Source organism: Salmo salar, unplaced genomic scaffold (genome assembly GCF_965601325.2).
Source record: "Salmo salar unplaced genomic scaffold, fSalSal1 ptg000858l, whole genome shotgun sequence".
NCBI classification, from domain to species: domain Eukaryota; kingdom Metazoa; phylum Chordata; class Actinopteri; order Salmoniformes; family Salmonidae; genus Salmo; species Salmo salar.
Window position 1 is genome coordinate 138,817 of NW_027675524.1, and position 60,948 is coordinate 199,764.

At 40.5% G+C, this 60,948-nt stretch overlaps 1 protein-coding gene across 2 annotated transcripts; it reads right to left on the reverse strand.

Annotated features, from left to right (window-relative positions):
- Nucleotides 1-40,726: 40,726 nt before the first annotated feature.
- LOC145877313 (E3 ubiquitin-protein ligase TRIM8-like) lies at nucleotides 40,727-51,869 on the reverse strand. Of its 2 annotated transcripts, XM_082972625.1 has the most exons (7): nucleotides 51,176-51,869; nucleotides 50,647-50,742; nucleotides 44,932-44,982; nucleotides 44,469-44,571; nucleotides 42,461-42,526; nucleotides 41,760-42,158; nucleotides 40,727-41,621 (listed from the first exon to the last, which is right to left on the reverse strand). In XM_082972625.1, the coding sequence occupies exons 1-6, from the start codon at nucleotides 51,770-51,772 to the stop codon at nucleotides 41,962-41,964; spliced, it is 1,110 nt and encodes a 369-aa protein (XP_082828751.1). In that variant the 5' UTR covers nucleotides 51,773-51,869; the 3' UTR covers nucleotides 40,727-41,621; nucleotides 41,760-41,961. The 2 variants fall into 2 exon arrangements, with proteins under 2 accessions (XP_082828751.1, XP_082828750.1); XM_082972624.1 differs by lacking the exon at nucleotides 40,727-41,621 and having other exon boundaries at nucleotides 41,761-42,158; nucleotides 42,461-44,571.
- Nucleotides 51,870-60,948: the final 9,079 nt, after the last annotated feature.

The window sequence follows — 60,948 nt, forward strand, 5'->3', positions numbered from 1 at the left end:
CCACTGCTGATATTCACAGAGAATAATTACAAGGATCATATTTCACAATCATTCCCACTGCTGATATTCACAGAGAATAATTACAAGGATCATATTTCACAATCATTCCCACTGCTGATATTCACAGAGAATAATTACAAGGATCATATTTCACAATCATTACCACTGCTGATATTCACAGAGAATAATTACAAGGATCATATTTCTCAGCTGCATTGACCTGCAGACATCAGACGCCACCTCTCCCTTATGCACATGTGACTGAAATGGAACCAATCACAAAAATCCCTGACACAGCTTTGATGGCCCAATAAAAACGAAACTGCACGTTTCTGCCAGCCAATGGGATAATTCCAGTGCAGTACATGTGTAGAGGGGTAATTCCAATTCAGGAAGTTCCTACCGTTTAACTTTTTGTCTGAACATTATAATATACATTTTACTCAACTGCGTTACCCACTCCAGTCAGCAGATGGCGGTCTGGGAATTTAAGGTAATGCTGTTGTTGTGACGTAAAATCTAGTGGACGGAACGCTTCGTTCAACAGCAACAACAGTTAGTCAGCCACCTCAGTAGCTTGCTAGACAAAATAGCCAAACCAATAAAGCTCTTTAGATGCTTTCGTGTATATTAGCCACTGTGTTTTAAACCCACTTCTGTCGTCTAGTTAGTTATCCGATTTAATTTCATATTTACGGTGTTGTTGTTATTATTCAGCTAGCGGGCTGGTTAAGTTAGCATTAGCTTAGCTAGCTAACATCTCCGACCATGCGGTCACTGAGCTACTCTCCTCCTGCTAAAGAAGAGGTCTGTTGGACGGAGAAAGAAGCTCTCGTCAAAGAGGAGGAGGAAGAGGAGGCTGTTTCAATGCAAAAACAAGTAGAGGGTGAGGCTGTTACAGTGAAAGAAGAAGAGAAAGACGTTTCAGTAAAAGAAGAGGAAGATGCGTTCAGAGTGAAAGAGGAGGAGGATGTTACTGTAAAAGAAGAGGAGGAAGATGCAGTTTATGGAGTGGAAGAGGAGGGGGAGATGACTGTCACATCGAAAAAGGAAGAAGAGGAGGAAACTGTATATCTGGGCCCGGTTTCCCAAAGGCATGTTAAGGCATCCAATGGTTTTAACAATGAACGGGCCCTGATAAACACTAGTAAGTACTGTCTTAAATACAGAGTCACAAACTCTGCAGTTGTTGAACTGATGTGTGGTGTTAAAGGGGAAATCTGCAATTGCTACATCCATATTGTGACTTTATAATTATTAATTTATAGCCATTGATTCTTGAAGAATATAACACATGCCTCATGAGCTTAGTTCAACTGTTGTACCCCATCAGAACCCCCAAAGAAACTTTTTTTACTCCAATGTTTAGAAACAATGTAAACCAACACTGTATACCCTCAACATGGTTAAAACTATAATGTTGACATCATGGATGGTCAGTCCTTGCATCCATAGGTCTGTCTATGAATTTGAGAGTAGTTACATTTCTCCAGACCCATAATCATCTTATTACCAAAACAGTGGTGGAATTACAGCTTTGTTATTGTATGAACTGCAGATTGGTTGATTGATTGTGTGGCTTTTTTAAAGGGGCAACCTAGTTTTAAAACAGAAACAAAATGGCTGCCCAGAGGCTTGGTTTGGTAAACAGCTGAGGGATGGGGGAAGGAGAAATGTAACCACTCTCAAATTCATAGGGACCTCGTCAAGAAGTTCAGACATCTTGGCGTAACAGTTATAAGGTGTTGGCTTGACAGTCACTGGACCCAGGTTTGAGTTCAGCTCAGGGCCTCCCCCTGAATTCACTACACTATGAATACAAGGACTGGCCATCCATGAGGTCATAATGATAGTTTAACCAGGTTTCTAGGCTATATAGTATATTCTAGAATTCATCCATGATGTTATAATGATAGTTTACCCTGTTTGGGATAGGGGGCAGTATTTTTGCGTCCGGATAAAAAACGTACCCGATTTAATCTGGTTACTACTCCTGCCCAGAAACTAGAATATGCATATAATTAGTAGATTTGGATAGAAAACACTCTAAAGTTTCTAAAACTGTTTGAATGGTGTCTGTGAGTATAACAGAACTCATATGGCAGGCAAAAACCTGAGAAGATTCCATACAGGAAGGCCCTGTCTGATAATTTGTTGTCCTTCTGCATCTCTATCGACATTACAGCATCTGTGCTGTAACGTGACACTTTCTAAGGCTTCCATTTGCTCTCTAAAGCCACCAGAAAGTGGAATGGGGTGTCTGCTGTCTCTGGGCAAAGTACAGCAGCTCTGTTTGTGATCAGTCAGCCTGGGGACAGTGAGACTGAGATGCGCGTTCACGAGAATTCAAATTTTTTTTTTTCAGCCTTTGAATGAATACAACGTTGCCCGGTTGTAATATTATCGCTATTTTACGAGAAAAGTAGCATAAAAATAGATTTTAAACAGCGTTTGATATGTCACAAAAACCAAAACCACAGCTAAATGCAGTACTAACCTTTGATAATCTTCATCAGATGACACTCCTAGGACATTATGTTATACAATACATGCATGTTTTGTTCAATCAAGTTCATATTTATATCAAAAACCAGCTTTTTACATTAGCATGTAAAAAGCCCATAGAGGTTAACCTCTATGGGCTAGGTGGGACGAATTCGTCCCACCTACGTAACAGCCACTGGCAGCCTGTGGCGCGATTTTCAAAACGTTAAAAATCCTATTACTTCAATTTCTCAAACATATGACTATTTTACAGCTATTTAAAGACAAGACTCTCGTTAATCTAACCACACTGTCCGATTTCAAAAAGGCTTTACAACGAAAGCAAAACATTAGATTATGTCAGCAGAGTACCAAGCCAGAAATAATCAGACACCCATTTTTCAAGCCAGCATATAATGTCACCAAAACCCAGAAGACAGCTAAATGCAGCACTCACCTTTGATGATCTTCATCAGATGACAACCCTAGGACAATATGTTATACAATACATGCATGTTTTGTTCAATCAAGTTCATATTTATATCAAAAACCAGCTTTTTACATTAGCATGTGACGTTCAGAACTAGCATACCCCCCGCAAACTTCCGGGGAATTCGCTAACATTTTACTAAATTACTCACGATAAACGTTCACAAAAAGCATAACAATTATTTTAAGAATTATAGATACAGACCTCCTCTATGCACTCGATATGTCCGATTTTAAAATAGCTTTTTGGTGAACATTTTGCAATATTCTAAGTACATAGCCCAGGCATCACGGGCTCGCTATTTAGACACCCGGCAAGTTTAGCACTCACCATAATCATATTTACTATTATAAAAGTTTGATTACCTTTTGTTGTCTTCGTCAGAATGCACACCCAGGACTGCTACTTCAATAACAAATGTTGGTTTGGTCCAAAATAATCCATCGTTATATCCGAATAGCGGCGTTTTGTTTGTGCGTTCCAGACACTATCCGAAATAGTAAAGAAGTGTCGCGCGCATGGCGCAATTCGTGACAATAAAATTCTAAATATTCCATTACCGTACTTCGAAGCATGTCAACCGCTGTTTAAAATCAATTTTTACGACATTTTTCTCGTAGAAAAGCGATAATATTCCGACAGGGAATCTCCTTTTCGGCAAACAGAGGAAAAATTCCCAAAGGCGGGGGCGGTCGGGTCACGCGCCTAAGCCCAGTGTCCCTTGATCGGCCACTTGAGAAAGGCGATAATGTGTTTCAGCCTGGGGCTGGAATGACGACATTCTGTTTTTTCCCGGGCTCTGAGCGCCTATGGACGACGTGGGAAGTGTCACGTTAGAGCAGAGATCCTTAGTAAATGATAGAGATGGAAAAGAAGTTCAAGAAATGGTCAGACAGGCCACTTCCTGTAAAGGAATCTCTCAGGTTTTGACCTGCCATTTGAGTTCTGTTATACTCACAGACACCATTCAAACAGTTTTAGAAAATGTAGGGTGTTTTCTATCCATATGTAATAAGTATATGCATATTCTAGTTACTGGGTAGGAGTGGTAACCAGATTAAATCGGGTATGTTTTTTATCCAGCCGTGTCAATACTGCCCCCTAGCCCTAACAGCTTAACTTCGGCGATGTCATTTTCAAAATAGCCTCCAACACTCTACTCAGCAAACTGGATGCAGTCTATCACAGTGCCATCCGTTTTGTCACCAATGCCCCATATACCACCCACCACTGCGACCTGTACGCTCTCGTCGGCTGGCCCTCGCTACATATTCGTCGCCAAACCCACTGGCTCCAGGTCATCTATAAGTCTTTGCTATGTAAAGCTCCGCCTTAACTCAGCTCACTGGTCACCATAGCAACACCCACCCATAGCACACGCTCCAGGAGGTATATCTCACTGGTCATCCCCAAAGCCAACACCTACTTTGGCCGCATTTCCTTCCAGTTCTCTGCTGCCAATGACTGGAACGAATTGCAAAAATCGCTGAAGTTGGAGACATATATCTCCCTCACTAACTTTAAGCATCAGCTATCTGATCAGCTTACCGATCGCTGCAGCTGTACACAGCCCATCTGTAAATAGCCCATCCAACTGCCTACCTCATCCCCATGTTTTTATTTACTTTTTTGCTCTTTTGCACACCAGTATTTCTACTTGCACATCATCATCTGCACATCTATCTCTCCAGTGTTAATTTGCTAAATTGTAATTACTTCACTACTATGGTCTATTTATTGCCTTGCCTCCGTACTCCATTTGCACACATTGTATGTAGATTTTTCTATTGTGTTATTGACTGTACGTTTGTTTATCCAACGTGTAACTCTGTTGTTTTTTTGTCGCACTGCTTTGCTTTATCTTGGCCAGGTCACAGTTGTAAATGAGAACTTGTTCTCAACTGGCCTACCTGGTTAAATAAATAAATAAAATCTTAACTTTATTGACAACACCCAAATGGATACTGTCATTAACGCGGTTCTTCAATAATTACACATAATTCTTAATGCTTTAGCAAACATATTAAACAGGACATTCAAATATCCTTACAATTTTAATCCAAGGTAGTGTGAAATGTACTCATAAGCAACCTGGAAATGGAGGTTACTCCCCTGAATTTCCCTCATTCACATTCAGAATACATTGTGAAAAACTAAAATCTTTGCTCACCATTTTTGCTCCAGGCAGATATACTACATCCATAACTAGTGGTTTCCTCATTAGCAGGGAGGAGTTTCTGCAATCAAATTGCCCTCGTGCCGCAATTTTAGCAAATACAGAAAGGGGCCTATATTGGAGACCAAAAGTCGTCCGGCACACTGCTTAGAGGTTCAACAACATGAATAACTTATTTCTAGCCTACAATCATTGATGTTACTACGAATGTGAAAACAAGACAAAATATGACTATTCTTGCTCATTTTAAGGCAAATATCAAATAATTTTAACATTCATTACAGACGTCAATTGTTGTCCAACATCATGGCTCCGCTGTTGGCATCACCTTTTACAGTGGATTACCGCTGTTGTGGGCCTTTAATCATCTGTCTGACTTTGTTGTTCACACAGGAGAGAAACTTTACTATTGTGGGTCCTCTGGGGAGCCTCAACAACCTCATGATGCTGACGAGGCAGAGAAGAGTCTCTCCACATCAGAACACCTCAAGAAACACTTGCAGAGATCCACAGGGAAGAGAACTCACTGCTGCTCTGACTGTGGGAAGAGATTTACTTCCTCATCAGGCATTAAAATTCATCAGAGAATACACACAGGAGAGAAATATTATAGCTGTGGTCAATGTGGGAAGAGTTTTGGTCAATCTTGCCATCTGACTCAACACAAGAGAATACACACAGGAGAGAAACCTTATAGCTGTGATCAATGTGGGAAGTGTTTTGGTCGATCTGGAGAGCTGACAGTACACCAGAGAACACACACAGGAGATAAACCTTATAGCTGTGGTCAATGTGGGAAGAATTTTGCTGCATCTAGAACTCTGACACTACACCAGAGAACACACACAGGAGAGAAATCTTATAGCTGTGATCAATGTGGGAAGAGTTTTACTACATCTTGCTATCTGACTATACACCAACGAACACACACAGGAGAGAAACCATATAGCTGTAATCAATGTGGGAAGAGTTTTACTACATCTGGCTCTCTGACTTCACACCAGAGAATACACACAGGAGAGAAACCTTATATCTGTGATCAATGTGGGAAGAGTTTTAGTCAATCTAGCTATCTGACAATGCACCAGAGAACGCACAAAGGAGAGAAACCTTATATCTGTGGTCAATGTGGGAAGAGTTTTAGTCAATCTAGCTATCTGACAAAGCACCAGAGAACGCACACAGGAGAGAAATCTTATATCTGTGGTCAATGTGGGAAGAGTTTTAGTCAATCTAGCTATCTGACAATGCACCAGAGAATGCACACAGGAGAGAAACCTTATAGCTGTGATCAATGTGGGAAGAGTTTTAGTCAATCTAGCTATCTGACTATACACCGATGAACACACACAGGAGAGAAACCTTATAGCTGTAATCAATGTGGGAAGAGTTTTGTTTCATCTAGCGGTCTGACAGTACACAAGAGAACACACACAGGAGAGAAATCTTATAGCTGTGACCAGAGATAATCTGATTAAAGACATCTGATCAAACATCAGAAAATACATACATGAAGGAGTTGTTTCATGATATCAATGAATTAATGTCACAATGTAGAATGTTTTAACATTGTAGTAGGAGTATTTTAATGATGTCACAATGTAGAACCCTAAACGTTTGTCCCCTGTTCTATTGATTTCAACATTATATGGATATTAACCTCAGGGGGAAAATCCAGGCTCTGAAATGGAAGAGTTACTATTTATGAGATTTAACAAAAAGTGACTAACAAAAAAAGAGTTACACTTACCATGTTGGTGACCCACTTGAATCAAAATGCAACACTTCAAAATGTAGCTAGCTGTTTTCTACAAATTGTCCTCTAACCAGGGATGTACACATTATTCCCAGATTCCGTGTGGTTTTTGAGCTGTTAGTTTTAACAGGACTTGCAACCTCATCTCCCTCCTCTCGCACAATTGATTTCAACATGATATCGATGAGTGATGACAAATAAGTTCCTTTGTTTAGCGACCCCTACATTTAAATGCATCACTCCAAAATGTAGCTGACTGTCTTCTGCATGTTGTCCTCTAACCAGTGAGGTTAAATATATCTCCCATTTCCATGTGTTTTTTTAGTTGTGTTAGTTTCAACATCATGTACAACCTGATTTCCCCCCTAATCGATATCAGTGATTTATTGCTACTTGTTTGCTACTTGTCTGGTGCTTGTGCAGTTTATAAGGTGCTTGTTTAAAAAAAATCCAAGTAATATGATTATTGTGGCAGATGTTTGTGTTCATAACACATTTTATGTTTAGGTTTTCAAAATATCACAAACTGTTTCTGCATATTGGTTATTGATTTGGACACGTTAAAACTGTGTTTTGACATTGGGGATATCCCACCTAGCAACATGTAATTGAAAAGACTTTGAAAATAAGACTATGCAACCAAATATTTAATATTTACATTTCATGTGACATTTAGTAATCATAATTATTTATGTAACCAACTGACTATTATATTGACATTGTTACCCTGCTTTTATAATATCAGGGTTCATTCTCAGATGTGCCAACCCAAATGTACTAGAGCATGACATTGGGGACTGGGCCCCGATCCAACAACATGCCTATCTAGTGAACCCTGAAAAGAGAGAGAAGCTCTGCAGCGAGGTGGAAAGTTACTACGGATATTGCAGGAGTTTCCTCTTGAAATCAGACATGTCTGTGGTGAGGACAACTTGGTTGCTGATTGTCTCAAAAAGTTTTGTCAAACAATTTTGTGTTTTGCGTTTAGCCAGTGCGTTGCCATGGATCACAATTTATTTTGACTGCATGTTTTCCTGTATTGGAGATGAGTTTTGTTTGGGCTCGTTCCAAGGGGATGAGAGTTCTAGAAGCTAGTGAGTTTTAGGAAGACGAGAGTTCTAGAAGCTAGTGAGTTTTAGGAAGAAGAGAGTTCTAGAAGCTAGTGAGTTTTAGGAAGAAGAGAGTTCTAGAAGCTAGTGAGTTTTAGGAAGAAGAGAGTTCTAGAAGCTAGTGAGTTTTAGGAAGAGGAGAGTTCTAGAAGCTAGTGAGTTTTAGGAAGACGAGAGTTCTAGAAGCCAGTGAGTTTTAGGAAGAGGAGAGTTCTAGAAGCTAGTGAGTTTTAGGAAGAAGAGAGTTCTAGAAGCTAGTGAGTTTTAGGAAGACGAGAGTTCTAGAAGCTAGTGAGTTTTAGGAAGAAGAGAGTTCTAGAAGCTAGTGAGTTTTAGGAAGAAGAGAGTTCTAGAAGCTAGTGAGTTTTAGGAAGAAGAGAGTTCTAGAAGCTAGTGAGTTTTAGGAAGAGGAGAGTTCTAGAAGCTAGTGAGTTTTAGGAAGACGAGAGTTCTAGAAGCCAGTGAGTTTTAGGAAGAGGAGAGTTCTAGAAGCTAGTGAGTTTTAGGAAGAAGAGAGTTCTAGAAGCTAGTGAGTTTTAGGAAGACGAGAGTTCTAGAAGCTAGTGAGTTTTAGGAAGACGAGAGTTCTAGAAGCTAGTGAGTTTTAGTATTCTATAGTAAGTGAACCAAGGTGGGGGATTCTATAGAAAGAAAAAGGTGAAAAAATACTATTGTATATTATTATTATTTAAAAGTAAGTGTTTTTTCTTGTTTTTAATTGTTGACAGCCAGTAGACATCATGTTTATATTGGTGAAGGTGAAGCATTGTAGTTGATTATAATGTGAAATGGAAGTTGTTTTCTGTTGGTGGCGAGCAAACTTGTCCAACAAAAATGTAGGATATATTTGTTGTCTTAAGGGGGAAGGTGTTACAGGCTTTGGTTTTTCCATTTATGTTTTGAGGTTGGACTTTAGCTCGTTAGCACTGATTGGTGTCACCTCGTTAGTCAGAATGTGTTACACCTGTGCTGGCTTGTCCATCTCGTTATGGTTGAATATTGCATCCAATTGTTAATATTTTAATCAATGGATTTTCCTTGGAATGTTCCGTAGTCTTTCAGTTGTGTAGTAAATACCCGTTTATTTTCATTGTTTTTTCCTGTGAAGCCATTGCGTGGCATCCATGACTGAAAAGTGCTGTATAAATAAAGCTTGATTTGATTTGAGCATATTGCAAAAACAAAGGAACCCAATGATTGACAATCAACAGACTTCATTATTTTTTAATTTTATTTAACCTTTATTTAATTAGGCAAGTCGGTTAACCTCTAGAGGACCCCTTCCCGCTCTGATCCCGCTAACGGGATTTATTGATAAGATACCATGGCGGGAAATTCAAAACTGCAAGAATCTAATAATTTCAATTTCTCAAACAATCAACTATTTTTCACCATTTGAAAGATAAACATCTCCTAAATCCAACCACATTGTCCGATTTCAAAGAGGCTTTACGGCGAAGCATAAAGTTAGGTTATGTTAGGAGAGTACATTGAAAATAGCTGTGTGTAATGTTTTGTCAATTCAAACACAGGCGTCAACAAAAGCAGAAAAACACCTAAAATTATGCACTAACCTTTGACAATCTTCATCAGATGACACTCCTAGGACATTATGTTATACAATACATGCATTTTTTGTTCCATCAAGTTCATATTTATATCCAAAAACAGCATTTTACAGTGGCGGTGAAATTCAGAATTTTTTTTCCCTCAAATGCTTCCGGTGAAGCAGCGTTACAATTTACAAAATTACTATTCGAAAACATTGGTAAATTATAATATTGTCATTCAAAGAATTATAGATTAACATCTCATAAATGCTACCGCATTGCCAGATTTAAAAATAACTTTACTGGGAAATCACACTTTGCAATAAACCGGGTGCTCTGCTAAGAACAATAGGCTAGGATATACAGGTTAGCACCATCTTGGAACCATCTAATATCAATAATACTATTGTAAATAATCCCTTACCTTTGATTATCTTCATCAGAAGGAACTTCCAGGAATCCCAGATCCACAACAAATGTGGTTTCTTTCGACAAAGTTCATAATTTATGTCCAAATAACTCCAAGTTGTTCCATGTTGTTAGCGCGTTCAGTAGGCTCCTCAAAATGTAGGGGGGGGGGGGGAGTCACGACGAAAAGTTTAAAAAAAAATCTATTTACGTTCGTTCAAACATGTCAAACGTTGTTTAGCATCAATCTTTAGGGCCATTTTTAACGTGAAACATCAGTAATGTTTCAACCCGACCTCTCCTGTGTCTTGAAAAACGTTTTGAAAAATGTCTTGCCTCACATGAACGCGCATGTGCGCACAATAATGAAGTGACGACATCCCAGGGACGTCAACTTCCCTTCCTTGTCATCCGGTCTCTGTTCATCATAGACGCTTCAAACAACTTTATAAAGATCGTTGACATCTAGTGGAAGCCGTAGGAAGTGCAAAATGAATCCTTTGTTACTGTGTGATCTATTAGCAATGTCTCGAAAATAGTACAGCCACAAAATTCTCATTTCCTGCTTGTATTCTTCTCAGGTTTTTGCCTGCCATATGAGCTTTGTTATACTTACAGACACCATTCAAACAGTTTTAGAAAATTCAGAGTGTTTTCTATCCAAATATGTTAATAATATGCATATCCTAGCTTCTGAGTTGGTGTAGCAGGCAGTTAAAAATGGGCGCATATTTTTTTCAAAATTCTCAATACTGCCCCCTAGCCCCAACAGAACAAATTATTATTTACAATGATTGCCTACCAGGGAACAGTGGGTTAACTGCCTTGTTCAGGGGCAGAACAACATATACTGCTCAAAAAAATAAAGGGAACACTAAAATAACACGTCCTAGATCTGAATGAATGAAATAATCTTATCAAATACTTTTTTCTTTACATAGTTGAATGTGCTGACAACAAAATCACACACAAATAATCAATGGAAATGCAATTTATCAACCCATGGAGGTCTGGATTTGGAGTCACACTCAAAATTAAAGTGGAAAACCACACTACAGGCTGATCCAACTTTGATGTAATGTCCTTAAAACAAGTCAAAATGAGGCTCAGTAGTGTGTGTGGCCTCCACGTGCCTGTATGACCTCCCTACAACGCCTGGGCATGCTCCTGATGAGGTGGCGGATGGTCTCCTGAGGGATCTCCTTCCAGACCTGGACTAAAGCATCCGCCAACTCCTGGACAGTCTGTGGTGCAACGTGGCGTTGGTGGATGGAGCGAGACATGATGTCCCAGATGTGCTCAATTGGATTCAGGTCTGGGGAACGGGCGGGCCAGTCCATAGCATCAATGCTTTCCTCTTGCAGGAACTGCTGACACACTCCAGCCACATGAGGTCTAGCATTGTCTTGCATTAGGAGGAACCCAGGGCCAACCGCACTAGCATATGGTCTCACAAGGGGTCTGAGGATCTCATCTCGGTACCTAATGGCAGTCAGGCTACCTCTGGCGAGCACATGGAGTGCTGTGCAGCCCCCCAAAGAAATGCCACCCCACACCATGACTGACCCACCGCCAAACCAGTCATGCTGGAGGATGTTGCAGGCAGCAGAACGTTCTCCACGGCGTCTCCAGACTCTGTCACGTCTGTCACGTGCTCAGTGTGAACCTGCTTTCATCTGTGAAGAGCACAGGGCGCCAGTGGCGAATTTGCCAATCTTGGTGTTCTCTGGCAAATGCCAAACGTCCTGCACGGTGTTGGGCTGTAAGCACAACCCCCACCTGTGGACGTCGGGCCCTCATACCACCCTCATGGAGTCTGTTTCTGACCGTTTGAACAGACACATGCACATGTGGCCTGCTGGAGGTCCTTTTGCAGGGCTCTGGCAGTGCTCCTCCTGCTCCTCCTTTCACAAAGGCAGAGGTAGCGGTCTTGCTGCTGGGTTGTTGCCCTCCTACGGCCTCCTCCACGTCTCCTGATGTACTGGCCTGTCTCCTGGTAGCGCCTCCATGCTCTGGACACTACGCTGACAGACACAGCAAACCTTCTTGCCACAGCTCGCATTGATGTGCCATCCTGGATGAGCTGCACTACCTGAGCCACTTGTGTGGGTTGTAGACTCCGTCTCATGCTACCACTAGAGTGAAAGCACCGCCAGCATTCAAAAGTGACCAAAACATCAGCCAGGAAGCATAGGAACTGAGAAGTGGTCTGTGGTCCCCACCTGCAGAACCACTCCTTTATTGGGGGTGTCTTGCTAATTGCCTATAATTTCCACCTATTGTCTATTCCATTTGCACAACAGCATGTGAAATGTATTGTCAATCAGTGTTGCTTCCTAAGTGGACAGTTTGATTTCACAGAAGTGTGATTGACTTGGAGTTACATTGTGTTGTTTAAGTGTTCCCTTTATTTTTTTGAGCAGTGTATTTTTACCTTGTCAGCTCTAACCACTAGGCTACCTGCCACCCTCTTGCATAACCAATGAGCACATATCTTAGTATGAAAAACAGTATCAATTCAGTATATCTTCCACTATGTCAAAACAGTATCACTTTTCAACCAACCCAGTGCATTTGTTGAAACTGAAAAGTTTTGAAGTCAACAATACGTCAAGGATTCAACAACTGAAATCTGAAACAAACAACTGGATCAAACAGATCAATCCCACTGGACATTAGGTTTCATTCAGACCCTGCAGGGTTTAGATTCAGCCAGGACTAGTTAAACTAGGATATTTAAGTAGCTTTCGTGATCGTGTCTTAAATTTGGCTTAGTTAGTCGAGACTGGAGTAAGGTAAGTATGCCTGAATGAGAACACCTGGGTTAAGCCTGATTAGGTTCAGTATGAACACCTGGGTTAATCCTGATTAGGTTCAGTATGAACACCTGGGTTAATCCTGATTAGGTCCAGTATGAACACCTGGGTTAATCCTGATTAGGTTCAGTATGAACACCTGGGTTAATCCTGATTAGGTTCAGTATGAACACCTGGGTTAAGCCTGATTAGGTGCAGTATGAACACCTGGATTAATCCTGATTAGGTTCAGTATGAACACCTGGGTTAATCCTGATTAGGTGCAGTATGAACACCTGGATTAATCCTGATTAGGTTCAGTATGAACACCTGGATTAATCCTGATTAGGTTCAGTATGAACACCTGGGTTAATCCTGATTAGGTTCAGTATGAACACCTGGGTTAATCCTGATTAGGTTCAGTATGAACACCTGGGTTAATCCTGATTAGGTTCAGTATGAACACATGCTGTTGGTCTAGTGGTGCTCATTAAAACCCGGAATAGAAAACACCAATACTGGTGTGAATCTGGAGACGAAACAACGGCAGAGGCAAAAATAATTTGTTCAAAAAAACTTTCGTGTGAATGAAAAAACGCTCCAAAACAAATGTTGTCAAACCATCCAGTTATTGAAGGTAAAAACCACACTGCTGCTACTGAGCAGTAGAACAAGAAGGTTGGGCTGCAATTTGCAGTGAATTCAATGGAAATGTAACCACAAGAAGAGTACAACAACTTCAGGTGAGATATCTGCATTATTATCAGGATTACAGGAAGAAACAACAACTAGAGGTGAGATATCTGCATTATTATCAGGATTACAGGAAGAAACAACAACTAGAGGTGAGATATCTGCATTATTATCAGGATTACAGGAAGAAACAACAACTAGAGGTGAGATATCTGCATTATTATCAGGATTACAGGAAGAAACAACAGCTAGAGGTGAGATATCTGCATTATTATCAGGATTACAAGAAGAAACAACAACTAGAGGTGAGATATCTGCATTATTATCAGGATTACAAGAAGAAACAACAACTAGAGGTGAGATATCTGCATTATTATCAGGATTACAGGAAGAAACAACAACTAGAGGTGAGATATCTGCATTATTATCAGGATTACAGGAAGAAACAACAACTAGAGGTGAGATATCTGCATTATTATCAGGATTACAGGAAGAAACAACAACTAGAGGTGAGATATCTGCATTATTATCAGGATTACAGGAAGAAACAACAACTAGAGGTGAGATATCTGCATTATTATCAGGATTACGAGAAGAAACAACAACTAGAGGTGAGATATCTGCATTATTATCAGGATTACAGGAAGAAACAACAACTAGAGGTGAGATATCTGCATTATTATCAGGATTACAAGAAGAAACAACAACTAGAGGTGAGATATCTGCATTATTATCAGGATTACAGGAAGAAACAACAACTAGAGGTGAGATATCTGCATTATTATCAGGATTACAAGAAGAAACAACAGCTAGAGGTGAGATATCTGCATTATTATCAGGATTACAGGAAGAAACAACAACTAGAGGTGAGATATCTGCATTATTATCAGGATTACAGGAAGAAACAACAACTAGAGGTGAGATATCTGCATTATTATCAGGATTACAGGAAGAAACAACAGCTAGAGGTGAGATATCTGCATTATTATCAGGATTACAGGAAGAAACAACAACTAGAGGTGAGATATCTGCATTATTATCAGGATTACAGGAAGAAACAACAACTAGAGGTGAGATATCTGCATTATTATCAGGATTACAGGAAGAAACAACAACTAGAGGTGAGATATCTGCATTATTATCAGGATTACAGGAAGAAACAACAACTAGAGGTGAGATATCTGCATTATTATCAGGATTACAGGAAGAAACAACAACTAGAGGTGAGATATCTGCATTATCTGCTTGATGCTGATCATGGGAGGATCAGGACAGTCATGGGAACATCTGCTTGATGCTGATCATGGGAGGATCAGGACAGTCATGGGAACATCTGCTTGATGCTGATCATGGGAGGATCAGGACAGTCATGGGTACATCTGCTTGATGCTGATCATGGGAGGATCAGGACAGCCATGCTGCTTCAGGTAGTTGTGCAGCACAGCTGTAGCAATGATCACCTTGCAGCAACTTCTTGGCTTGAAACCAAGTGTATTGCGAAAACACTGGAATCTATTTTTCCATACGCCAAACACACGCTGGACCATCCCTCTCGTGTGGATATGAGGTCTGTTGTATCTTTGCTGCTCAGCTGTTGTGGGATTTATGTCTGGAGTGAATAAAAAGTTACTCTAGTAGTCCACTATGTTGTCCTCTCTGAAACTGAGACCAATGAAGAGTTGAGGGAAATCCTTCAATGGTGAGTTGCACCTTTCCAACAGGCAACAATGTTTGAGAACTCTAAATGAGGATTAGCATCCACCCTGAACATTGATGGTTGACCAGTTGTTATGGTTATGGTACTCCTCAGCATCAGGAGTTGATGGTAAACCAGTTGTTATGGTTACGGTACTCCTCAGCATCAGGAGTTGATGGAGAACCCGTTGTTATGGTTACGGTACTCCTCAGCATCAGGAGTTGATGGAGAACCCGTTGTTATGGTTACGGTACTCCTCAGCATCAGGAGTTGATGGAGAACCAGTTGTTATGGTTACGGTACTCCTCCGCATCAGGAGTTGATGGAGAACCAGTTGTTATGGTTACGGTACTCCTCAGCATCAGGAGTTGATGGAGAACCAGTTGTTATGGTTACGGTACTCCGCAGCATCAGGAGTTGATGGAAAACCAGTTGTTATGGTTACGGTACTCCTCAGCATCAGGAGTTGATGTAAAACCAGTTGTTATGGTTACGGTACTCCGCAGCATCAGGAGTTGATGGAAAACCAGTTGTTATGGTTACGGTACTCCTCAGCATCAGGAGTTGATGGTAAACCAGTTGTTATGGTTACGGTACCCCTCAGCATCAGGAGTTGATGGAAAACCAGTTGTTATGGTTACGGTACCCCTCAGCATCAGGAGTTGATGGACACTTGATGGGAACATGACATCCATCTAACCAGCCAATCACTCCTGGGAACTGCCCACATTCAGATATTCATATTGCACTTTATAGTTGGCTTGGCCAGCAGCATCAGGAAACTAGATGTAAAGACTCCTCCTGCAGACTTTATAGTTGGCTTGGCCAGCAGCATCAGGAAACTAGATGTAAAGACTCCTCCTGCAGACTTTATAGTTGGCTTGGCCAGCAGCATCAGGAAACTAGATGTAAAGACTCCTCCTGCAGACTTTATAGTTGGCTTGACCAGCAGCATCAGGAAACTAGATGTAAAGACTCCTCCTGCAGACTTTATAGTTGGCTTGGCCAGCAGCATCAGGAAACTAGATGTAAAGACTCCTCCTGCAGACTTTATAGTTGGCTTGGCCAGCAGCATCAGGAAACTAGATGTAAAGACTCCTCCTGCAGACTTTGTGAACTATTAAACACACAGTTGCTTCACTGGCACCGACACAAATCACCAGTTTCACAATGAAAGATTCCAGATGCCAAAAACCTCACAGTGATCAGAACTTGGAGAGAATTGGGTAAAGGCCTTCCTCTTTGAGACAGAGAGGAAAGTCTAGGCTCAAGGAGAGATATTATCTCCAATGCATTTTCTTTGTACATAAGAAAGCGGTCTCAAGGTAATGTAATGGATTCCTCCTATCCACAAGTACTGGTCTGGCCTCTGTAGTGCATGCTGGTCTTCCTTTAGACATTCCACATCATCCAGGCTCCCTCACAAACAGCACTAAGTAGAAGTTAAACCTGCCTCTTTGAAAGATTCATTTAATCTTCCATTTAGTCCTGGAGTAGCTCTAATCCTCCCTCTTGCAATCGCCTTTGATTTGTCCAGAACAGTCTAAATCTACGACTATTTTAAGATAAGTCTGTGCAAGTCGCTTTGAGTTAAGACAGCTCAAACAAGCATTTTAGTCTGGGACTAAGCTTAAGCCTTCTATGTGAAACCGGCTCTGTGTTTTATATAATATGACTAAATGTGTTTCTGTGTTGCAGGGGCAGTCAAGAAATGGAACAGCAAGGCCACAGAACATGACATAAGCAGAGCTGTGGGAGACCACCTCAAGCCCCTGGTAGAGCCGGGGGTGGTGTTTACCACTCCACCACGCCTTCAGCAGGCTGGAAAAGTGGGATTGATACTGTTTTTCATACTAAGAGGGACCAAGAGTTTGTTGATTGGTCAGTCATTGGGTTAATTTGTTTTACAATTTGTTGACAACAAATCAAGCTTTATTTATAAAGCACATTTCAGACATGGATGCAACACAATGGCTTCACAGGAAAAAACTATGAAAATAATCAGAAATATTTAGTACACAAATATGAGGATAAAAAACAATAATAACAACTGAAAGACTAATGAGCATTGTAAGGAAATGCCATTGATTGAAATATCAACAATATGATGCAACATCCAACCCAAAATATAACTTGTTTTTTAGGAGGGGCTCTGAAAGACACTATGGGGGTGTCCACTGGAAGTTGACTAGTAACAACAACTGGGACCTAAAAGACACCCACCATGAGACCCACTAAATCTGCCCAAGAAGAGGAAAACAAAAGAAAAACCCACACCAAACTTAAAGACAGGAAGCAAACCAAAAAGGTGGAGCAACTAAAGGTGTTGACTCTCCACATGTATCAAGACAACTGGAGCACTGGGCCAGACACTCTTAAATAGAACCTGGACCAGCTCAGGTGAAACACCTTCCCACTAACAAGATGGACAAGCCAGCACAGGTGTAACACATACTGACTAACGAGGTGACACCAATCAGTGCGTCCTACGTGCTAACGAGCTAGACGTGCTAACGAGCTAGACGTGCTAACGAGCTAGACGTGCTAAAGTCCAACCTCAAAACATAAATGGAAAAACCAAAGCCTGTAACACCTTCCCCCTTAAGACAACAAATATATCCTATATTTTTGTTGGACAAGTTTGCTCACCACCAACAGAAAACAACTTCCATTTCACATTATAATCAACTACAATGCTTCACCTTCACCAATATAAACATGGTGTCTACTGGCTGTCAACAATTATAAACAAGAAAAAACATCTCTAAATAATACATTTTGGGGGGAAAACTCACTAGCTTCTAGAACTCTCGTCCCCTTGGAAGGAGCCCAAACAAAACTCATCTCCTATATTGGATCGGGGCCCAGTCCCCAATGTCATGCTCTAGTACAACAGCTTTTCAATGACATTGTGCTAGGTGGGATATCCCCAATGTCACAGTTTTAACGTGTCCAAATCAATAACTAATATGCAGAAACAGTTTGGGATAAATTGAAAACCTAAACATAACATGTGGTATTTACACACAAACATCTGCCACAATAATCATATTACTTGTATTTGTTTAAACAAACACCTTATAAACTGCACAAGCACCAGAAACGCTGTTGTTTTGACAAGTAGCAATAAATCACTGATATCGATTAGGGGGGAAATCAGGTTGTACGTGCTGTTGAAACTAACACAACTAAACAAAACACATAGAAATGGAGATATATTCTACCTCACTGATTAGAGGACAACCTGCAGAAGACAGTCAGCTACATTTGGGAGTGATGCATTTAAATGTAGGGGTCACTAAACAAAGGAACACAACACTTATTTGTCATAACTCATCGATATCATGTTGAAATCATTTGGGTGAGAGGAGGGAGATGAGGTTGCACATCCTGTTAAACTAACAGCTGAAAAACCACATGGAATCTGAGAATAATGTGTACATCCCTGGTTAGAGGACAATTTGTAGAAAACAGCTCGCTACATTTTGAAGTGTTGCATTTTGATTCCAGTGGGTCACCAACGTGGTAAGTGTAACACAACTCTTTTTTTGTTAGTACTTTTTGTTAAATCTCATAAATAGTAACTCTTCCATTTCAGAGCCTGGATTTTCCCCCTGAGGTTAATATCCATATCATGTTGAAATCAATAGAACAGGGGACAAACGTTTAGGGTTCTACATTGTGACATCATTAAAATACTCCTTCTACAATGTTAAACATTCTACATTGTGACATCACTAAAATACTCCTTCTACAATGTTAAAACATTCTACATTGTGACATTAATTCATTGATATCATGAAATAACTCCATGTATTTTCTGATGTTTGATCAGAGAGGTTTTATCAAAGTATCTCTTGTCACACTGATCACAGCTATAAGATTTCTCTCCTGTGTGTGTTCTCTTGTGTGATTTCAGGCCAACTGACTGAGTAAAACTCTTCCCACATTGACCACAGCTATAAGGTTTCTCTCCTGTGTGTGTTCTCTGGTGTAATGTCAGCTGGCCAGATTGAACAAAACTCTTCCCACATTGAGTACAGCTATAAGGTTTCTCTCCTGTGTGTCTTATCTGGTGCACTCTCAGATCTGTAGATTGAACAAAACTCTTCCCACATTGAGTACAGCTATAAGGTTTCTCTCCTGTGTGTGTTCTCTGGTGCGATGTCAGATTGAACAAAACTCTTCCCACATTGACCACAGCCATAAGATTTCTCTCCTGTGTGTATTCTCTGGTGCGATGTCAGCTGGCCAGATTGAACAAAACTCTTCCCACATTCAGTACAGCTATAAGATTTCTCTCCTGTGTGTGTTCTCTGATGAATTTTAATGCCTGATGAGGTGAATCTCTTCCCACAGTCAGAGCAGCAGTGAGTTCTCTTCCCTGTGGGTCTCTGCTGGTGTTTCTTGAGGAGTTCTGATCTGGAGAGACTCTTCTCTGCCTCTTCAGCATCATGAGGTTGTTGAGGCTCCCCAGAGGATCCACGACTGTCCCGCCTCTCTCCTGTGTGAACAACAAAGTCAGACAGATGGTTAAAGGCCCACAACAGCGGTAATCCACTGTAAAAGGTGATGCCAACAGCGGAGCCATGATGTTGGACAACAATTGACATCTGTTAAATTATTTGACCATTAAGACAGTCAACTTAGCAACAATCATATTTTGTCTTGTTTTCACATTAGTAGTAACTAGAAATAAGTTATTAATGTTGTTGAAACTCTAAGCAGTGTGCAAGACGACTTTTGGTCTCCAATATAGGCCCCTTTCTGTGTTTGCTAAAATTGCAGCACGAGGGCAATGCGCACACAATTTGATTGCAGAAACACCTCCCTGCTAATGAGGAAACCACTGGTTATGGATGTAGTATATCTGGTAATGAGGAAACCACTAGTTATGGATGTAGTATATATGGTAATGAGGAAACCGCTAGTTATGGATGTAGTATATCTGGTAATGAGGAAACCACTAGTTATGGATGTAGTATATCTGGTAATGAGGAAACCGCTAGTTATGGATGTAGTATATCTGGTAATGAGGAAACCACTAGTTATGGATGTAGTATATCTGCTAATGAGGAAACCACTAGTTATGGATGTAGTATATCTGGTAATGAGGAAACCACTGGTTATGGATGTAGTATATCTGGTAATGAGGAAACCACTAGTTATGGATGTAGTATATCTGGTAATGAGGAAACCACTAGTTATGGATGTAGTATATCTGGTAATGAGGAAACCACTAGTTATGGATGTAGTATATCTGGTAATGAGGAAACCACTAGTTATGGATGTAGTATATCTGGTAATGAGGAAACCACTAGTTATGGATGTAGTATATCTGCCTGGAGCAAAAATGGTGAGCGAAGATTATCGTTTTTCACAATATATTCTGAATATTACAGCGCACTATCAGGACAAGATCAGGAGTGCTACTCAAGGAAACTCACATTAAGCTCTGTGTCTATTCACTAATTCACCACCGTGGGGGAAAACTCAGGGGAGTTCTCATAGGCTGACAGCAAAAATAGCCTCCATTTACAGGTTGATTATGAGTGCATTTCACATTACTTTTAGATTATAATTGTAGGGCTTGTTTGAACCTCCTGCTTAATATGTTTGTGTTATTGTCGCAAATCAACTGCTTTATACTTAAAAAACACTTCAACCAGTAAAATGCTCTTTGGCTTTTCCATCAGCCTGACAATGAGGGTTTGTACACTAAGTGTTTAACAAATTGGCCCATAACTTCACCTAACAATAACATAGACCTACTGTAGGACCCATAACTTCACCTAACAATAACATAGACCTACTGTAGGACCCATAACTTTATCTAACAACAACATGGACCTACTGTAGGACCCATAACTTTATCTAACAACATAGACGTAGGACTATAAATCATTTAATATTTCAGGTGAAACATGGAAACTAACATGTCTTTGTCATGACATTTCATAACCTGATCACCAGATAATTTTGTGAATAATCCCACTAGGCTACTCTGTAATGTGTTGTCATTCTAAATGTCCTGAATAAAGGAAAATAGCTCTGTGTGTTGTACAATAGCCTATCCATCATGGAACAGTTCTCTACACATTATGAGCTAAGTATCTCTGTGTCCAGACAGACTAACGAGACCCCACTGTAAATCAAGCAGACAATAACACATTATAAACATCAATTTGTTAGGGATGTTGGATCCAACGTGGAGCACGGCATAACTGTCTTTACCAGAGTAATGAATGAAGAAGCACTTTGGTTGTTGTTGCATGTCGTGATGTTTGTCATGTGACTGTCATTCAGAAAATGATTTCCTGGATCAGCTGATAGTTGAACATGTGACTGTAACTAACCAGCTACAGTATTAAGAATTATGTGTAATTATTGAAGAACGACGTTAATGACAGTATCCATTTGGGTGTTGTCAATAAAGTTAAGGTGACTCGGTTAGAACCATTGGATTTAGCAAACTCTGAAATGATTTAGGATTTCTGTGCCCATGAAAACTGTTTTTCCAGCGTAACATAAGGAGACACTAAATGTTAAGTAGGTAGAGAGCATTTCAGAGATCTGAATACAAAAAACTGTCCTAACAGGACAATAACCTAAACCACAAGGCCAAATCTACACTGGAGGAGCTTACCAAGATGACATTGAATGTTCCTGAGTGGCCTAGTTACAGTTTGGACTTAAATCGTCTTGAAAGTCTATGGCAAGACTTGAAAACGGCTTTCTAGCAATGATCAACAACCAACTTGACAGAACAGGAAGGATTTTCAAAAGAATAATGAATATTCACATGAAGATCAGTCTCCTATTGGATGACATCACGACTTCCCATCAAGCCAACTCCTTGAAGGCCTTACTATGACATCACTCACTCCTTCTAGTTTGCAGTTGTTAAAAAAACACTATTTTGCTCAAAACATTTATTTGTTTCCTTTTAGTGTGTTTATACTTTACGATATTTATATATCACTTTTCAACAGGAAAAGTTTTTTTTTTTAAATCACTGTAGGACTTCATGGACAATTCCGACAGTACAAAAACATATTCAAGTGTAGAATGTCCTTTTAAAAATCACACATTAGTTCAACAACTGCAGAGTTTGTGCCCCTGTTTTATTAGATAGTACTCACTGTATTTACTGGTGTTAATCAGATCAATGTCCCTGTTTTATTAGATATTACTCACTGTATTTACTGGTGTTAATCAGATCAATGTCCCTGTTTTATTAGATAGTACTCACTGTATTTACTGGTGTTAATCAGATCAATGTCCCTGTTTTATTAGATAGTACTCACTGTATTTACTGGTGTTAATCAGATCAATGTCCCTGTTTTATAAGATAGTACTCACTGTATTTACTGGTGTTAATCAGATCAATGTCCCTGTTTTATAAGATAGTACACACTGTATTTACTGGTGTTAATCAGATCAATGTCCCTGTTTTATAAGATAGTACTCACTGTATTTACTGGTGTTAATCAGATCAATGTCCCTGTTTTATAAGATAGTACTCACTGTATTTACTGGTGTTAATCAGATCAATGTCCCTGTTTTATTAGATAGTACTCACTGTATTTACTGGTGTTAATCAGTTCTCCAGTCTTCTCTTCTTCGTCCTCTAATGTGACAGTAATTTCCCCCTCTTCATCCTCCACTCCAAAAACTGCATCCTCCTCTTCCTCTTCTTCTTTTACTGTAACATCCTCCTCCTCTTTCACTCTGAACGCGTCTTCCTCTTCTTTCACTGAAACGTCTTTCTCTTCTTCTTTCACGGTAACAGCCTCACCCTCTACTTCTTGTTTTACTGTGACATCCTCCTCTTCCTTCTCCTCTTTCACGACAATGTTCAGCCCCAGAGCTTCTTTCTCCGTCCAACAGACCTCCTCTTTAGCAGGAGGAGCGTAGCTTAGTGAGCGCATGGTCGGGGATGTTAGCTAGCTAGGCTAATGCTAACTTAACCAGCCAGATAGTTGACTTACAGCGTAAATATTAAATTAAATGGGGTAGCTAGTTGTTTCCACATAAGTATGTTTAAATCAGAGTGGCAAATAAACCACGAAATTGTCTAAAGAACTTGAATGTTCCGACTTTGTCGGCTAGCGAGCTACCGAGGTGGCTGCGGTTGTTGAAGAAGCGTTCCGTCCACTAGATTTTACGTCATACTAGAAACATCGCCTGAAAGACACATATCGCCATCTGCTGTCTGGAGGGAGGAAACGCAGTTGAGGAGGGAAAACTATTTTTATTCTTCTTCATTGAATTATAATATTATAAAGCAGTTTAGGGAAACGTTTTTTTTTTCCTCTCTATTAAATATGAATATTATATCAACACGTATAAAGAGCAACAAGTGTTGTTTGATTAGTTCAGTTTTTTATGAGAATTTAAAACAAACTCTACATCTACTCCACATCTGTATTTCTGACTCAGTCAAAAAACAAGATATCAAAATAAGCACCTAGTTATTAATACCCTTGATAAAGATGAGCAAAAATGTATAAAATAAATCAACTTTAACCACTACCAGGATATTTTAGCCCAAAACCTGGTTACCTCTCTGCTAGGAGGCTGAAACTTGGCCATAAGTGGGTCTTCCAGCAAAACAAAGAAACTGTAAATTGGGTACAAAATCAAAAATGTTCTATGGCCAACTCAGTCTTCGGACTTGAACTCCATTGAAAACCTGTGGTTTGAATTGAACAGGGCAGTCCATAAGACAGACTAAATAAATCAAGGACATGGAGAGATTCTATATGGAGGAATGGTCTAAGATACCACCCAATGTGTTCTCTAATCTCATTAAACATTTCAGTGTCGTTATTCTCCCAAGGGGAGGGTGCTGGAGTATTGAAAACATGGGTAGCAATAATTCAGACCCCTGCCTTTTGAGAATTACATGTTAAACTAAATCTCTTTCTCTGAGCAATTGTATTAGTATAAAATAATATAATTTCCCTTTTTTTTGGTGTAACAATACATCATGTAGATGTATATAATGAACAGACTAGGTCTATACTGCTCCTACATGGTGTAACAATACATCATGTAGATGTATATAATGAACAGACTAGGTCTATACTGCTCCTACATGGTGTAACAATACATCATGTAGATGTATATAATGAACAGACTAGGACTATACTGCTCCTACATGGTGTAACAATACATCATGTAGATGTACAGTGGGGGGAAAAAGTATTTGATCCCCTGCTGATTTTGTACATTTGCCCACTTACAAAGAAATAATCAGTCTATAATTTTAATAGTAGGTTTATTTGAGCAGTGAGAGACAGAATAACAACAAAAAAATCCAGAAAAATGCATGTCAAAAATGTTATAAAATTTTTTGCATTTTAGTGAGGGAAATAAGTATTTGACCCCCTCTCAATCAGAAAGATTTCTGGCTCCCAGGTGTCTTTTATACAGGTAACGAGCTGAGATTAGGAGCACACTCTTAAAGGGAGTGCTCCTAACTGTAGAGGGATAATTCCAGTACAGTACATGTGTAAAGGGATAATTCCAGTGCACCGGTTATTGACTGCAGACTTAAAATGCTGAAAACAGGTCCCTAGTGGAATGACAACAACATGGCTGCTTGTTAAAGAAAAGATGGAGAGAGAGACAGAGATAACCATATACATTGCACATGGACCGTAAGAAATCCTGAATGTATTGAAATGCCTGGGCTCGCATGGGATGTGTTAATTCAAAACCCATCATTTATACCTGTTAATTCATAACCCATAATTTATACCTGTTAATTCATAACTCATTCTCCTTCAGAGAGCCTATGGGAACCTTAGAAATTGTCACGTTACAGCAGAGATGCTGTATTTTCAATAGAGATGCCACAGAAGCAGAAGAATGGGCCAGACAGGGCACTTCCTGTATGGAATCTTCTCAGGTTTTGGCCTGCCATATGAGTTCTGTTATACTCACAGACACCATTCAAACAATTTTACAAACTTTGGAGTGTTTTATATCCGAATATACTGGAAAAGAGTAGTAACCAGTTTAAATCGGGTACGTTTTTTATCCGGCCGTGAAAATACTGCCTCCTAGCCCAGACAGGTTAAAGAAGAGGAGGGGCATTTGTAAGGAGTATGACATATGTTATGACCAAATGTTAGGTATAAAAGGCTGTGTACATTGTATGATATTAAGAGCTCTCTCAATAAAGAACTAACCTTTTGCTGACTTCGGGGACTTTGTCGAATTCTTCTATTAACCGGGGCCTTACAACCCCCGGGGAATTGGTCAAAGCATATAGTGAGTTTTGAGTTAATAACATTGGGATGAAAATTCTCGTGACAACTTGGTCCTTCGAGCCGGATCTCAATACCTGCCTCTGTCGTCCCAAGGAACTGCTGGAAACCGTGCACGGGTGGATCCAGGATCCGTAAGACAAAGACCTGACCTCTGAATTGAGGGTTTATTTCAGGCCAGTGGTGAACTGGTACACGACAGAGGTGGTGTGTCACGTCCTGGCCAGTATAAGGTTAATTGTTTTTGTAGTTTGGTCAGGACGTGGCAGAGGGTATTTGTTTTATGTGGTTCGGGGTGGTGTGTTTGTGTAAAGGGTGTTTGATTTAGTATTTCCGGGTTTTTGGTTGATGGTCTATGTGTTTGTATTCTATGGTTAGTCTGGTGTGTGTGTTTCTATGTTTGGTTAATTGGGGTTGGGACTCTCAGTTGAAGGCAGGTGTTGTCTATCTGCCTTTGATTGAGAGTCCCATATATGAGGGTGTGTTTGTGTGTGTGATTTGTGGGTGATTATTCTGTGTTTAGCCTTGTGCCTTACCAGACTGTTTTTGTTGATCGTTCGTTCTTTGTTATTTTGGTGTTCATTTTGTATTTATTAAAAAAGCAAGATGAGCATACACATACCTGCTGCGTTTTGGTCCTCCATCACCGACGACAAGCGTGACATGGTGACAAGATCCAACCTACATTTAATTTTTAGCTGCAAGAATAAGGTCAGTAGTCTTTATTCATGGATTTTGGGGGTAGGATCTAAACTTGCATTAGACGTATACATCGGTATAAATCTTGTGTAGGTAAGGTGATAATTACTAAAGTCCAGGAGGATTCATATTCAGTATACCGTTTAAAAAAAAGTTTATATAGAGAAAGTTCAAAAGTAACAAAGTATCTAGATAAATATAAAACGGGGGGCTGAGTATTGAACAAAATTGGGTCCGCAATGTCTCAAGGTAGTTGAGGCCATTACCAAAAGAAACTACCCCGTATCAAAATAGTCTGGGACTATTAGAGGAATATGGGAAGTAGTCTGGGACTAGTAAAAATATATGGAAAGTAGTCTGGGACTATTAGAGGAATATGGGAAGTAGTCTGGGACTAGTAAAAATATATGGGAAATAGTCTGGGACTATTCAAAATATATGGGAAATAGTCTGGGACTATTAGAGGAATATGGGAAGTAGTCTGGGACTAGTAAAAATATATGGGAAATAGTCTGGGACTATTAGAGGAATATGGGAAGTAGTCTGGGACTATTAAAAATATATGGAAAGTAGTCTGGGACTATTCAAAATATATGGAAAGTAGTCTGGGACTATTAGGGGTATATGGGAAATAGTCTGGGACTATTAGAGGAATATGGGAAGTAGTCTGGGACTATTAAAAATATATGGAAAGTAGTCTGGGACTATTCAAAATATATGGGAAATAGTCTGGGACTATTAGGGGTATATGGGAAGTCATCTGGGACTAGTAAAAGTATATGGGAAGTTGTCTGGGACAAGTTAAAATATATAGATTGTAAGATTTAAGTATAAAAACAGTAAAAGCACACACATAGATTGTGAGAATAAGCATAATAACAAGGAAGGTAATTGAATAACATGGGTGGTAAATCCTCAAAGGAGGTCCCGGAATTAACCGGGGATGAGAGGTATATGGAATCCAAGGATAAAAGGAACATTTATTTTGGCCCAAAATGGAGAAAGAAGTACGAACTTAATGGTCAAACATAGACATGAAGATAGTGACGAGGACAGGACAGTCAAAGCCCTGAGAAGGCTGCTGGAAGAACAGCGAAAGGAGAGAGAGGAACTACTGAAGTTGAGAGAGGAGAGTACTGAGCCAGTAAGGAGAAAGAGTGAGGATAGAGAGTTCAGAAAATTAACCCAAGAATGGGAAAAAGATAGACGGGGACTAGGACATAAGTGTGGAAGACCTAAGGCCCTCAGTAGACTGGATCCCCATAATCAGAGTCAGAAGCCAGGGAGATTCAGAATGGATAGAGGAGGATGGGGAGAGTGGCCAGTACCCTATGATAGCATTGCCAAACCCACGGGCTGGGGATGATGGGGCACTGGCCACTCTGGATGTATACAGGGCATGGACACAGAGAGATGTGGTCCGAGCCGTAGAGGGTGTAGTGCATCCTAAGACAGGTATAGAAGGGTTCAGAAGAGATCTGGAAGGTCTAGCAGCCAGCTTTAAGCTAGACACAGGGGAGATTGAGAGAGCAGTAAGACAGCTGGTGGGGAAGGACTGGGCAGCAGTCCGGGGACAGTGGGTACCTGGACATAATGATTTGGTGGTATTGCCCTGGGCAGCAGATGGGCCATATGCCGACAAAATAGCACAGCTGTGTAATAATCTGAGGGAACACTATCACCGACATGCCGATTTTTCCAAGGTCCACGAATGTAAGCAGGGAGACAGTGAGACCATAAGTCAGTACCTAGAGAGGCTGAAATATGTTTTCAATGCCAACAGTGGGTTAATAGAGCCACCAGTAGCCCAGGGGAACGATACAGCATATCACCAACAACTGAAAATAGCTTCCCTCAGTGGAATGCGCCCAGAGATAAGTCGTACCATAAAAAAGACTCTAGTAGGGTAGGGAACAGCAACTCTGGCAGAGGTAAAGAGATATGCCGTTCACTATGAGCAGGATGGGAAAAACGACAGAATGAAAAAAGAACAGAAAAGAGCAGAGTACCTGGTAGCAACCCTAGGGGAACTAGCGGGGAGGAGCAGAGACTCTGTAGACAGGAGGGGAAAAACAGGGAAACACGATGACAGAGACGGAGAGAAGCGGTGTTTTAATTGTGATAAAACAGGACATTTCACCAGGGACTGTAAAACACCCTGCAAATACTGTAACCAAGTAGGACACAATCACCGTATCTGCAGACATAAGGGGAAAGGCAGGCGTGACAATCGGGGTGGGAAGGGAGAGAAGAACAATAGGCGCCCACAGCCCGATTCAGGGAAGGAGGAAAAAGAGGATGAGGCATGACTAGATTCAGAGGAGGGGGAAGATCTGAGTGAACTAGACGAGGGGGTAACAGAACCAAATTGTGAAGTGTTTGAATTGGCAACCATTGATTTGGCATTACAACAGGAACAGAAACCACAGTTGATATTGACGGTAATGGGAAAGAAAATACAATTTCTTTGTGACAGAGGAGCATGCCGTACAGCGATCTGTGCTGCTGATAAACCTGAGGGAGTAAGAATATATGGGGAAAAGATTATAGTTCGCTCAGCTTCATGGACATCAATTCATGGAAAGGTTGTCCTCACCAATCAATTTAAAACATGAGCAGTCTGGAGGGGAGGCAACCGTCCCTGTCTTGATATCCAAACTGTGAACCTGCTGGGACGTGATGTAATGACCAAATTAAATGTAGCTGTCACTCCCATTGAATGGGGAATGATGGCACACATTGTTCAAGACAACATGGTAGTTTGCAGGGAACCGTGCTATTGGTAGAGTCAAGATCTGTTAAGGGGGGGAGTAACGGATAATCCTAAAACCTTGATGGAACTTGCGGATGATGCAGTACCAGGCCTCACTAAGATGCCCCCCGATGACTTACACTGCCCTCTCTGGTATAATAGACACCCAGGCCCCAATCCAGTCTATGAGGAGGCATTACTTAAAACCACAGAGAGAATTATAGGGCTAAAGTGGTTCCACTATGACAGTACACATGCAGCAGGGGAAGTAGAGCCACAGCATCAGACACAAAGACTGTTCAGGGAAAGGTGTGGCCCCCATGTCTCTCTTGCGAAAGAACCTTCAGAAGGGTGGGAGGACATGTCAGTGGATATTTAAGGGAAAGAGAATCACAGACTGGGCAGACATGATGAGTGGAGATCAGCATAGTCCATCAACCGATAGATATCGTAGGAAGCTATATTGGAGAGCTAATAGTGTTCCTGTGGTACATTTGAGTGAATGTGGGAGGTACTGAGGAGAGGCATGAAAATAAGGGAGAGCCGCACACCCTAGGAGCTCAGATGCAACGTTTCGACAGCCAAGCTGTCTTCATCAGGGTATAATCCGAGGAGGGTATAACTGAGGAGAGGCATACCTGTTAACAGAAGTTACCTGTTAACAGAAGAACAGGAATTAGAATTACAAATAGTCCCTGAGCACTTATGGTCACAAGGTCCAGCAGATGTAGGATTAATTAAAGGGGTAATTCCAATACAGGTATTGCCGAAATCTAATCATAGACCATACCAGAAGTAAAATTTAATGAAGCCCGAGGTAATAAAAGGGATTACTCCCATATTTGAGGAATGGGTAGAAGGGGGAGTAATCAGAGAAGGAGATGAAGCATAGTGCAATTCTCCAATGTTTTTGGTAAAGAAAGCAGCGCCGAGTAATGACTGGAGGATGTTATATCTACTCGGCTACTATAAGAGGTGATTTAGAGTGTAATACCTGGATCTTTATGTGTACCAGATTTTGGTTAACCTCTATGGGCTAGGTGGGACGCTAGCGTGCCACCCGTGGTGCACTCCATCAACAGCAGGTGCATTTCAAGAGCGGCAAATTTGAATCCAAATAAATGTCAAAATTCAAATTTTTCAAAAATACAACTATTTTACACCATTTGAAAGATAAACATCTCCTTAATCTAACCACGTTTTACGATTTCAAAAAGGTTTTACGGCGAAAGCATAAATTTAGAGTATGTTAGGACAGTACATTTACAAGAGTTGTGTGTAATGTTTTGTCAAGTCAAAGACAGGGTCACCAAAACCATAAAACCAGCTAAAATGATGCACTAACCTTTTACAATCTCCATCAGATGACACTCCTAGGACATTATGTTAGACAATGCATGCATTTTTAGTTCTATCAAGTTCATATTTATATCCAAAAACAGCGTTTTACTATGGCATTGATGTTGAGGAAATCGTTTCCCTCCAATAACCGGCAGTCAAGTCAGCGTCACAAATTAAATAATTAAAATTAGAAAACATTGGTAAAATATTATATTGTCATTTAAAGAATTATAGATTTACATCTCTTGAACGCAATCAACTTGCCAGATTTAAAAATAACCTTACTGGGAAATCACACTTTGCAATAATCTGAGCACTGCGCCCAGAAAAATACGCGTTGCGATACAGACTAGACGTCATGTTGGGGAGATCTAAAATCGAAAATACTATGTAAATAATCCATTACCTTTGATTCTCTTCATCAGATGTCACTTCCAGGTATCACAGGTCCATAACGAATGTAGTTTTGTTCAAAAAAGCTCATCATTTATGTCCAAAAATCTCCGTCTTGTTAGCACATGATCTAAGCCAGCCGGACTTCTCGTCATGAACGAGGGGAAAAAATATATTTCCGTTCGTTCAAACATGTCAAACGTTGTATAGCATAAATCATTAGGGCCTTTTTTAACCAGAACATGAATAATATTCAAGGTGGACGAATGCATACTCTTTTATAACGTATTGGAACGAGGGTACCCAACATGAACTCGCGCGCCAGGTGTCTAATGGGACATCATCGTTCCATGGCTCTTGTTCGGTCAGATCTCCCTCCAGAAGACTCAAAACACTTTGTAAAGGCTGGTGACATCTAGTGGAAGCAATAGGAAGTGCCAAAATATTCCTCAGCCCCTGTGTTTTTCAATGGGATAGGTTTAAAGTCAATACAACACATCAGGTATCCACTTCCTGTCAGAAAATGTCTCAGGGTTTTGCCTGCCAAATGAGTTCTGTTATACTCACAGACACCATTCAAACAGTTTTAGAAACTTTAGAGTTTTCTATCCATATATAATAAGTATATGCATATTCTAGTTACTGGGTAGGATTAGTAACCAGATTAAATCGGGTACATTTTTTTATGCAGACGTGCAAATGCTGCCCCCTAGCCCTAACAGGTTAATGTATTTTTATTTTAGTATAAGTAGTATATCCTGATAGCCAAGGTTGGTTTGGCTTTACCTTTTAAGGGAGGGAATGGATATATAAAAGGGTATTATATGATTTTTTAAAAAGTAATTAGGAGTAATTTAGGAAGATTTGACCCTCCAGAGGAGAGCCACATTTGAATATATGAAGATGACATATTGGTGGCGAATCCCTCCCAGGGGGGCTGTAAAGCGAACACTCTAGCTCTGTTAGTGTTCTTAGCAGAACAAGGTCATAAAGTTAATAAGAGGAAGTTACAGCTCTGGCAGGAACAGGTCATTTATTTGGGACACACAATAAGACAGGAAGGGAGAACACTTAATTCCACCAGAAAGACAGCCATTCTAGAAGCACCTAAACCACTCAATAAGAAACAGATGAGTTTTCTTGGAATGATTAACTATTGTCGTGCGTAGATACCCCACTTTGCATTACATACAGGGAAGCTTAGTGAGTTGATATATGGTAAAGCTATGGCAGCAAAAGATAAGATCAAGTGGACAGATGAGGTTGAGAACCAGTTTGTAACGATAAAGAAGTTATTGACAACTAGCTCTGTCCTAGCGTTTCCCAGATATGATTGTCCTTTTACACAGACAGTAGACTGTAGGGAAGGATTCATGACGTCAGTACTAACCCAGAGACACGGGGGGGGGGGAGAGAAATAGGCCTAATGCTTATTATTCCTCCCGATTAGATGAAGTAGCCCAAGCCATGCCACTATGTTTGCAGTCTGTGGTGGCAGCAGCTCAGGCAGTTGAGGACTCGGCATCTGTTGTGCTCTATCATGATTTGACTTTAAAAGTTCCTCATGCCGTATCCATACTGTTGTTAGAACATAAGATGGCTTACAGGTCACCAGCTAGACATTTGTCTTGTATGATAATTCTTTTGAACATGCCTAATTTGACAATAGGATATTGCAACAGATGGCAGCCCACATGATTGTGTAACAGAAACTGAGAAAGTTGTCGTACCAAGACCCGATTTGACTTATCTAGCTTTACCTGATGGGGAACTGACTATGTTTGTAGATCGATCATCAAGAAAAAACCATGATGGCACTAATGCGACAGGATATGCTATAGTTACAGACACAGAGGTCTTGGAAGCAGAGCCGTTACCGAGAAACTATTCAGCACAATAAGCAGAAATAGTAGCACTTACCCGTGCGTGTCAGTTAGGGACAGGAAAACGTATTACTATTTACAAAGACAGTGCCTATGCATTTAACACAGTACACATATTTGCAGCCCAATGGAGAAGCAGGGGAATGGTAACCACTCCTGGGAAACCTATTACACACGCTCAGTTGATTTTGAATCTATTAGATGCTGTACTTTTGCCAGAAAAGTTAGCTATTTGTAAATGTGAGGCCCACATTAGAGGGACAGATAGTGTCAGTAACAACAACAGAAAAGCAGATGCGGAAACGAAAAAGGCAGGTCTTAAACCGCAGCCGTCGACACAGCAGTTCTTAAAAGAGGAAGTAAAAATAGACAAAGCTATATTAAAATTGTCAGTCTAGAGCACCAGTGAAAGGGATTTCGAAATGGGAGAAGTTAGGAGCAATTTATATAAGGACGGTATTTGGTATCATGATAAGTTACCAATACTACTTAAGTCATTGTTTAGAGATGCGGCAAGATTGACACATGGGCAGAGCCATGTGTCAACAGGGGGGATAGTAGAGCAGGTTCGGAAACACTTTGTGGCCTATTGGAAAACGAACTACTTAAAACATTTTTTTTATAATAGATAAGTATATTAAATGGGAAGAAGTGGTCCCAACTTACTGGGTGGACACGATTAGGGTAGTTGGTTTACTAGGATCTATCTCTTTAAATAATAGATTACATTTTAGCTGATCAGGTAAACCATATAGAATGCCAGAGTTAAATGTATCTCCATACTCTTCATGATCACCACAGATGTCATATATCCCTGTCCTGTTGGCTTAGAATATATCCTATATACTTAACCTCTTGATGTTACCCTAGGATAGGGGGCGCCACAGCGCATTTTGGAAAAAATTCGTGCCCATTTTCAACGGCCTACTAATCAGACTCAGAAGCTAGGATATGCATATAATTAATACATGTGGATAGAAAACACCCTAAAGTTTCTAAAACTGTTTGAATGGTGTCTGTGAGTATAACAGAACTCATATGGCAGTCAAAACCCCGAGACCGATTGAAACATGAAGTGGCATTCTGAATTGTGGACTCAACTTCACGTCGTCGCCTATTATTCACACCGTGCGATATCGTTTATTGAGCACTTCCTATTGCTTCCACAAGATGTCGCCAGTCTTTACAAAGTGTTTTGAGCCTTCTACTGTCGAAACTCAGTGAATGAGACGCGTTGGAAATTGGTCACAGGGGGAGGGCCATCACCATTATGACGCCGGCGGCCCTGTCTACCCCCACCTTTGGAAACGTTTTGAAACACGATGAAATCATCCCCCTCGAATCTTATTGGCTCTCTTGTTGAAACAGGCCCTGAAGATTTATGTTATACAACGTTTGACATGTTTGAACGAACCTAAATGTGAAAAAAAAGGAATATTTCGAAACTGCTGTGGCGCTAAGTGTGATTACCCAGTAAAGTTATTTTTAAATCTGGTACGACAGGTGCTTTCAAGAGATATTCATCTATAAATCTTAGAATGACAATATTACATTTTAACCTCTCTGGGCTAGGCGGGACGAATTCGTCCCACCTACGTAACAGCCACTTGAAGCCTGTGGCGCGATTTTCAAAACCTTAAAAATCCTATTACTTCAATTTCTCAAACATATGACTATTTTACAGCTATTTAAAGACAAGACTCTCGTTAATCTAACCACACTGTCTGATTTCAAAAAGGCTTTACAACGAAAGCAAAACATTAGATTATGTAAGCAGAGTACCAAGCCAGAAATAATCAGACACCCATTTTTCAAGCTAGCATATAATGTCACAAAAACCCAGAAGACAGCTAAATGCAGCACCAACCTTTGATGATCTTCATCAGATGACAACCCTAGGACATTATGTTATACAATACATGAATGTTTTGTTCAATCAAGTTCATATTTATATCAAAAACCAGCTTTTTACATTAGCATGTGACGTTCAGAACTAGCATACCCCCTGCAAACTTCCGGTAAATTCGCTAACATTTTACTAAATTACTCACGATAAACGTTCACAAAAAGCATAACAATTATTTTAAGAATTATAGATACAGACCTCCTCTATGCACTCGATATGTCCGATTTTATTAAAATAGCTTTTTGGTGAAAGCACATTTTGCAATATTCTAAGTACATAGCCCAGGCATCACGGGCTAGCTATTTAGACACCCGGCAAGTTTATCACTCACCATAATCATATTTACTATTATAAAAGTTTGATTACCTTTTGTTGTCTTCGTCAGAATGCACTCCCAGGACTGCTACTTCAATAACAAATGTTGGTTTGGTCCAAAATAATCCATCGTTATATCCGAATAGCGGCGTTTTGTTAGTGCGTCCCAGACACTATCTGAAATGGTAAATCAGGGTTGTGCGCATGGCGCAATTCGTGACAAAAAAAATCTAAATATTCCATTACCGTACTTCGAAGCATGTCAACCGCTGTTTAAAATCCATTTTTATGCCATTTTTCTCGTAAAAAAGCGATAATATTCCGACCGGGAATGTCCATTTAGCTAAACAGAGGAATGAAAACAAACCTTTCGGTCATGCGGGCACGAGCCTGAGTCTCACAGTACTGTAACCAGCCACTACCCAAACGCGCTACTTTTTTTCAGCCAGAGCCTGCAAAGCCACGATTCTGCGTTTTGCCGCCTTCTGAGAGCCTATGGCAGCCGTAGGAAGTGTCACGGGACAGCTAAGATCCTCACTCTTCAATAAACAGAGACAAGAAGAACGATACCTTGTCAGACAGGCCACTTCATGCATGAAACCGTCTCAGATTTTTGCCTGCCAAATGAGTTCTGTTATACTCACAGACACCATTCAAACAGTTTTAGAAACTTTAGGGTATTTTCTATCCATATGTAATAAGTATATGCATATTCTAGTTACTGGGCAGGAGTAATAATCAGATTAACTCGGGTACGCTGTTTAAAATCAATTTTTATGCAATTTATCTCGTAAAAAAGCGATAATATTCCGACCGGGAATCTGCGTTTCGGTAAATAGAGGAAAAAAAAGAAAGACGGGGGCGACCAGTGCACGCGCCTAAGCCCACTGTCCCTTGATCGGCCACTTGACAAAGGCGATAATGTGTTTCAGCCTGGGGCTGGAATGACGACATTCAGCTTTTTCCCGGGCTCTGAGAGCCTATTGGAGCCGTGGGAAGTGTCACGTTACCGCAGAGATCCTTTGTTTTGGAAAGAGATGTCAAAGAGAGCCAATAAATGGTCAGACAGGCCACTTCCTGTAAAGGAATCTCTCAGGTTTTTGCCTGCCATATGAGTTCTGTTATACTCACAGACACCATTCAAACAGTTTTAGAAACTTTAGGGTGTTTTCTATCCATATCTAATAAGTATATGCATATTCTAGTTACTGGGTAGGAGTAGTAACCAGATTAAATCGAGTACGTTTTTTATCCGGCGGTGTAAATACTGCCCCCTAGCCCTAAGAGGTTAAACATTCATGAAATTACAAGTGTCATACATCATTTAAAAGCTTAGAATCTTGGCAATCGAACTGCGTTGTCAGATTTCAAAAAGGCTTTACGGTGAAAGCATAGCATTCGATTATCTGAGGACAGCACCCCACAACAACATATTTTCCAAACAAGCAGAGGAGTCACAGAATCCCAAATAGCGATAAAATAAATCCCTTACCTTTGAAGATCTTCCTCTGTTTGCAATCCCAAGCGTCCCAGCTACACAATGAATGGTCGTTTTGTTCGATAAAGTCCTTCTTTATATCCCAAAATAGTCTGTTTAGCAGGCGCCATGACTTCAGAAATCCACTCCTTCAACATGCAGACAAAGAAGTTCTAAAAGCTACCAGTAAATTTAGTCCAAACAAGTCAAATAATGGGTCTATATCATCCTCAGGTTGTCTAAAATGTAAATAAACTATAATATTTCATACGGAAAGTACTGTGTTCAATAGGAATGCCAAATTCGCAAGTGCGCACCCTCTCCATTGCGCGCAAAAACACTGATGTGACCCAAGCAGTCAGCTCACTGAAAGTGTAAATATTTATTTATTTTTCAAAATTGAAGCCTCAAAACCTTGAATAAATACTGTTGACATCTAGTGGAAGCTATTATGAATTGCAATCTGGGTGACGGACATAGGAGTTTTCAATAGCTTTACAAAATATGAGCCTGTGATTTTATTTATTTATTTTTTGGTCGGATATTCTTCGGGTTTTCGCCTGCCATATCTGTTCTGTTATACTCACAGACATTATTTTAATAATTTTGGAAACGTCAGAGTGTTTTCTTTCCAAATCTACCAATTCTATGCATAGCTTCTGGGCCTGAGTAACAGGCATTTTACTTTGGGCTCGCCAGACTCTCCGAACTTCCGAAAACTGCCCTCTAGCCCTAAGACGTTTTAACGGTCCTCACACTGTTCATGCTCTCATTTCATAGACGCGTACTGCTCACCTGTTCATCTTGTAATGAATAATGTGGAAATTGAGCAAGTTGAGGAGACTAAACTGCTTGGAGTAACCCTGGATTGTAAACTGCCATGGTCAAAACATATTGATACGACAGTAGCTAAGATGGGGAGAAGTCTGTCCATAATAAAGCCCTGCTCTACCTTCTTAACAACACTATCAACAAGGCAGGTCCTACAGGCCCTAGTTTCTACCTTCTGTCATGGGAATTCTGTTCCCAATGTTCATAAACTGAACTTCAATTAAACTACTCAGTCTGCCATCCCAGAGGGTGTAAGATTCTGGTTGAATGAAGCAGACGGAGAGCCAGCCTACAATTGGTCAGAATGTTTATTTACGAGAGCTCTGAATATCATACAATGTACACAGCATTTTATACCTGACATTTGGTCATACCATATGTCATACCCCTTACAAATGCCCCTCCTCTTCTTTAACCTTTTATGGATAGGGGGCAGTATTGACACGGCTGGATAAAAAACGTACCCGATTTAATCTGGTTACTACTCCTGCCCAGTAACTAGAATATGCATATAATTATTGGCTTTGGATAGAAAACACCCTAAAGCTTCTAAAACTGTTTGAATGGTGTCTTTGAGTATAACAGAACTCATATGGCAGGCAAAAACCTGAGAAGATTTCATGCAGGAAGTGGCCTGTCTGACAAGGTGTCGTTCTTCTTGTCTCTGTTTATTGAAGAGTGAGGATCTTAGCTGTCCCGTGACACTTCCTACGGCTGCCATAGGCTCTCAGAAGGCGGCAAAACGCTGAATCGTGGCTTTGCAGGCTCTGGCTGAAACAAAGTAGCGCGTTTGGGTAGTGGCTGGTTACAGTACTGTGAGACTCAGGCTCGTGCCCGCGTCGACCGAAAGCCTTGTTTTCTTTCCTCTGTTTAGCTAAATGGACATTCCCGGTCGGAATATTATCGCTTTTTTACGAGAAAAATGGCATAAAAATGGATTTTAAACAGAGGTTGACATGCTTCGAAGTACGGTAATGGAATATTTAGATTTTTTTTGTCACGAATTGCGCCATGCGCGCGACCCTGATTTACCATTTCGGACAGCTTCTGGAACGCACGAACAAAACGCCGCTATTCGGATATAACGATGGATTATTTTGGACCAAACCAACATTTGTTATTGAAGTAGCAGTCCTGGGAGTGCATTCTGATGAAGACAACAAAAGGTAATCAAACTTTTGTAATATTAAATCTGATATTGGTGAGTGCTAAACTTGCCGGGTGTCTAAATAGCTAGCCCGTGATGGCTGGGCTATGTACTTAGAATATTGCAAAATGTGCTTTCACCAAAAAGCTATTTTAAAATCGGACATATCGAGTGCATAGAGGAGTTCTGTATCTATAATTCTTAAAATAATTGTTATGCTTTTTGTGAACGTTTATCGTGAGTAATTTAGTAAATTGTTAGTGATTCGCCGGAAGTTTGAACGTCACATGCTAATGTAAAAAGCTGGTTTTTGATATAAATATGAACTTGATTGAACAAAACATGCATGTATTGTATAACATAATGTCCTAGAGTTGTCATCTGATGAAGATCCTCAAAGGTTAGTGCTGCATTTAGCTGTCTTCTGGGTTTTTGTGACATTATATGCTAGCTTGAAAAATGGGTGTCTGATTATTTCTGGCTTGGTACTCTGCTGACATAATCTAATGTTTTGTTTTCGTTGTAAAGCCTTTTTGAAATCAGACAGTGTGGTTAGATTAACGAGAGTCTTGTCTTTAAATAGCTGTAAAATAGTCATATGTTTGAGAAATTGAAGTAATAGGATTTTTAAGGTATTTGAAAATTGCGCTACTGGATTAGACTGGCTGTTGCGTAGGTGGGACGCATTCGTCCCCCCTAGCCCAGAGAGCTTAATGGCACCTGTTTGAACTTGTTATCAGTATAAAAGACACCTGTCCACAACCTCAAACAGTCACACTCCAAACTCCACTATGGCCAAGACCAAAGAGCTGTCAAAGGACACCAGAAACCAAATTGTAGACCTGCACCAGGCTGGGAAGACTGAATCTGCAATAGGTAAGCAGCTTGGTTTGAAGAAATCAACTGTGGGAGCAATTATTAGGAAATGGAAGACATACAAGACCACTGATAATCTCCCTCGATCTGGGGCTCCACGCAAGATCTCACTCCGTGGGGTCAAAATGATCACAAGAACGGTGAGCAAAAATCCCAGAACCACACGGGGGGACCTATTGAATGACCTGCAGAGAGCTGGGACCAAAGTAACAAAGCCTACCATCAGTAACACACTACGTCGCCAGGGACTCAAATCCTGCAGTGCCGGACGTGTCCCCCTGCTTAAGCCAGTACATGTCCAGGCCCGTCTGAAGTTTGCTAGAGAGCATTTGGATGATCCAGAAGATGATTGGGAGAATGTCATATGGTCAGATGAAAACAAAATATAACTTTTTGGTAAAAACTCAACTCGTTGTGTTTGGAGGACAAAGAATGCTGAGTTGCATCCAAAGAACACCATACCTACTGTGAAGCATGGGGGTGGAAACATCATGCTTTGGGGCTGTTTTTCTGCAAAGGGACCAGGACGACTGATCCGTGTAAAGGAAAGAATGAATGTATCGTGAGATTTTGAGTGAAAACCTCCTTCCATCAGCAAGGGCATTGAAGATGAAACGTGGCTGGGTCTTTCAGCATGACAATGATCCCAAACACACCGCCCGGGCAATGAAGGAGTGGCTTCGTAAGAAGCATTTCAAGGTCCTGGAGTGGCCTAGCCAGTCTCCAGATCTCATTTACATTTACATTTAAGTCATTTAGCAGACCCTCTTATCCAGAGCGACTTACAAATTGGTGCATTCACCTTATGATATCCAGTGGAACAACCACTTTACAATAGTGCATCTAAATCTTTTAAGGGGGGGGGGGGGGGGTTAGAAGGATTACTTTATCCTATCCCAGGTATTCCTTAAAGAGGTGGGTTTTCAGGTGTCTCCGGAAGGTGGTGATTGACTCCGCTGTCCTGGCGTCGTGAGGGAGCTTGTTCCACCATTGGGGTGCCAGAGCAGCGAACAGTTTTGACTGGGCTGAGCGGGAACTGTGCTTCCTCAGAGGTAGGGGGGCCAGCAGGCCAGAGGTGGATGAACGCAGTGCCCTTGTTTGGGTGTAGGGCCTGATCAGAGCCTGAAGGTATGGAGGTGCCGTTCCCCTCACAGCTCCGTAGGCAAGCACCATGGTCTTGTAATGATCTCAACCCCATAGAACATCTTTGGAGGGAGTTGAAAGTCCGTGTTGCCCAGCGACAGCCCCAAAACATCACTGCTCTAGAGGAGATCTGCATGGAGGAATGGGCCAAAATACCAGCAACAGTGTGTGAAAACCTTGTGAAGACTTACAGAAAACGTTTGACCTGTGTCATTGCCAACAAAGGGTATATAACAAAGTATTGAGATACATTTTTGTTATTGACCAAATACTTATTTTCCACCATAATTTCCAAATAAATTCATAAAAAATCCTACAATGTGATTTTCTGGATTTTTTTTCTCATTTTGTCTGTCATAGTTGACGTGTACCTATGATGAAAATTACAGGCCTCTCTCATCTTTTTAAGTGGGAGAACTTGCACAATTGGTGGCTGACTAAATACTTTTCCCCCCCACTGTATATATATATATATATATACATTTGCAGTCAATATTAATGTAAAAAAAGAGGGAACACTTTATGCCTTTCTTACTTTTATTGAGTGCCAGTGAAAATATGCAAATTAACAAATCAATTGAATACCCAGAATAGACCACCTACACTTTGCCTCCTTCCCTGCTATGCACAAGGCAGTAGAAATGGCATGTTTAAAATGAATGAGAAACTCTCTATTAAAGCATCCAGCTTTTATGAAACATGACAGTGTACAGTATATTCAGCTAACTGTCTAAATAACGTAGGGATTTACATCATATTTACGTAGTGCAAGTTACTATACACAAGGCCTGTTACAAGCACCCATTGAAATGGTAATAGTTTAACAGTAATTGAAACACCTTGCCACATTCAACAACTTGTGGTTAAGAACAAAGTGCTGCTGAAAACTTGGGAACAATAACAATCCCTTTAAGGACTGTTTATCTCTTTTCCCTGTCAATGAGAGCAGAGTATTAACCTATATCATCAACTGTTATTCCAAAAACATGTGACCATAAGTGGCAAACATATGCTCATTAATAGCCCTCAATTATACATAAACAATACGAACATGTTGGATCTACAGTCGAGCCTATGTGGCATGTTTGTACAAGAACCAAAAATATAAATCATTTAAGGAAAATAATATGAAAATGAAACCCACAGATATTAACACTATCTGAGGAGAAGCTGATTGGAATTGGATGGTACCTGAGCTACAGTTGGCTCTAGTTCTATCTATTCATCTTCCTTTTTAATGCTACGTTTCTGTTGTGGATATTTGATAGCAAACCAGTCTCTGTCTTTCAGAGCTACTGGCTCTGCTTGTAGGCAGGAGTCACAGTCCTTTTTACCTGGTATTCTGCAACTTGTTATGAAATTAAGCAAATGCCGCTCAACAGCTTTCACTTCATCACCTGTCCACTTGCTTCTCACCTTCACAGCTTTCATAAATGCAAACAAAATACAGCTGATTAACAATGAGCTCTGTTAAAGTGACAAATGGAGGATATGATACAAAGGATTCTAGTTAGTAGTTATATGATGTTATCAATACATGTGAATACAAAATGCTTACTAACCTTGCTTTCCTTTGGAGCACTTTGAGGAAGCTTGGGATGTGACTATTTTACCATGTCTTGGTTGTGTGTTGCTCATGTTATCCAGGGTGGTTGGCTCAGGAGTGCCCTCCATGTTATCCAGGGTGGTTGACTCAGGAGTGCCCTCCATGTTATCCAGGGTGGTTGGCTCAGGAGTGCCCTCCATGTTATCCAGGGTGGTTGGCTAAGGAGTGCCCTCCATGTTATCCAGGGTGGTTGACTCAGGAGTGCCCTCCATGTTATCCAGGGTGGTTGGCTCAGGAGTGCCCTCCATGTTATCCAGGGTGGTTGACTCAGGAGTGCCCTCCATGTTATCCAGGGTGGTTGACTCTTGTGTTTGCCTCAGAAGTGTCTGGTCCCTAGAAGTTTCTGTTGTTGAGCCTTTGCAAAGTAATAATGAATGTGATTATTTTCTATGAGCTTTATGACAATACATTTGCTTGCTTGTATTATTCACTGTAAACAACCTCAATGTCAGGCAATACGCAATTCTACATTAGATATTAACTGATATTTCAGATATAAACATAAACTGATTGCAAATCCATAAATGTGGAATTACTTATCACCACCAATGTGATTGTTTAAAAACAGATAGAGGATCGTTTCGATAATCCCAACAGAAATGTGCATTTATGTGACATAACTTAAAGATATTACCACATATATACAAGTCAGGATACCTTTGCATTGATGTAGGTCAGCAATGGATTCTTCGCTGGAATCATCATCACTCATTTCTACTTCATCTGGTTGGGTAAAAAACATTTACGGCCAATTATTTAAATGAAGGACTAACAACACTTATAATAGTTATATTTGAAGTTGCTAAAAACTATATTTCAAACAAAGTTTTAACTTCAGGATTGACCTCAATGTCATCCAGCCCTTTCCCCTGCAGGTAAGGCAGTCTTCCTTTTTCGATTGCTATCAACAGTTTGCTGACTTTTGCGAGCTGCAGGGTACTCTCTGGAAGCCGATAGAATTCTCTATGGACATGGATGTCATGTCCTAGAAAGGTGCCTCTGGGTTCTTTGCGCCGCATTGATTTGCATACTTGCGAAAGCAGTCGGAGCCTCTGTAATGGGAAAGGATACCTGGCCGTGCAAACATGTACACATTTTCTTTGTGGATTTGACACTCTTTCCTGCTTATCATGAGGAGGTCCATAGCAGCAATCATGTCAGGGGTTAGAAGCACTGGAACCTTTCTTGACCTTTTACCTCGAATCTCAACTCTCTCAAAGTGCTCTGCAAGCTTCCTCTCAAAGTCAGTAAGGCCACTCACAATGTCTGGATTCAGCTCCGTAAGATCCCTGGATGTGAAAGACTGAAGCTCCATTTTTGAAACTTCCCCTTCCCTCCTTCTGTTAAATAGTACTACCTGCGTCAAAGTCACTTTAGCAAGATTTCCAAAGCTTTTGCTGTTGGGTTCTTCCTCAAGGTCCTTCATACACTTAGCACGCTCAGTAGCAAGAAACTTGTGCAGCGCCGACACATCCTCTGTAAAGGGTCAAACCTGTGGTTTATTCCATTTGGCTTGTTGAAGTGTACCCAACGCGGCAGCTGAAATGGACTCTGTCCACTTTTTCTGATGTAAAGTGGCAAATTGCTTTGCAGACTCTGCAACAGCAGGGCGATTTGCAATGATGGCATTGCATTGCACAATGCCTGCAACTTTGGCTAAACTGTGTCCCAATTTCAAAGCCAATGATGGGATTTTATACGAGTTGCTTTCAACATCATAACCAGCAACAGATCTTACTGCCTGTATCACATGGGGAAAGTTACAGGGCATAACAAGGTCTTCGGTGCTCTTCAATGGTGTTATAGCCCTTGCCGTTATCAATAGTCTTGCCATCTCTCTCATTTTTTGGCGTGCGTAGTCATTCCTTTTCTCATATGGTTTCCTGGAATTTAACACTGACTCGCCGATACAAAGGATTTCAGTTTCACTCCTTACAACCGAGGAAACGTCATCCTGGTTCATTTCACAAACAATCTTCCAAACAGCTTCCTTAACTGAGTCAGGTCTTGGTATGTGCAATTGAATCCATTTCCGCCCAACTTGAGGCTCTCCCTCAACAGATTTCTTCGGGCAGTTTCTCACGTCTCCATAGGGAATTTCTTGCATACAGTCCTTCGCAAAATTTGCAGTGACGGTAGTAATCAGATGGTTTTGCAGTACTAGGTCTTCTACAGGCAACCATCTCTCCAGTGCCACAGCTTGCCACTTCAGCATTATGGTCAAAGTTTCCTCTCTTCTTAAGAGAGCGTAACAACTCTCTTCTTTTGCGGGATCCTTTATTAAAACTGAAAGCCATTGCAACATCAGGCTTTTCACTGTGGATGGATTCGAGGTGTCTTGCCAATTTAGAAATGGCCTTTTTACAATAAAGACAAAATTGCTTCTTGTTGTACTTGCTTCCTTTTGCTGTTATTGACAAAGGTGTGACATTTATGGAGCTTTTCTGGTGTGATGTGTTCTCTGATGAATTCACACTGCAGCTTATTACTGAAGTACAAGGATTGCTGCGCATCTTTGAATAACTTAATGTTCTTGGCTTCTCTGAACTGGTGGTACTATCCCCACTGTGTGCTGTAACGTTCCCTAATGGTGTGTTCTCTGACAGTTTGTGGTGGAGATTATTTTCTGTGGTTTTATATTCCTTACTACAAGAACTTATAGTACTTATAATAGAAGCATCCAAGAAACTGCCACATGTGTCTGGAACATAGTCTGCATCGTCATAGTCCGTAGCATCCGAAGATTCATCAAGTAGGTCAGTAGAGGTCTGAAGAAAAATGGAGAAAAAAAGCATCTAATTCTGTCAATAACTTATACATGTATTAATACCTGGGGTATCATACTCCCTACAGTACCATCACATTGTGCATAACACCTACATACTCACAGATAAATTAATTATGGTGAACTGATTGAAAGACCTCTGTCTCTCAGCTATCTCTTTTTTAGCCTTCTCATAACGATCATGATGGCGCTTCAGATTTTGCAGATAGCGTCTTTTTCTAAAATTAATTTGTATAAGTCTTACTGGAAATTACTACAATGTTTCCTCACATCAAAAATACCACAATGTGTTTACAAAGAACATTAACTATTTTATCTAATAACAAGAATGCAGCTTTCTTACCTGCTTTGCTGTAGGACACTGGAAGGGTATAATTCCACTGGACTTGCTTGCCTTGAATGAAATGATGAAGAATAAATATTTGTTTGTAATAACACAGCACCATAACAGTAAATTAGGATATTATACATTATACTGTATGTGAAAATAATTTGTGATAAGAAATGGATAATACTGTTTTATAGATGACCTATAGATGAAAATATTAATATGTGGATCTGGGGTTTTTAAGCAAGACTCTATAGAAATGGTTAAAACTGTACAATATCTGCTAGCCAACAATATGAGGACCGTGTAACACACACACTCTGCTCTGGTTGGGTCATACCATATCGAGACGTCATCTGAAACACATTTACGTCTTGAACAGACTAAATACAAAATGAGGACATGACGACTGATCACATCTAGAGTCAAGGTTAATGACTTTGAGTTATCCTTTTGTTGTCAAAGAAAGCTCACAACCTTAAAATTAATGTAAATGGATCTACTGCCATATCAATTAATTCACGCAAATTGATAAGAAGTATGTTAAATGGGCAAAAACATTGCCCAAAAAATACAAAAACATAGGCATTAGAGAGAATAAAGATTAATTGTATGTTTTGAGGAGCGGTTAGTTCTGTCAAATGGTCGGGCTAATTTTGTTTACGCTATGATATCGAAACAAGTTACGGGAATGTTGATATTGTGAACATTTTACATAAAAGGTTGGTTGTAATACAGTAAAAAGCCATTTAATTTATATATTGGAATGAACTGAGACAACAATTTAATTTAAATAGAAAAGATCTACAGTACATCTATACATCTACAACCGCATTACTACTGTAACTACAGTACATCTATACATCTACAACCGCATTACTACATTAGTACAGTAACTACAGTACATCTATACATCTACAACCGCATTACTACAGTAACTACAGTACATCTATACATCTACAACCACATTACTACAGTAACTACAGTACATCTATACATCTACAACCGCATTACTACAGTAACTACAGTACATCTATACATCTACAACCGCATTACTACAGTAACTACAGTACATCTATACATCTACAACCGCATTACTACAGTAACTACAGTACATCTATACATCTACAACCGCATTACTACAGTAACTACAGTACATCTATACATCTACAACCGCATTACTACAGTAACTACAGTACATCTATACATCTACCACCACATTACTACAGTAACTACAGTACATCTATACATCTACAACCGCATTACTACAGTAACTACAGTACATCTATACATCTACAACCGCATTACTACAGTAACTACAGTACATCTATACATCTACAACCACATTACTACAGTAACTACAGTATCTATATCCAGAATTCCACTAGTTGTACAGCTGTGGACAGAAGAAATCTGTCTTCTAAATGCAGCTGCCTTAAAAAGAACATAAAATGTTTCCAGTTATCTGTTGTAATGTCATACAGACGTATATCTCTCTAAAATGTGATAGGACTGGTAAAAGCTAACTGGACTAAATGACAATGGCAGTCTCCATTCTAGATAGTACATATATTCCAAAGAGGCAAGCTGTGACACACTATCTCTCTACAATCTCCTCCTTATTCCTCTGACACTGGCAGGAATGAAGACCAGAAGAGAGAAAGAAAGAGATAATGGAAGAGAAGCCAGAAGAAGAGTGTGACATTACCTCCTGGGGTGGTTGTCCCAGCATGTGGTGGCCATAATTCAAACTAAAGGTCTGTCTAAGACTAGAGGAACAGAGCCAACAGACTCCCAGTTTGCGTCCCAAGTGGCACCCTATTCACTATATAGTGCACTACTTTTGACCAGAGCCTAATGGCCAGAGCACTACGTTTGACCAGAACTCTGATCTAAAGTAGGGCACTATATAGGGAACAGGGTGCCATTTGGGATGCCGGCTCTGACTCTCTGATAGGCCAATACCTCTAAACGTTCCTGAATCTCCAATGTGCAGTGTAGCATAGTACCAGATACTCACAGCATGAGGCGAGGTTGGAGAAGCTACTGTAGGAAAGTCTTTAAACTAACTAGAAAACAGGCATGGAGCCCTGAGCTGGTTATATAAGGATGTTAAAATGTAAACATCTAGAGGATGGAGATAAAGGTGTGTTTAATCCATACTTTCTATAAGCTTCTATACAGAACCTCTACAGATATCAGCCATTTCCATTGAGGATTTTCCCCAGAGTGGCCACAGACTTTGTTTCCAACTCCACAGCCTGGATCCAGTGTCCCGCTGAGCTATGGCCTCAGTGGTCCTGCTCTGACTTGGGGCCAAGACGAGACCACTTGGACCTTCCGAGCGGCATTTTACATAACAATTGGCTAACTGTGTACATGGGTTAACGCCTTCCACAGTTAACACTTTCTCACAAAGCAACTGTCCTGATGATGCAGAGAGAGGTTGTTGAGTCTGCTCTTCACAAGTCTCTAGTGTCACCCTAAGGAGTCTGCTCTTCACAAGTCTCTAGTGTCACCCTAAGGAGTCTGCACTTCACAAGTCTCTAGTGTCACCCTAAGGAGTCTGCTCTTCACAAGTCTCTAGTGTCACCCTAAGGAGTCTGCTCTTCACAAGTCTCTAGTGTCACCCTAAGGAGTCTGCTCTTCACAAGTCTCTAGTGTCACCCTAAGGAGTCTGCACTTCACAAGTCTCTAGTGTCACCCTAAGGAGTCTGCTCTTCACAAGTCTCTAGTGTCACCCTAAGGAGTCTGCTCTTCACAAGTCTCTAGTGTCACCCTAAGGAGTCTGCTCTTCACAAGTCTCTAGTGTCACCCTAAGGAGTCTGCTCTTCACAAGTCTCTAGTGTCACCCTAAGGTGATGAAAACACACTTCCCAAAACATAACACTAGAGCTTAACCTGTTAGGGCTAGGGGGCAGTATTGACACGGCTGGATAAAAAACATACCCGATTTAATCTGGTTACCACTCCTACCCAGTAACTAGAATATGCATATACTTATTACATATGGATAGAAAACACCCTAAATTTTCTAAAACTGTTTGAATGGTGTCTGTGAGTATAACAGAACTCAAATGGCAGGTCAAAACCTGAGAGATTCCTTTACAGGAAGTGTCCTGTCTGACCATTTCTTGAACTTCTTTTCCATCTCTATCATTTACTAAGGATCTCTGCTCTAACGTGACACTTCCCACGTCGTCCATAGGCGCTCAGAGCCCGGGAAAAAACAGAATGTCGTCATTCCAGCCCCAGGCTGAAACACATTATCGCCTTTCTCAAGTGGCCGATCAAGGGACACTGGCCTTATGAGCGTGACCCCGACCGCCCCCGCCTTTGGGATTTTTTCCTCTGTTTGCCGAAAAGGAGATTCCCTGTCGGAATATTATCGCTTTTCTACGAGAAAAGTGTCGTAAAAATTGATTTTAAACAGCGGTTGACATGCTTCGAAGTACGGTAATGGAATATTTAGAATTTTATTGTCACGAATTGCGCCATGCGCGCGACACTTCTTTACTATTTCAGGTTGTGTCTGGAACGCACGAACAAAACGCCGCTATTCGGATATAACGATGGATTATTTTGGACCAAACCAACATTTGTTATTGAAGTAGCAGTCCTGGGTGTGTATTCTGACGAAGACAACAAAAGGTAATCAAACTTTTATAATAGTAAATATGATTATGGTGAGTGCTAAACTTGCCGGGTGTCTAAATAGCGAGCCCGTGATGCCTGGGCTATGTACTTAGAATATTGCAAAATGTGCTTTCACCAAAAAGCTATTTTAAAATCGGACATATCGAGTGCATAGAGGAGGTCTGTATCTATAATTCTTAAAATAATTGTTATGCTTTTTGTGAACGTTTATCGTGAGTAATTTAGTAAAATGTTAGCGAATTCCCCGGAAGTTTGCGGGGGGTATGCTAGTTCTGAACGTCACATGCTAATGTAAAAGCTGGTTTTTGATATAAATATGAACTTGATTGAACAAAACATGCATGTATTGTATAACATAATGTCCTAGGGTTGTCATCTGATGAAGATCATCAAAGGTGAGTGCTGCATTTAGCTGTCTTCTGGGTTTTGGTGACATTATATGCTGGCTTGAAAAATGGGTGTCTGATTATTTCTGGCTTGGTACTCTGCTGACATAATCTAATGTTTTGCTTTCGTTGTAAAGCCTTTTTGAAATCGGACAGTGTGGTTAGATTAACGAGAGTCTTGTCTTTAAATGGCTGTAAAATAGTCATATGTTTGAGAAATTGAAGTAATAGGATTTTTAAGGTTTTGAAAATCGCGCCACAGGATAGTAGTGGCTGTTACGTAGGTGGGACGAATTCGTCCCGCCTAGCCTAGAGAGGTTTTAAAACCCACTACCCCCATTCCACTACTTTGACCCTATCTGCTCCTGCACCAGGCCAACTAACCCTACACTCATTAAAACCCACTACCCCATTCCACTACTTTGACCCTATCTGCTCCTGCACCAGGCCAACTAACCCTACACTCATTAAAACCCACTACCCCATTCCACTACTTTGACCCTATCTGCTCCTGCACCAGGCCAACTAACCCTACACTCATTAAAACCCACTACCCACATTCCACTACTTTGACCCTATCTGCTCCTGCACCAGGCCAACTAACCCTACACTCATTAAAACCCACTACCCCATTCCACTACTTTGACCCTATCTGCTCCTGCACCAGGCCAACTAACCCTACACTCATTAAAACCCACTACCCCATTCCACTACTTTGACCCTATCTGCTCCTGCACCAGGCCAACTAACCCTACACTCATTAAAACCCACTACCCCATTCCACTACTTTGACCCTATCTGCTCCTGCACCAGGCCAACTAACCCTACACTCATTAAAACCCACTACCCCATTCCACTACTTTGACCCTATCTGCTCCTGCACCAGGCCAACTAACCCTACACTCATTAAAACCCACTACCCCCATTCCACTACTTTGACCCTATCTGCTCCTGCACCAGGCCAACTAACCCTACACTCATTAAAACCCACTACCCCCATTCCACTACTTTGACCCTATCTGCTCCTGCACCAGGCCAACTAACCCTACACTCATTAAAACCCACTACCCCATTCCACTACTTTGACCCTATCTGCTCCTGCACCAGGCCAACTAACCCTACACTCATTAAAACCCACTACCCCATTCCACTACTTTGACCCTATCTGCTCCTGCACCAGGCCAACTAACCCTACACTCATTAAAACCCACTACCCCATTCCACTACTTTGACCCTATCTGCTCCTGCACCAGGCCAACGACCTGGGAGGACAGGACACCACCACTCAACACACCCTGGAACTCTTCTGAAGTCAAATCTAGTATGACCAAATACTTCTCTGCAGCTGCCACCAAAACATTTTTTTTCTTCTGTGATTTACATTCCATTTCTGCGGTACAGTTGATAACCATTTGCTATGAACACTAAGAAGCCAACCTTACTGAAGCATATATCAATGGTTGGCCCATCCCTCTGTGCTGTCACAGATCTACTACTCACAGGGATCCTCTCAGGATCCCTCAGCCTTGACCCATCCTCCTCTACTTTCTTCACTGCCTCAGCAGTGACAACCTGTTCCCAACAGTGGGGTCAGTGGGATTGGATAGGGGCCCCTCTTCCTCTCTCTCTCTCTCTGACTGGAGGAGACAGGTGAAATGGTGTGTCTCCTCTGGTCAACAATACTCACCTTGAGAGACTCCACAGCCTGTTGGAGCTCCTTCAGCTCCTTCTCTCTCTCCTGGAATCTCTGCTGGACCTTCTGCTGACTCATCCCCAGCTGCCTCTGTGGAGAATCACTCTTCAATGAGCTATCAAGCTTTATTAGTCCAGTAGATCAATAGTATAGTAATGTGACATAGGGCCCATAGAGAGGAAGATCTAAAAAAATGGATGGTCCATTTACTAAATGATATTTATTTGTTGCTATGTGAATGATTATAGTTTTTATGGTAGGACTACATGTATCAACAGGTTGAGACTGAACTTTGGACTCATAAAAGGGCATTCAGAATGATAATAGTCTTTGACATTATAAAATGGTGATACATTTAGAGAATCTGGGTTGACATATCAATATACTCAAGGTTTGTGTTCATATTTGTTCTGCTGAGGATTCATTTCATTTCAATGATCTCATATTCAAACAGCCTTAGTTCCTACTGTATCTTTAATTCTTTGTTTATCAGACAGTCACCAATAAGTTGTTCTGGTCTTACCTGTTTCTCAGTCATCTCTGCTGCAGCTGACACTGTATCATGGCCTTTATGTTCGTCCATTGTACACTGATAACAGATACACTGCTGATCGGTACGACAGTAAACCTCCAGCAGTTTGTCATGATGAGAGCAGATCTTCTCCTGTAGTTGTGCGGTGGCTTTGACCATCTTGTGCTTCTTCAAAGCAGGAGATTCGTAGTGAGATTGGAGGTGAGTCTCACAGTAAGAGGCCAGACACACCAGACAGGACATGAGGGCTTTCTGCTTTCTGGTCCCAGTGCAGACATCACACACCACATCTCTAGGTCCAGCATAGCACAGAGCAGGAGGGGGAGCAGCCTGGAGTCCTGTCTTCTTCAGTTTCTCCACCACCTCAGCCAACATGTTATTTTTACTCAGCGTCGGCCTCGGACTGAAGGTCTGTCTGCACTGAGGACAGCTATAGACCCCTTTCAGAACATCCTGATCCCAGCAGCCCTCAATACAGCTCCTACAGTAACTGTGTCCACAGGGGATGGCGACTGGTTCCTTCAGTAGATCCAGACAGACAGAACAACAGAACTGGTCCTGGTCCAGCAGAACTCCCTGTTGAGCCATTTGGACGGTTGTTCACTCTCACACAGACAGACGACACAGAGACTCAGATCAGTTTCGTTTCCTCAGAAGAGAGTTTGTGAAGGGGGATGGACTTCCTGGTTCTGCCAGAGGGGTGGGGTTAGAGGGAGGGAGGGAGGAATGCAGGAAGAGAGAGAGGAACTGCATGCAACATCAAGAGGGAGACAAATAGTTTTGTTCCAATGTTAGAGCCCTTAACATGGAACAAATGACATAATGAATCTTAAAATGTGAGTTGTTAGAATATATGAAGGGTAACAGTTTTCTATGAAGTACGTATGTATCATTATTTTAATCACCTTTATAATGCCTTATAAATCGATAAGTCCTGAGGAGGTGTGATATATGGTTATTATACAGTACCACGGCTAAGGGCTGTTCTTAGACAAGACACAACACGGATTGAGAATTATCTAACACTTTCAACAATACAATCACATTTTATTTTATTGGTTTCATACACATATTTATCAGATGTTATTGTGGGTGAAGGGAAATGCTTGTGTTCCTGGTTCCAACAGTGCAGTAATATCTAACAATGCTTGTGTTCCCAGCTCCAACAGTGCAGTAATATCTAACAATGCTTGTGTTCCCAGCTCACAGAGGGCAGAAGTCAATGAAAATATTAGGACAAGCAATGATATATATATATATATATATATATATATATATATATATATATATATACATATATACACTGTATACTGTGATGTGATGCATAGACAATTTGGAGTACATCTGTAGTATATCTGAAGAATAGTAGATGTACAGTAGTAGTTATATAGGATGAACCAGGACTAGAATACAGTATATACATATTAAGTGGACAGCAGTAGTTATATAGGATGAACCATGACTGGAATACAGTATATACATATGAAGTGGACAGCAGTAGTTATATAGGATGAACCAGGACTAGAATACAGTATATACATATGAAGTGGGCAGCAGTAGTTATATAGGATGAACCATGACTAGAATACAGTATATACATATGAAGTGGACAGCAGTAGTTATATAGGATGAACCAGGACTGGAATACAGTATATACATATGAAGTGGACAGCAGTAGTTATATAGGATGAACCAGGACTGGAATACAGTATATACATTTGTATTTATTTCACCTTTATTTAACCAGGTAGGCAAGTTGAGAACAAGTTCTCATTTACAATTGCGACCTGGCCAAGATAAAGCAAAGCAGTTCGACAACATACAACAACACAGAGTTACACATGGAGTAAAACAAACATACAGTCAATAATACAGTAAAAACATAAGTCTATATACATTGTGAGCAAATTAGGTGAGATAAGGGAGGTAAAGGCAATAAATAGGCCATGGTGGCAAAGTAAATACAATATAGCAAGTAAAACACTGGAATGGTAGATTTATAATTTGAAGAAAGTTCAAAGTTAAAATATAAATAATATGGTGCAAAGGAGCAAAATAAATAAATAAATAAATACAGTAGGGGAACAAGTAGTAGTTTGGGCTAAATTATAGATGGGCTATGTACAGGTGCAGTGATCTGGGAGCTGCTCTGACAGCTGGTGCTTAAAGCTAGTGAGGGAGATATGTGTTTCCAGTTTCAGAGATTTTTGTAGTTCGTTCCAGTCATTGGCAGCAGAGAACTGGAAGGAGAGACGGCCAAAGGAGGAAATGGCTTTGTGGGTAACCAGAGAGATCCCTGACCTTATCTTCTCTCAAGAAGATGTCTGGTAGGCCCATTTACATACCTTTTTTGGACATTTCAAGATAGCAGATGTTTGAGTTGGGTCTATTAACACAGCTGTGAGTTGTTATTTTTTTCATTTTTTCATTTTTGACAAAATGAGCACTCCTGGAAGTGACAGATTTTGACTCATATTGAGTGATAAGACTGAGCTATTTAAAAACACTTTTTCAACATTTCAAGATAGCAGTTAGTTCAGTTTGATCTTATTAAAGACGGCTGTATCATTTTTTTATTCATTTTGACATATTGTTTGGGACCACTTTTTTTGCTCTGTTTGAAGGCTGTCAGCTTCTTCTCAGGAAGAGAATCCCTTAGCCTTTCGACTAATTTTGGGTTAGTTCTCTCAAGAAGAACTAACCCATCTCAACATGACAGAAAGTAAGACAGGAGTCCCTGACCTTATCTTCTCTCAAGAAGATGTCTGGTAGGCCCATTTAAATACCTTTTTTGGACATTTCAAGATAGCAGATGTTTGAGTTGGGTCTATTAACACAGCTGTGAGTTGTTATTTTTTCATTTTTGACAAAATGAGCACTCCTGGAAGTGACAGATTTTGACTCATATTGAGTGATAAGACTGAGCTATTTAATGCCAACACCCAATTGTGTCCCTTATTCCATCATGCAATGCAGACATACCGGTGTATTCCTCATTTCATCATGTAATGCAGACCTACAGGTGTATCACTCATCATGCAACGCAGACATTCAGGTGCTCTCACTCATTCCTTATTTAATGTAATCATGCAGGTGCTATTCCCCAAAACAATGAATAAAGCTTACTAACCTTGTTATTTGCAGCTGAGTTTTTCAATGTTCGTTGAATCTCGTCACCACCTCTGTCGCGTACCAGTTTGCCACCGGCCTGTGAAGAACCCACAGTAAAGGGCCAGGTCTTTGATTTACGGATATTTCATCCGCACGGTTTCCGTGTCTCCTTGGAACGACAGCGGCAGTTTGAGATCCGGCTCGAAGGACCAATTGTTAAAGGAATTTTATATCTTTTATGATAATAATCAATAATCAATTCGCCTTGACTAATGCCCAAAGTTTGTAAGACAATGGGTTCAAATAATTAGGCAAGGACTCAGCTTTCTGCAAAAGGTATCTGTAGCTTTATTCAGAGAACGTTCTGAGGTCAGGATAACAAAACAGTCATTATATAGTTCTTGCTTTCTTACGCACATGCATTTACACACAATCTGTTGGTGACCTGCAACCCCCATAAACTTCTCACACTGTTTATCACCTTCTGGCTCAGCCTGTTCCTTTCCTTCAAGGTTAGGAACTCTCTGAGGTTTTACTCCCTTGACCATCTGCTTCTCTATCTCTCTATACTAATTGCATACACACATTTCTTTCCCTCTCCAGTGGTTCCTGGACTTTCCGGAACTAATCAGACTAATCGATCCCTACATTGATCTTTACTTTGATTATTCATTAACCTCTTGGGGCTAGGTGGGACGCTAGCGTGCCACCTGTGGTGCACTCCATCAACAGCAGGTGCATTTCAAGAGCGGCAAATTTGAATCCAAATAAATGTCAAAATTCAAATTTTTCAAAAATACAACTATGTTACACCATTTGAAAGATAAACATCTCCTTAATCTAACCACGTTTTACGATTTCAAAAAGGTTTTACGGCGAAAGCATAAATTTAGAGTATGTTAGGACAGTACATTTACAAGAGTTGTGTGTAATGTTTTGTCAAGTCAAAGACAGGGTCACCAAAACCATAAAACCAGCTAAAATGATACACTAACCTTTTACAATCTCCATCAGATGACACTCCTAGGACATTATGTTAGACAATGCATGCATTTTTAGTTCTATCAAGTTCATATTTATATACAAAAACAGCGTTTTACTATGGCATTGATGTTGAGGAAATCGTTTCCCTCCAATAACCGGCAGTCAAGTCAGCGTCAGAAATTAAATAATTAAAATTAGAAAACATTGTTAAAATATTATATTGTCATTTAAAGAATTATAGATTTACATCTTTTGAACGCAATCAACTTGCCAGATTTAAAAATAACCTTACTGGGAAATCACACTTTGCAATAATCTGAGCACTGTGCCCAGAAAAATACGCGTTGCGATACAGACTAGACGTCATGTTGGGGAGATCTAAAATCGAAAATACTATGTAAATAATCCATTACCTTTGATTCTCTTCATCAGATGTCACTTCCAGGTATCACAGGTCCATAACGAATGTAGTTTTGTTCAAAAAAGCTCATCATTTATGTCCAAAAATCTCCGTCTCGTTAGCACATGATGTAAGCCAGCCGGACTTCTCGTCATGAACGAGGGGAAAAAATATATTTCCGTTCGTTCAAACATGTCAAACGTTGTATAGCATAAATCATTAGGGCCTTTTTTAACCAGAACATGAATAATATTCAAGGTGGACGAATGCATAGCCTTTTATAACGTATTGGAACGAGGGTACCCAACATGAAGTAGCGCGCCAGGTGTCTAATGGGACATCACCGTTCCATGGCTCTTGTTCGGTCAGATCTCCCTCCAGAAGACTCAAAACACTTTGTAAAGGCTGGTGACATCTAGTGGAAGCAATAGGAAGTGCCAAAATATTCCTAAACCCCTGTGTCTTTCAATGGGATAGCTTTAAAGTCAATACAACACATCAGGTATCCACTTCCTGTCAGAAAATGTCTCAGGGTTTTGCCTGCCAAATGAGTTCTGTTATACTCACAGACACCATTCAAACAGTTTTGGAAACTTTAGAGTGTTTTCTATCCATATATAATAAGTATATGCATATTCTAGTTACTGGGTAGGATTAGTAACCAGATTAAATCGGGTACATTTTTTTTATCCAGACGTGCAAATGCTGCCCCCTAGACCCAACAGGTTAACCATGCTGTATGACTAATAATTCATCATGGTTTATTGATTCATTTACATTTAATAGATAATTCTCTTATCAAGCACCCACCACTGCGACCTGTATGCTCTCGTCGGCTGGCCCTCGCTACATATTCGTCGCCAAACCCACTGGCTCCAGGTCATCTATAGGTCTTTGCTAGGCCGCCTTCACTCAGCTCACAGGTCACCATAGCAACACCCACCCATAGCACGCGCTCCAGGAGGTATATCTCACTGGTCATCCCCAAAGCCAACACCTACTTTGGACACATTTCTTTCTAGTTCTCTGCTGCCAATGACTGGAACGAATTGCAAAAATCGCTGAAGTTGGAGACATATATCTCCCTCACTAACTTTAAGCATCAGCTATCTGAGCAGCTTACCGATCGCTGCAGCTGTACACAGCCCATCTGTAAATAGCCCATCCAACTGCCTACCTCATCCCCATGTTTTTATTTACTTTTTTGCTCTTTTGCACACCAGTATTTCTACTTGCACATCATCATCTGCACATCTATCTCTCCAGTGTTAATTTGCTAAATTGTAATTACTTCGCTACTATGGCCTATTTATTGCCTTACCTCCTTACTCCATTTGCACAACTGTATATAGATTTTTCTATTGTGTTATTGACTGTATGCTTGTTTATTCCATGTGTAACTCTGTGTTGTTTGTGTCGCACTGCTTTGCTTTATCTTGGCCAGGTCGCAGTCGTAAATGAGAACTTGTTCTCAACTGGCCTACCTGGTTAAATAAATAAATAAAATCTGAACTTTATTGACAACACCCAAATGGATACTGTCATTAACGCGGTTCTTCAATAATTACACATAATTCTTAATGCTTTAGCAAACATTTTATTAAACAGGACATTCAAAAATATCCTTACAATTATAATCCAAAGTAGTGTGAAATGCACTCCTAAGCAACCTGGAAATGGAGGTTACTCCCCTGAGTTTTCCCCCATTCACATTCAGAATACATTGTGAAAAACTAAAATCTTTGCTCACCATTTTTGCTCCAGGTAGATATAGTACATCCATAACTAGTGGTTTCCTCATTAGCAGGGAGGAGTTTCTGCAATCAAATTGCCCTCGTGCCGCAATTTTAGCAAATACAGAAAGGGGCCTATATTGGAGACCAAAAGTCGTCTGGCACACTGCTTAGAGTTTCAACAACATGAATAACTTATTTCTAGCCTACAATCATTGATGTTACTACGAATGTGAAAACAAGACAAAATATTACTATTCTTGCTCATTTTAAGGCAAATATCAAATAATTGTAACATTCATTACAGAAGTCAATTGTTGTCCAACATCATGGCTCCGCTGTTGGCATCACCTTTTACAGTGGATTACCGCTGTTGTGGGCCTTTAATCATCTGTCTGACTTTGTTGTTCACACAGGAGAGATACTTAACTATCGTGGATCCTCTGGGGAGCCTCAACACCCTCATGATGCTGAAGAGGCAGAGAAGAGTCTCTCCACATCAGAACACCTCAATAAACACCTGCAGACATCCACAGGGAAGAGAACTCACTGCTGCTCTGACTGTGGGAAGAGATTCACCTCCCCATCAGGCATTAAAATTCATCAGAGAATCCACACAGGAGAGAAACCTTATAGCTGTAATCAATGTGGGAAGAGTTTTGGTCAATCTGGCCATCTGGTATCACACCAGAGAACACACACAGGAGAGAAACCTTATAGCTGTGGTCAATGTGGGAAGAGTTTTGGTCAATCTGGCCATCTGGTATCACACCAGAGAATACACACAGGAGAGAAACCTTATAGCTGTGGTCAATGTGGGAAGAGTTTTGGTGGATCTGGAGGGCTGACAGTGCACCAGAGAACACACACAGGAGAGAAACCGTATAGCTGTGATCAATGTGGGAAGAGTTTTGGTCGATCTGGAAATCTGACTGCACACCAGAGAACACACACAGGAGAGAAATCTTATAGCTGTGATCAATGTGGGAAGAGTTTTACTACATTTGCCACTGTGACTCGACACCAGAGAATACACACAGGAGAGAAACCATATAGGTGTGATCAATGTGGGAAGAGTTTTGGTGGATCTGGATGGCTGACAGTGCACCAGAGAACACACACAGGAGAGAAACCATATAGCTGTGGTCAATGTGGGAAGAGTTTTGGTGGGTCTGGAAATCTGACTGCACACCAGAGAACACACCAGAGAACACACACAGGAGAGAAATCTTATAGCTGTGGTCAATGTGGGAAGAGTTTTACTACATTTGGCACTGTGACTCGACACCAGAGAATACACACAGGAGAGAAATCTTATAGCTGTGGTCAATGTGGGAAGAGATACTCTGATAAAAGATCTCTGATCAAACATCAGAAAATACATACATGAAGGAATTGTTTCATGATATCAATGAAATGAAATCTCACAATGTAGAATGTTTTAACATTGTAGAAGGAGTATTTTAATGTCACAATGTAGAACCCTAAACGTTTGTCCCCTGTTCTATTGATTTCAACATGATATGGATATTAACCTCAGGGGGAAAATCCAGGCTCTGAATTGAAAGAGTTACTATTTATGAGATTTAACAAAAAGTGACTAACAAAAGAAAGAGTTGTGTTACACTTACCATGTTGGTGACCCACTTGAATCAAAATGCAACACTTCAAAATGTAGCTAGCTGTTTTCTACAAATTGTCTTCTAACCAGGGATGTACACATTATTCCCAGATTCCATGTGGATTTTGAGCTGTTCGTTTTAACAGGACGTGTAAACTCATCTTCCTCCTTTCGCACAATTGATTGCCAGCAGCATACCACCCTGCATCCCACTGCTTGCTTGCTTCTGAAGCTAAGCAGGGTTGGTCCTGGTCAGTCCCTAGATGGGAGACCATATGCTGCTGGAGGGCCAGTCGGAGGAACTCTTTCCTCTGGTCTAAACAATATCCCAATGCCCCAGGGCAGTGACTGCCCAGTGTAGGGTGCCGTCTTTCGGATGGGACGTTAAACGGGTGTCCTGACTCTCTGAGCTCATTAAAGATCCCATTGCACTTATCGTAAGAGTAGGGGTGTTAACCCCGGTGTCCTGGCTAAATTCCCAATCTGGCCCTCATACCATCACGGCCACCTAATCATCCCCAGCTTACAATTGGCTCGTTCATTCCCCTCATCTCCCCTGTAACTATTCCCCAGGTTGTTGCTGTAAATGAGAATGTGTTCTCAGTCAACTTAACTGGTAAAACAACGGTAAAAAGAAAAAAAAATCCACATGATATCGATGAGTTATGACAAATAAGTGTTGTGTTCCTTTGTTTAGGGACCCCTAAATTTAAATGCATCACTCCAAAATGTAGCTGACTGTCTTCTGCAGGTTGTCCTCTAATCAGTGAGGTGAAATATATCTCCCATTTCCATGTGTTTTTTTAGTTGTGTTAGTTTCAACATCACGTACAACCTGATTTCCCCCCTAATCGATATCAGTGATTTATTGCTACTTGTCAAACCAACAGTGTTTCTGGTGCTTGTACAGTTTTATAAGGTGCTTGTTTTAAATAATACAAGTAATATAATTATTGTGGCAGATGTTTGTGTATATAGCACATGTTATGTTTAGGTTTTCAATTTATCACAAACTGTTTCTGCATATTGGTTATTGATTTGGACACGTTAAAACTGTTTTGACATTGGGGATATCCCATCTAGCAAAATGACGTTGAAAATATGACTATGCAATCAAATATTTACATTTCATGTAACATTTAGTAGTGATAATTATTTATGCAACCAACTGACAATTTTTTTGGTACAATTATATTGACATTGTTGCCCTGCTTTTATAATATCAGGGTTCATTCTCAGATGTGCCAACACAAATGTACTAGAGCATGACATTGGGGACTGGGCCCCGATCCAACAACATGCCTATCTAGTGAACCCTGAAAAGAGAGAGAAGCTCTGCAGTGAGGTGGAAAGTTACTATGGATATTGCAGGAGTTTCCTCTTGAAATCAGACATGTCTGTGGTAAGGACAACTTGGTTTCTGATTGTCTCAAGGGTGGGCAGTCAAGAAGATTAGTTTTTTTGCGTTTAGCTAGTGCGTTGCTATAGATCACAATTTATTTTGACTGCACGTTTTTCCGTGTCGGAGATGAGTTTTGTTTGGGCTCGTTCCAAGGGGACGAGAGTTCTAGAAGCTAGTGAGTTTTAGGAAGATGAGAGTTCTAGAAGCTAGTGGGGAGAATATATATATTTTTTCTTGTTTATAATTGTTGACAGCCAGTAGACACCATGTTTATATTGGTGAAGGTGAAGCATTGTAGTTGATTATAATGTGAAATAGAAGTTATTTTCAACTAGTAGAAAAATGAGGAAGGGAAGTGCTACTAAGGTACACAATAGTAAATGTTGGTAGACAGAAGGTGCTCTTTGGTAAAAGGGGTGAGTTGGTCATCAAAAAGAAAGGAGGACCAAGGCACTCTTCATATAATTGATTAAAATGCCTTTATTAGTATGGCAGGTTCAATAGAAACAATGT

What these genes read in the sequence shown, in the direction of transcription:
- LOC145877313 (XM_082972624.1), bottom strand. Translation starts at nt 51,772, where the DNA reads ATGGCTCAACAGGGAGTTCTGCTGGACCAGGACCAGTTCTGTTGTTCT. An exon ending in CAGAGATGACTGAGAAACAG is followed by an intron (nt 50,743 to 51,175) that starts GTAAGACCAGAA and finishes GATTCTCCACAG; the next exon opens with AGGCAGCTGGGGATGAGTCA. An exon ending in AGGCTGTGGAGTCTCTCAAG is followed by an intron (nt 44,983 to 50,646) that starts GTGAGTATTGTT and finishes ATTTCATTCAAG; the next exon opens with GCAAGCAAGTCCAGTGGAAT.